The sequence below is a fragment of the Bidens hawaiensis genome, unplaced genomic scaffold (assembly GCF_021521415.1).
Source record: "Bidens hawaiensis isolate Kalapana, Puna unplaced genomic scaffold, B.hawaiensis_p1.1 tig00027570_1, whole genome shotgun sequence".
NCBI classification, from domain to species: Eukaryota; Viridiplantae; Streptophyta; class Magnoliopsida; order Asterales; family Asteraceae; genus Bidens; species Bidens hawaiensis.
This window is the reverse complement of record NW_027494470.1, coordinates 47,347-119,435: the sequence shown is the minus strand read 5'-3', so window position 1 is coordinate 119,435 and position 72,089 is coordinate 47,347. Positions and strand designations below refer to the sequence as shown.

At 37.3% G+C, this 72,089-nt stretch overlaps 1 protein-coding gene and 1 long non-coding RNA gene across 2 annotated transcripts; one reads left to right on the top strand and one right to left on the bottom strand.

The window, feature by feature from the left end:
• Positions 1–45,216: 45,216 nt before the first annotated feature.
• Positions 45,217–48,864, bottom strand: LOC143575675 (26S proteasome regulatory subunit 6A homolog). The gene is made up of 11 exons (XM_077059978.1): positions 48,841–48,864; positions 48,619–48,729; positions 48,423–48,539; positions 47,726–47,833; positions 47,244–47,435; positions 46,971–47,162; positions 46,773–46,891; positions 46,580–46,667; positions 46,325–46,444; positions 46,085–46,225; positions 45,217–45,508 (listed from the first exon to the last, which is right to left on the bottom strand). Exons 1-11 carry the CDS (start codon positions 48,862–48,864, stop codon positions 45,431–45,433), a joined length of 1,290 nt encoding a protein of 429 aa, XP_076916093.1. The 3' UTR covers positions 45,217–45,430.
• A 20,927-nt stretch (positions 48,865–69,791) lies between these two features.
• Positions 69,792–71,642, top strand: LOC143575674 (uncharacterized). Its single transcript, XR_013142808.1, has 4 exons — positions 69,792–69,914; positions 70,010–70,272; positions 70,644–70,726; positions 70,807–71,642. It is a non-coding gene; the product is annotated as an uncharacterized LOC143575674 (long non-coding RNA).
• Positions 71,643–72,089: the final 447 nt, after the last annotated feature.

The following is a 72,089-nucleotide window of genomic DNA, read 5'->3' as shown; positions in this document are numbered from 1 at the left end:
GGACAAAATGGAAAGACTGACTCGAGTATACATGAAAGAAGTGGTGTCTAGACACGGAGTGCCTGTCTCGATCATTTCCGATCGAGATTCTCGTTTTACCTCACACTTTTGGAAGTCGCTGCAAAGCGCACTGGGCACACGTCTCGATATGAGTACAGCATACCATCCTCAGACGGATGGGCAAAGTGAACGGACTATTCAGACCCTGGAGGATATGTTGCGTGCATGCGTTTTAGATTTCGGAAAAAGTTGGGAACCCCACTTACCCTTGGTAGAGTTTTCGTATAATAACAGCTACCACGCAAGTATTAAGGCAGCGCCGTTTGAACCGCTGTACGGACGGAAGTGTCGATCACCACTCTGCTGGGCAGAGGTGGGTGACAGCCAAATCACTGGTCCAGAACTGGTACTCGAAACCTCGGAAAAGATTGTTCAAATCCGAAATCGCATGGCAGCAGCACGGGATCGCCAAAAGAGTTACGCCGACAAGCGCCGAAAACCTCTCGAATTTAAAGTGAACGATCGGGTGTTACTCAAAGTCTCACCTTGGAAAGGTGTAGTTCGCTTTGGTAAGCGAAACAAACTCAACCCACGGTATGTTGGTCCGTACCGGATAACTGAGCGCATTGGTCCGGTGGCGTACCGACTGGACCTACCAACAGAACTCAGTGGCGTACACGATGTATTCCACGTATCAAATTTGAAGAAATGCCTATCTGATGAAACCCAAGTAGTCCCTTTGGAGGAACTGCAAGTTGATGAACAGTTACGGTTCATTGAGGAACCAGTCGAAGTTTTGGATTGGGAAACCAAAACACTCAAACACAGCAAAATTCCAATCGTTAAGGTTCGTTGGAACTCGAGACGTGGACCGGAGTTCACGTGGGAACGCGAGGATCAAATGATGAAAAAGTATCCTCACCTTTTTGAAGGGCTAACCAAACACCGAAAACCGCGAAACCCGGCAAACCGTCAAACATCACCGAAGGTATGAATTAAATTTCGGGACGAAATTTCTTTTTACTAGGGGATGATATGACAAACTGAAAATTTTTCTTCTTACTTTTTCAGGCTCTCATCACGACTTGACTCAAATTTTCGGGACGAAAATTCTTTAACATGGGAATGATGTGACAATCGTCAATTCCAGGTTAACCTCGTTAACTCAACTCCGTTAATTCAAACTTTAAAGATCGTTGAATCTATAACGCATACTTCATTACATTTAAACTAGGGTTTAAATGACGCTTAACATTTACTACATGTGTAGTAGTCTTTCGGGATTTGCACCGAAACGCAAACGAGTTGATAAATAAACGACAAACGTCAAAACACGAACTATGTGATTACTATGTGTTAGGATTATGTGCTATGTGATAATATTATGGTCATGTTAACTTATTGTGCAAGTATGATAGAATGTTCTAGAAAAACAACACTTGGAAAGTAGAGGGATTAGAATGTAACTTGTATATCTATAAATATATTATTAACTTAACCCTAACTATTATTATTATCCTAACCCTAACCTACAAGTTCCGATCGGCTCTCTCTCACCTCCCTTCTCCACGGCTGCCGTCCACAAGAACACCCACATACACCATCAATTCAAGTCTTTGATCCAAGAACTAAGTGCTAGGAAGGTATATTTGATCATCCTTCACATCCTTGTTGATTGAATTTGATGTTTGTTGGGTTAATAACAAACCCTAGCTGGCCGATTCTAGGTGTTATATTGTTCATGTGATTCTTGAATTGATTTGATGATAAAGTGATAACTAGATTGATATTGATACATGATTGATTGTTGTTCTTGATTTGAATTAAAACACAAACCCTAATCTTGTATGTATGGTGTGATTTATATGCATGGATAGTAGTTATGGTGTCTAGAGGGTTATATGGATGCATGATAGTTCATAGATTGTTATGATGTTGAGTTTTGATGTGAACAGATTCTGGACAGAATATATATACGATGTTTAACTGACTGTAACGAAGTGTAAACGTGAAAATTGATTGAGATTGTGGGTACTGCAGTAAACTAGGTTGAGTCTAGTTTCTATAAAGTATAAATTCGTAATTTTTGGATAAGTGGAAGTATACTTTTATGATTTTACAAAAACGTGATGCAAAGCTGAGCTGTTAGACCTGCTGTTAGGTTATATTGTAAATTCTATATCTCATGAACTACGAGGCCAATTGGGTTGGTTCCACTTCTGGAAGTTGACTCACTGAGTTAGGAACCAAACCCAAGTGGTCTTGCATTTATTGGATTTTTCGTTTACCGGGAATTGCAAATAACATTCTGTTGTGCATGAATCTGACTGATATGAGTTTACTGTAGTGTTTTGATCATTATGAGAAATCTATATGGAATAAAAATAATATAAAATATGTTCTGGAAACCTAAGACATGTATGTTTCAGTGGTGATTTTTGGTGAATTAATTGAGATGATATGATCGGTGAAATAGTACAATCTTTCAAGTAGAAATTCTGTCACAATGAAACTAGCTGCTGAGTTGTGTAGGAATGCATGAAATATGATAGTTTTTATATAATTGTTGTATTTTGACCAAAATACCCTTGCGGGGAATAGTTGCTAGTTTGATTGCCATGAATTGACCAAATTGCCCTTATGGGGAATAATGGTTAGTTAGTCTTTGTTTGTTGACCAAAATGCCCTTACGGGAATAATTGCTTGTAAGTATGTTATTAATACATGACACGAAAGTAATTGCTCACTCGTGTATCGTATCACAATTGTACTTGTTTAAATCACACACGGTTCACAAACGAAACACGAAACATGATACGTGCATAGGTATTATGTGCCGAGTCTAGAGACTCGTTAAACGTTCCGATACTTAGAAAATCTCTTTGTTATTTTAGAACGCTAGAGAGTTTTCTACGACGCGCATCACTCGGTGATCTAATTTGGAATATTCTTCGCAAACAGTGAGTTCACTTACCCCGCTCTTTGAACTGTTTTCAAACGTTTTTCACTTGGGGGAGATAACATACTCCGATAAACGCATTTTTGAGATAAACACATATTTAAGATTTTGTTATAAATTATATATATCACTTGTAGAGGCTAAGCGGCACGTAACCCTTGAAGTCCCACGCATCGAACCGGTTAATATTTGGAATAGCGAGTCACTGTTGAGTAGTACTACTGGGTTTGACAAACCCCACCCGACGCTAAGCTCAACTGGAGGTTGAGTGGGTGTAATTTTGGCTAACACTTACCATGGTCTGGGTTGACCTGGTGACGGGCACTTGATAAACAGTCAGCTTCGGTCTCGAACCACTTAGTAATACTTGTTGTATAGATTAGCTACCTATCGATATATAATTTGACATAACATTATCTGGTAACACTTAAACGCTGTAACGTGGTTACACACTTAAACGCCGTAACGTGGTTACGCAAAACATTTAAACGCCGTAACGTGGTTACGCAAAACTTTTAAACGCCGTAACGTGGTTACGCAAAACACTTAACGAAAACGCTGAACTCAAACGCTAAACGATTTATCTTATATAACTTGTGAACTCACCAACCTCGTGTTGACCCCTTTTAGTATGTTATTCTCAGGTAGCCGAGGCGGGCGCGCGGTTTAGGAGCATGCATTAATTGTTAAACATCTTACTCTGCAAACTTAATTTTAACATTTACATTTGGTTTTAAGTCGTCCTGCGTGACGCAACTTTTGAATTAAGGTTTTACGCTTCCGCACTTATTTTTCATTTAAACGTTTTCTTTGGTTTGGTTATAACTAATGATTCCGATCCTGCCAGTTCACACCCTCTGACGGTAAAACTCCGTTAGTGGATTTTGAGGGTGTGACACATCTACCACTAGAACTAAAACACAAAGCTTATTGGGCTCTCAGAGCAGTGAACTCTGATCTAACGTCCGCCGGTAAAAGGTCAAATTCACGAGCTAGAAGAACTAAGATCACTAGCATATGAAAATTCCTGGTCTTACAAAGAAAAGACTAAACGTTTACACGACGCCCAATTGAAAGGAAACAAAAAATTTCAAGTTGGCGATCGTGTACTGTTATATAACACACGTTTACGTCTCTTCCTAGAAAAGTTGAAATCTCGTTGGACAGGTCCACACATAGTTGAATCAGTTTTTTACTACGGGACAGTCGAGATCTCAAATTCTGAAGGCCAGAAGTTCATAGTTAATGGACATCGATTGAAACAATAAATCGATGGACCATTCGAGACCGTCTCGGAGGTACTAATCCTCCACCCAGATCAATGAACATTTTGGAAGTAGGGTCTGGCCAAGACCCTGATTAAACTAGGCATTGAAATAAGGTTAAAAATAAATAATAATAATAATAATAATAATAATAATAATAATAATAATAATAATAATAATAACAATAATAATAATTTTAAGCATTATTATGCTTGTTGGTCGTATGCAGTTTTTATATAGGTACACTACAGGAAAACGGACGAAAAACAGGGGACGCTCTGTCGAAATTTCGTTGGCCCGTAGGGAAGTTCCTTTCCATTTTACCCTCCATACTTCATATGAATCTTATTACTAATCTTTTTATGAAACTTTTCACATTGAGGACAATGTGAGATTCAAGTGTGGGGAGGGGAATTACTTGACCAATTTGCTTGCTCAACTAATTATAAGATTCTCTAATAACAAAATTTTTTGTAGCAAACAAAGACTATTTTTGACAAAACCAAAAGAAAATACAAGAGAATTTTTTTTGCAAATAACTAACTACAATTCTACTATAACAAAAAAAGTGAAAAAGTAAAAAGAAGTTTTGTAATAATGAGAACAAATTTATGCAAAATATGGCGTTTATACCTAATCCCCCCGTTACTGTGAGATAAACCTCATGCCATATAAATATTTTTTCGGAAGCATTGAGTGAGTCATATGTTTCGTGTGATTTAGAACTTGTCGCAATTATTCATTTCATGACCGCACGAAGCGTTGTATAAGGAAAAATGTAATATTGTCACAATCCTCTCAAACCATTCCTCAAATTACAAAACCCAAAATCCTAAACCAAAACCTTTCCACTTTATCCCTCTCACCGGTAAAATACAACACTGGTCTTTTACCGGCAGACCCTAAAGAACTAGAAATTATTTCGATTGCAATTTCCTTTGCTGCATCACTTCATAAAACCTAGGTTGCCTCCAGAACTTAGGGACATAATCTTTCTCTTTAGCAATGAGGTGAGGAAAAAGTGGCGCCAAGACGAACAAAGGCCACCATTTTGTGGAATTTCCAAAAATGCAATGAAGAGAAGAGCAAAAAGATACGAACGATGCTTAGGTTGCCGCAACTGGTCCCACAAAGGAAGATGTAGAAAAATTCAAACTCAGTCTCAGGATGAATATACCGAACTAATGAGAGTGGGGGCTATTAGGCTCAAATCCGAACGATCCATTAGAGTTGGGAGTTATGTTCAGAACAGGATTGAGGAAGAACTAATCCACATCCTCGACAAAACTGTTCTTGACGATCTGACCTTAAAAGAGTCACTAGGTTAAAAAAAATAGCAATCGGGAGAAAGGAGCTAATCGTTGAAGACATCTTAAGACTCCCGACAATCAGCAGAAGTTGCATTTACCGTCCTCATCCTCATTAACCCAAACCCTTGAACCACCACAAAATGCCAAATCCCTACTCAAAACCAACCCATATTACCTTCTAATCTATGCAACCCTTCACAAAGGTGGAGATTTGAAATTGCTACAAGCTTATTTTTCACAGGTTGCATTTTGACTAAGAGTGTTCACATACATACATCACAGGTATGATCAGATATAAAACCGAGTGTGAGTGAACATTGTGAGAACGTGACGTTTTGCATAAACGGAAACACATAAAAACAAAATCACCTTTTTATATATCACTACATATATTCCTATGATTTAAGGTTGGTTATTTTGTTCCCATTTTCTTGGAACTCTTTTGGGGATGTTTAAGCTATGGTCCTAACTTGCTATTTTTAGAGAATATTTATAAGTAGCTTGCTTGAGGACAAGCAAGGTTCAAGTGTGGGGATGTTTGATGTATATAAAAATACACATCTTTTTAGCATCAAATAATCTCTAAAAACTGCAACTTTTATCGTATAATATAGTTAAAATAACTACTTATCATGTTAAAATGTATTTTCAGGTGAATCCAAGCCTCAAACGAAGAAATGAATGAAAAGCCAAAGAAAACAGCAAAACATGGGGCTGTGCTTTCAGGAAACATGGGGTTGTGCTTTTGGAAACATGGGGTTGTGCTTTCAGGAAACACAGGGCCGTGCTTTTTGAAGCACGGGGCCGTGCTCACCATTCAGAAACGACAAAAAGAATTAGCACATGTCACTAAAAAGCACGGGGGCGTGCCTCAGGAAGCACGGGGCCGTGCTTACCTTCCAGAAACGACAAAAAGAATTAGCACATATCACTAAAAAGCACGGGGCCTTGCCCATAAAGCACGGGGCCGTGGCCACGTCACAGAAAAGACAAAACAAATCTGGCACATGTCTTAAAAATGCACGGGGGCGTGCTCATCAAGCACGGGGCCGTGCCTCACTATCCAGATTGCCTATAAATAGTGGCTCATGTTGCACTCATTTGGTGTGCCTTGAAAAGAATTCTATCTGGTTTTCTCTTATAAAAACACACACTAACACTCACATAGAAGATTTAGTGAAGAGTTTGAAGGATTGGAGGTCATCACCATCAACCATCATCATCCATCATCACCATCATTAAGAAGGAAGATTCATCTACATATGGTTAGATCATTCCAAGTTTAATCATGTATTTGTTATCATCATTCATCGTAATGTTTATCATCATGCTCATTATAAGCTAAACTCCTTTTACCATCTAAAATCTATGAAGAAGCTTTGTTTTACTCGATAATTAATCAAGACATGTGGTGTAGTCTAGTAAAGTACATGGTTATATTACAATTATCTTTTAATGAGAAATGTTTCACCATCTTAAATCACTAATTCAAAGTTGGTGGTTGTCAATTCTATTGGCAATCGTTCATGATCGATTCATGTTCTTGAAAGATAGAAATACTTTGATACATTATCGAAACACGGATCCTTATATTGTACTTAGAAATGATGAGATATAAGTTATGATGTATTTCTCTAATTCTTGGTAATCCGAAAATGGCTTTGCTTAGGATATCATGCTAGTTAAAGAAATCATATGTTAATGGAATGTGTAATTATAACCTACATAAATCAACAAAGGAGAGGTTGTGTGACTAAACTACAACCACCCGAAGTTGTTAGAATTGGTATTTGAGAAATCGAAGTCAATCCTAATCTTTCTACTTTACGAAACTACTGGCCAACTTAAATTGACATCATTGAGATGGCATGACATTAAGAAAGGGTGAACTTTAAAATGCGCATGCTATCTCCTTAGTTCCAAAGATGCTCACTTAAAATTTAAGGAGCTATATCATATATTATTATGGCAAGTTTACCACATGTTCAAATATTATTTATCAATGCAAAAATGAAGTGGATTCTTGATCTTAGATGGTAACCTTCGCATAATTGAACAACTCGTTTATAATCTCTTTTCTTGGTCACCTATATATTATATATATAAGTATTTATATTTTATAAGAAGTTTGAAGAAAATTAACCCTAAAATGATTAAAACCTCCGATTAAAGTAAAACAACGATTCATTATTAGAAACATTTGTGTCCACGGATTGATACTTGGTTCTTACCAATACTATTCTACATATACGATAGGTACACTTGCATATTTTGTGTGTGTTAGTCTTTGTAGAAATCACTTTTATAAATTTAAAACACGATCTTGTGCAAAAGCTAAATATCCAAGCTATCATATTTATAAGAAGCACACGCAAGGACATCAGTATGTATGTATGTATGTGTGTATATATATATATATATATATATATATATATATATATGGTGAGGATACAATAAGAAGTGGGGTGTGTCTAAGGAGTATAAGAAGTAATCTGGTTTGTTAGATATGTTGATCTGACGGTGAAAATGGAATATGTGTTTATTGTGCTGTGTGTTTTATTTTAGTTGCAGTGTGTTTATTGTGCCGTGTGTTTTATTAGATCTAATGGTGAAAACACACTTCTTAGGAAAAATCTACTTCTTATTATAGCCCTGCTCTCTCTCTCTCTCTCTATACATATATATATATATATATATACATATATATATATATATATATAAACATATGTGTTTAATACGTTTAGTGTAAACTTTAATTTGTAATGGACGTGATAGAAAATAGTGTAATGAGACGTCCATGTATAATTTCGTGAAATAGTGCACAAAAGCTCCCATGTGTGTCTGTTCATATTTTTACCATTAAGTTACCAATAATTCAAGCATTAACTTGATGTTAACGGAGTGACTTTTGGGTTATACGCTAAAAAAACCAACAGTTTTAAAGGTTTTGTCTAAACGTTTAATGTTTCATTCATGTATAGTCCTTCCTCCAACGTGCTCGTTAGAATTGTTTAAGTTCTAACATGTTTGTTAGAAACTGTTTAATTTAAAAACCATAATGAGCGGGAGTTTTATGTAACATTTAATTTTCTAGCGTGTGCGTTAGAAATAATTAGAAGTGATTTCTTTTAGATCCTTGGAAAATGTTATATGTAAACGTTTAGTTTTGTAGTGTGCACGTTATAACATGTTTTTTTAAACATACATGCTAGAAACCATTTTTGTACATAGATATTAAACCTAAACCATATTAAAACAGTTTGATGTGTTAAGTTTCGATCTTTGAATTTATAAACTTTTATTGATATTATTAATATAATATAAGGAAACGTTTTAGAATGATTTGAAAACAAAGGTTTGCACATTTTATATAATTCAAAACCATTCGCTATTCTTGCTAAAAGTAGTATACGTGGAACTTAGTAAACGTTCTCGAAGATACTCTATGGTGGAAAACAACTTCGTGTTGTGTGAATAAGATTTATTGTTCAAGCTTCTCTACTTAAATGTTGTAATTGTAACAAATTGGTGTTGTTTTGAACATATTTGTTCAACAATATAGTTTTAATTGAAACGGGATTATGAGGATATGTGTGCATGGAGTTTTATTTGAAGGGGTACCTCAATACATAGTATAAAATTATATCATTGAGATGATTTCGGTATGATAATTAAAGTGTTAAAGATAATAACACTTTGAGATTTGATGTCCAGATGTGGTCTCTTTATCCATTTGAATATTTATTATTAAAAGTGTTTTACAATTTATGTTGTAGTTTGGGTTGTACTTTTATTTTGTGTTCAATATCTTTGGATAACATATGCAGTTTTACAACCAAATGCAACAATATTTATTATGATGTACTAAATTATTTTATAATTTTTTAAAGAAACATTTATGTTTTAAAAAAAGGAATAATTTTATATGGATAGTGCAAAAAGAATTTTGCATAATAAACAACTTGTGAGTTGTTGCATTAACTAAAGTCTAAGTTAAGACATAAAATGTATAACCACATCAATATAGGGTCGTGGAATAACCTGATGAGTGTATCAAGATGAAATACACAAGAATGTGGTATTTAACTCCTTAGAAATAAGTAAATGTGAATTAATTTATGTTTAATGACGTATTTAACTCCTTGGAGATTCACTAAGTGTGAATTCTAACATATGAATTAATATATATTAGTGAGCTATTTAAATCCTTGGATATTCATCTTAAAAATTCATGGAATGACTGTGAATCATAAGAGATTTATTATGTTATTATTGTAATTGAATTGAAGTATATCTCAAGAGATTTATTATAATATGCTTACATTAGTGATGTTTAAGGCCCCGCTACCGGTGCCCCACTTTAACATTGGATTTACTCATAAACATAGTTCTAAATATCAGAGTTAATTAAAACTTTACGCGGAATATAAAACTTCAACCAATATATTACAATTCCATCATTTCTTGTCTTAACAAACATTCATAATTATTTGAAACCAAACATATTCTTTAAAACATCATAACATTTGCTAAAGATGCCAGTGTCTTCAATTCCATGCCATGTGTCTTAATCAAGCGAGCTGCCTCATTCTACTCACCTGCGTGCATACTAAAAGTCAGCTACGCTGAGTGAGTTCTAGTTAATCAGGTAACGTACATTACATCCATATACATACACATGTATCCGAAGACACATACTTTCGTTTTTTTTACATACTTACGTACATACTTTCATTCTTACATTTACCTTCATAGAGCATTCTGCCCTATAGCTTTCACCGATACTATTAGTGTCGGTTCCCTGCATTCGCCGATATTATTAGGTTCGGTTCCCTACATTCGCCGATACTATTAGGGTCGGTTCCCTTCATTCGCCGATATTATTAGGGTCGGTTCCCTACATTCGTACTACTATAACATACCTTTCCTTTACATACGTTCCTTAACAATACGTGCAATCTCCAAAGAGCGTTCATGTACCATTAACATATCGTACATCATTATTCATACATCATATATGTTCATACATAAATCATTCATACATCATTTATATTCATACATACGTCATTCATACATCATACATATCAATCATACCTTTAGCTACCACTTGATGGTACATGCAATGTTCACGCACCGTCAAGCAATCATCATACATAAATCATACAAGGCATACACTTACCACCTAAGGTAAGTGTATTAACTATCACATCGAGTATGCACACAGCCCCAAAAACATAACAAGGAAGTGGGGATAGAAACTAACCTCAATGCGGTTGCGTTCACCGTTTACGATTATTCCCCACTTTAGCCGTGCACGACTAACTAATTATACGTATCAATAAACTATCACTACACATATCGTCTTTCTAGTTTAATTATTACCCTCAACGAACGGGGATCCGGGGGCAGCGCCCCAGGCAGCAGGGTCCAAGGAGCAGAGCCCCTGGTTGGGGTTAAGCTGCCAGGTTAGCTTGGAAAAAAAAAAATTTCATTAACTGTCTTAACACATTTTCCATTAGGATTTTGAATCATTAACTAATTTGCTACTTAAAAGTCCAAGAGCTTTTTTGTAATTAAATCATTCTTTTCTAAGTCCAGGGACTGCTCTGTCATTCTTTCAAAGTTCTAATTTGTTATTTAGTCCTTAGCGAATGGGAATTCATAACGAATTAACTATTATAACGAATCTGCCTTTGTAACGAATCAGGCATTATAACGAACTGGTCCTTATAACGAATTGGACCTTATCACGAACTGGTCCTTATAGCGTATTAGACCTTAATGAACTGATCCTTATTCGAACTAGACCTTAACGAATTGGAATAGTTCGTCATTCTTTTCCTTAACGAATTAGATAACGAATCAAGGCTAATTCGTCAGATTCCCGTTAACGAATTAGGGTTAGGTCAGGGAATGTCAGAACATTCCCTGACATTCATACCTCGTATTTACTTTTCTGGCGCCGCCGCCGGAAAACCGCGGATTCGCCGGAAAAAAGATTTTTAACTCGTTTTTCACCTTTTTTCGTCCCGTTCGATCCAGATCTAAGCTAGGGTGATCCCTAAGCTCATCTTAGGTTCGGTTTATACCCGATTCCACCCGGATCTCGTGACGTGAAAGTTTAACAGTGTCGGCTCGTCGTTTCATGTTTATATCTAACGGTTTTAAGCTCATACAATATCATACTATTATTACCTTGGATCGGGATCGGTTTCCTTGGTGATTTCGGCTAGAGAGAGAGAGCTTATGTGTGTGTTTTTGAGTGGTGTAAGGGATATGTGTAAATGAGGGATTAAATGGTGATTATGGTTTATATATTTAGGGATCATGGGCTTAAGCCCATGGTCTTTCCTTCTTTCTTTTCATAACCCAAGTCCATAACCCAACACTAGCCCTACTCATATTTTATGCATCTAAATCGATAACGACCCACTATAAAATAAACGAAATTTATTTTATTATTATAACCAAAAGTAGGATGTTACATGATGAACGTATAAATGTTTCTACCACAATACATTTTGTTTGAACTATGTGAAAGTTTTGTTTTTTATTTTTGGAGAGTATCTTAACAATAGTTTCAAGAAACAACAATGATATGTATAAATCACTTTATACAAATGTGAATTCCAAGTTTGAGTGTCAGTCCAATTGACTTTATCTCAAAATAATAGTGATTGTAGGTGAGTAACATTCATCTTGTTGTGATGAATATATTCATCAAAATGATTTGGATTAAGACTTATGTTCAAAGTCCATATAAGTCAATTGTGAAACCTTGAAAATCAAAGACAAAATAGTTATGTTCCTTAAATGATTGAAAAAGTTTTACATATGTTAAATACAATAACTTGTGAGAGTTTCCTAAATATTAAGGTTTTGGGATTGTGATAAGTCTCATAATTTTGTCTAAACTAAGGTCTGAATGTTTCAAAGTGAGATTGTAATTGCTGTGAATAATCAGAATAATGCTTCTTTTGTTCACATGCTAAAGTATTGTAGTCAAAAGCATGCTAGACTAATACTTGTTAATTACGATGCTTCGAGAAGACCAACTAACGTGAAACATTCAAAACATACACAACACAAGATAGAATTTGTGTATAGAAAAATTTAAAGAGGGTTTTGATTCAAAATAAGAAAATGTTATAACTTATGAGAATTTTAAGAAGGCCTCAACTTTCTAGATTTGTCTTAAAAGGATGATTTAGAATCCTTCTAAGGTTGTGATGGTTTGATTATAGCGTTTGACAAATTTAGCTTAAGCGCTAGCAAGTGGTGAAAGCTTATACTAAGGCATTTGTTGCTTTATTAGTAAGAACTGATGAAGTCATCGATACAAAGGTCATGTTCAAATCATGAGTGTCGAATTTCCATCATAAGTAAAGTCAAGCGACCTATACCAAAATTCAAGAAATGTGGGGGAGACTTTTAAGAAACAACCCTTTAAAGCGTTGTTTCTTAAATGTCTTTTGTGTGTCGGATTCAATCTCATGACCTTTGGTTCCACTCCCCGAAGCCCAAACCAGTTTCTCTACACTAACATGATTCATCCATTTCATTTACAAGCATGAGGGTATAACGATAATTATGTAAAAATATGCTCGATAACATGCACGTTTGATGTATGCTACCAATTATGCATTTGGTTACTTGTAGTTTGATGTTCATCGGCAAAGTTCTTGAATTCGAATACTGAAAACCTACAGATGCAAGTGGAGATCAGATAAGAGAGAAAGGAAGATGTTTCAATAATAGGAAATCGAAGCTCGTGTCGACGAAATACAGTGGCACAAACGAAGGCTCAATAATCTTTTTGTCTAGATACGTCTTTAGCGTAGATTAATTAAAAAGTGGATTCACATTGGTCTATTTTCAAATTGTAATAGATATTTGATATGCTAAAAGTAGTTATAAATTATTAAACGAAAATAATGCTAATCTATACACTAAGTAATAATTATAGACTCTTAAACTTAACTAAAACTATTAACCGGCAAATGTACCGGTCAGCTCTAGTACATCTAAGTAAGTCCGCATAATCAAACCCATGGGACTCTTTAAATTACATAAACTGGCTAATTAGACTCAGCTGACTGACACATTTATTATTTTAAGGGGGGTTATTGAAAACTAAATTTAAACTAATTAAGAAAAACAAATTATATAAGCAAAAGACAATTTTAATATGATTTAATCAGATGATGATGAAAAACCACCTAGGCTAGAATCTCTAATGTATCAGTTATCAATTAATTGGAAAAATCTTTTGTTATGGAACTGGGATAATAAAATAGTCACTTAAAGGCAACCCGTACAAGACCCCTGATTCTTCTTAAGAAGACAACGATGGTTTTCTATTAAGTTCTTAAAAACACCAGTTTTAATATCAAACTTCCTCACCTCTAAACGAAATCCTACCTCACAACGTGGAAAACAAAGGTAGTTCAATATATTAACTTGACTAGATAGAAAAATTGACAAATCAAACCTAGACGGACTCCTCACGGAGAACTAAATTTAGCAACTTATCCAACAAAGACTTACTCCCTCCGTCCCATTAAAAGTATCCATATTTTCTTTTTTATTTTTCTCATTACAAATGCCCACTTTTAAAATTTATTAGCTAATTTCCAAGTTTACCCTTAAACACACACAACTAACATTAATAAACAATATTTGTGGATCAATTTTCAAGGGCATTATTTTCATTTGGTAAGCAAAAAAAAATAATTTAATCTACCTTAAACTTTGTGTTTTTCAAACTAAATCACTTTGACCATGATGGAGGGAGTATCAAATAATCTATCACCCCACGGATATTTAGATTAGCAGCACACTTTTATTTATTTGATTAACTAATATTGTTTCTATGCTATTATTGCAAATCAACCACATACTAATCATGAACACACAGTAAATGACCTAACAAAATCCTATTATATGAAAGACATTCACCAAAGACTGTCAAATAATAAATATCATCAAGAAAATTTAAGCACACACACACATCGAATGAATAACATCAATTTTTTTACTAAATCATAAAACCATAAACAAGAGCAAAATCCAAACAAACGTCAAACGTCAACAAAAGGTCATCATAAAGCCTAGGTAATTAGTGGTTTATCCAACAACCATACTCAATAACAAAACAATATCAATAAGTTCAAATAATGAATTGATGATGAAAACAATAACAAACCAAAATATAATGATGTTTGGATGATTAGATGTTGAACCTGGACGGTCTCTAATCAAACCAACGTGTTCTTTTCCTTTTCTTATTCGTTCTCACAATTTCTCTCTTTGTTTGATAGCAAAGAAAATAATAATGATATCGTTTGTTACACGCCTGTGTGGATCTTACAGGAGTGTCTCCTCTTGTTGGGCTCAGGGACCGTGGGTTTGTTGTGGGTCAGGCTGCGTTGAAGGCTGAATCGGGCAAAGTTGTTAAACACGAGAAAGCTTGTTTAGATAATCAACATGTCTTTCTACCATTTTCCTTTGATACATTTGGTTTTCTGGCTCCAGAGGCTGTGAAATTTTTGAGTAGGGTTCAGCGCGTCATACACGGAACCTCTTCAGCTTCTAGGTCCCAAAGCTTCGTTTTTAGCAGGATTGGATTTGCTGTTCAAAAGGGGGTTGCGGCGTAGCTTGTTGCCCGTTTGCCTGCCACTTTATTGTAATCGTTTTATAGTAAATTATATAAAACTTCGATTGTGATGGATTAAAAAAATTCCCATATAAAAGGTGTCATACCCCCAATCTAGGCCTAGGAGAATAAACCATAGTTGTTACCACATTCGTAAATAAATCAAAATAGCGGGTTAATGCAGAAGACTTTATATAAACATAAGGATCATATTTATAAATATATACAATATAAAAGATGAGACGAAAGTCTCATTTAGTTTTACTTGTTTTATAAGTTTTTCAAAACCACCATGTTTTAATATTTACACAAAATTATCCGAGCCATCGAATTCATGAGCTTCTTCGTCCTTCAAGCTCTAGTCTTGATTACCTGCAAAATGTTATTAAAATACGTCAGCAACGAATGCTGGTGAATATGCTGACGCCAAAAATATTTCCTTCACTTAATTACTCCTCGAAACCACGTAAGCCTCAGCCATCTTGGCTTAGGAATAATCAAGTTAAACAATCATCATAAATTCGAGTCTCTACACTAGGTCACCTCAGCAAGACACCGCAGCGTCTCGACATAACTTAGGTACCATAAATATACACAAGGTCATTCTCACTCGAACATACTTTGGTTCGGCCCATCGTAGCTGGAGGTCGTGACCAGGCGTGGTGCGATGTGCCCACCGCATATTACATATGTAAGGATCCAGACAAACTTATACCACAGCCTGAGGGCTAGGTTTATACTCTTATTTACAATGTTTTTTGAGACACATAGCCTCATGTAAAGTTTTACACATAACACAGTTGTTTGTTTGAAAACAAGTTTGTAAAAGTGGGGCGTATTCACCTTTTGATATGGATCGGTTTCCAACACCGTCCGTGAGTTCTCCTCTTGCTATCTCGTACCTATAGTACGAGTATAACTTTTGTTAGTCGGATACACGATCCGGCTTAAGACCTTTAGTCTTATTTATCTCGATGAACCTTTAGTTCATAATTTCTCTTTTTACTTTAAAACCTTTAGTTTTAATAGTAATTTATAAACCTTTTGTTTATTTATAAAAACCCGACGTTTCTTCTTCTTTAATAAACGTATTCTTTTCTTTATTATTTAAGTATACTCATTATACTTAAATAATATATTTTATAACAAAGAATAATCGTATACATATATATAATCATATATATATATATTATTTTTCCTTCTTTATTTTCTTTGTTATATATTTCTTTGTTTATCGAGATAACATCAACTTGGGTATTAATCCCTTTCAATATTTTGATCGGGCATTATGCCTACCTTGATTGGCTTAATATTCCCTTTTCACTCGGGCAGCACTTCGACTCTATCCTTCTTATCGACACACGCTTGATCAACATTTTTCACTTGGCAAGCTTCTCGAGACACCAACACCCTTCGGCACAAATTTCGAGGTAATTGTCGGGACGTCGGGACAGCACCTTCTTCTTGTTTGTGATATCGTCAGGGGATGGCACGTATTACGAGGTTTTGGGGCACGTTTATCAAGACGGTTTGATGGCACGTATTTCGAGGTGTAGAGAGTAGTTAGAGAGAGAGTAATGTGTGCGATTTGAGGTGTGAGGGATCGGAATTCGTAACTGCCTATTTATATGCTGAAATTGAACCCCATCGCGGTACGCGATGGGTCCCTTCGCAAGCCTATCGCATACCGCGATACAGGCTTGCTGAGTCACTGTGTAGACCTGCCACGTGGTGACACGTGGCAGGCGCCGATCCACGTGGCGGACGTGTTGCCACATGGTGACACGTGGCGGCAGACGTTGCCACCGTGTGCCACGTGGCACACGTGTCACAATCTGTCAGACACCCCATCGCGGTACGCGATGGGTGTCTCTCTTGACCGCGTAGCGCGATGGGTCAAGAAAACAGATTTTACATTTAAACCCCTGAAGTTTGGAATTTTGCAGAATTGGTCCCTTGACTTTGGAAATGTGACATTTTAGGCCCGAAATTTATGTGATGTTACATCCTCCCCGCCTTGAAATAAATCTCATCCTCGAGATTGCTTACGAGAATAAGTGGGGGTTTTTCTTTCTCATTTCGAACTCGAGTTCCCAAGTATACTCGGGTCCTCGTCGGGAATCCCATTTCACTTTCACGATTTTCAAAATTCGTCTTTTAAGTTTCTTTGTTTTTGAATCTTCGATTTGAATTGGTCTTTCAATGAATTTTAAGTTCTCGTTAATTTCAACATCTTTTAGTGGCATCGAAAGAGATTTGTCGGCTAAACACTTACGTAGATTCGAAACATGGAATACATCGTGTATTCCTTGCATTTCCTCAGGTAGTTACAAACGGTATGCGACGGTACCAATTCGTTCGAGTATCTCGAAGGGTCTAACGAATCGAGGACTTAGTTTTCCTTTCTTGCCGAAGCGGACTACGCCTTTCCATGGCGAGACTTTCAAAAGTACTTTGTCACCAACGTTAAACTCTAACGGCTTACGATGGACATCGGCGTAACTCTTTTGGCGATCTCGCGCCGTCTTAAGTCGTTCGCGGATTTGAATAACCTTTTTGGTGGTTTCTTGGACTATCTCGGGTCTAGATAGTTTATTATCTCCGATTTCAGACCAGCTTACGGGCGTTCTACACTTTCGACCATATAACGCCTTGAAAAGTGCGGTTTGAATGCTCGTGTGATAACTATTGTTATATGAAAATTCCATTAGAGGTAAGTGGTCGTTCCAACTTCCTCCTATGTCTATCACACATGCGCGAAGCATATCTTCCAACGTTTGGATTGTCCTTTCGCTTTGCCCATCGGTATGTGGATGATAGGCGATGATAAGGTTTAGCTTTGTGCCGAGTGCTTGTTGGAAGCTTTTCCAAAAGTTAGACGTAAAACGACTGTCTCTGTCGGAGATTATAGATAGCGGTACTCCATGCAAAGCAACGATGTTGTTCACATATATACGTGCTAATCTATCCATTGAGTACGACTCATTAATAGGTATGAAATGTGCGGACTTAGTTAGACGATCCACAATCACCCATATTGCATTTTTTTGTCGAGTCGTTTTCGGGAGCTTAGTAATAAATCCATAGTAATCAACTCCCACTTCCATACGGGAAGTTCGGGTTGCTGATGCAATCCCGAAGGCTTTTGGTGTTCAGCCTTGACTTTTAAACAAGTGAGACATTTCGCAACATGCGAAGCGACATCCTTTTTCATTCCGTTCCACCAATAATTCGTTTTAAGATTTTGGTACATTTTGTCGCTTCCGGGATGCATTGTATATTTGGACTTATGAGCTTCATTTAAGATTTTCTCGCGCAATCCTCCAATGATTGGTACCCAAATTCTATTAATGAGTCTAAAGATACCATCGTCACCTTTGACTAGCGAGTCAATGGTGCCGTTTCGTTTTTCGTCAGAAAATTGATTTTCGTTGATCGCTTGAGTTTGCGCGAATTTGATTTGGTCAATAAGATCAATTTGAAGTTCCTTAACGCTCGGACTTTTTTTGGCTTTTCATGCTCTTTACGACTTAAGGCATCGGTCACCACGTTGGCCTTACCTTCATGATAAACAATTTCGCAATCATAGTCGTTTAGAGTTTCCATCCAGCGTCGTTGGCGAATGTTAAGTTCTTTTTTATCAAAGATGTGCTTTAAGCTTTTGTGATCGGTGTACATGACAAATCTTACTCCGTAGAGATAGTGCCTCCATATCTTAAGTGCAAAGATTATGGAGCCTAACACTAGATCGTGAGTCGTATAATTCTTTTCGTGCACCTTGAGTTGACGAGAGGCGTAAGCGATTGCGTTGCATCAACACACATCCCAAGCCAGAATGTGATGCATCGCAAAAGACCACGAAGTCTTCAATCCATTCTGGCAAAGCCATTATAGAAGCTTGGGTAAGCTTTTGTTTAAGTATATCAAACGCCTCTTGTTGCTTTGTTCCCCATTCATATTTGATGTTTTTACGAATTAGAGAAGTTAAGGGAACAGCGATTCGAGAGAAGTTTTCAATGAACCTTCGATAGTAGCCGGCCAAACCCAAGAAACTTCGTATCTTGGTTGGCGACTTTGGGATCTCCCACTTGGAGATAGCTTCAATCTTTACGGGATCCACTTGAATTCCGTTAACATTAATGACATGACCAAGAAATTGCATTTCGTGCAACCAGAACTCGCATTTCGAGAACTTAGCGTACAACCTCTCGGTCCTAAGAATTTCAAGTAAGGTTCGAAGATGATTTTCATGATCGTCCTTAGACTTAGAGTAAATGAGTATGTCGTCAATGAAAACGATCACAAATTTATCTAAGTAAGGCTTACAAATACGGTTCATCATATCCATAAACGCGGCTGGCGCATTAGTGAGTCCGAATGGCATAACGGTGAACTCATAATGGCCATACCTTGTTCGAAAGGCGGTTTTCGGAATATCTTCGGATTGAACCTTGAGTTGGTGATAGCCGGAACGAAGGTCGATTTTTGAAAAATAGATAGCACCTTGTAGTTGATCGAATGAGTCATCGATACACGGAAGTGGATAACGATTCTTAATGGTAACTTTGTTGAGAGCTCGGTAATCAATGCACATCCGCATGGATCCATCTTTCTTCTTAACGAATAGTATCGATGCTCCCCATGGCGATGAACTTGGTCGTATAAATCCTTTCTCGAGGAGTTCGTCCAATTGTTTCTTCAGTTCTTTCATCTCGGTTGGCGCGAGGCGATATGGTGTCTTGGCGATCGGAGTAGTTCCGGGAATAAGATCGATTCTAAACTCTACTTCACGATCGGGAGGAATGCCGGGCAGTTCGTCGGGAAAGACATCGGCATATTCAGAAACAACGGGAACGTTTTGAAGTTCTTTAGGTTTTGATTCCTCGGTGACGTAGTCTATGAATCCTAAGCATCCTTGATTCAAACATTTGTTAGCCCTTATCATGGAGATTAGGCTAACTTGGCCAGCGTCTTTATACTCTTCAATTCGTATGGTACGTTTATCAGGGGCTTGGAGCTCAAGGGTCTTGCTGTTGCAAAGGATACGAGCATGGTTATCGGATAACCAATCCATACCCAATACAACATCAAAACCAGCAAGAGTCATAGGTAATAATTGAATAGGCAAAACATAACCGGCTAACAAGATTTTTCCATTTTCTAAAGCTTCGGAGATTTTAACAATGTCGCCATTAGCGGTTTCGACGCTTAGAGTTTTATTAAGTTTGATTAAAGGTTCGTTTAATAGACTACAAAATTTATAATCTATAAAACTTAAGTTGGCTCCTGAATCAAACAAGACTCTAGCATAGGCGTTGTTAATAAGGAACGTACCGGTTATGGTTTCCGGTGTGTCGGCTGCTTTCTTCGTGTCAAGAACGAAGACTTGTTGGTGCATGATGTCAGTAGTTCAGTGTCGAGTGTCTGTAATCGTGTTAGTTAGATTTGAGTTTTGTATGTAAGCGAAGTTACTAACAAGTTCGCTTATATGGGCGAACTTGTTAGACAAGCGAAGTTAGGGACAACTTCGCCTGAACATGCCAGGCGAAGTTGTCGTGTCTATATAAGCTGTTTGCTATGGCTTATTAAAAAAAAAGAGTTTGTTATTTTGTGTATTCGAGTCAGAGAGTTTTGTACTAAGTGATCATAGTATCACGTGTTTACGGTTGGAATACAACGTGTGTTAGCCCGTATTGTTTTCTATACTCGTAACATCTTACGTAGGGATTCCGCACCTACGTAGAACGCGATATCTCGTGTAGATCCGGCTGGGAACCTACAATTGGTATCAGAGCATTTGCTCGATTGTGTGGTTCGGGATTATCACGCTGGTATAGAAATCGTTCCGTTCGACTATTCGCGGGACGAGTTTTCTAAGCTTTTGTGCTATACTCTCCTCCTACAATCTTAAACAACCCATAACACCTTCACAAACCTCGAAAAACCCAGAAATCTAATCTGCAGAAAGTTCGTGTTCATCAGGCGAAGTTGCCGTCACTGTAAGTAGGGTTTCGGCGAAGATATAAGGTTAAGCGAAGTTATCCACAACTTCGCCTACCTCTTCAAGTTCGCTTACCTCAAGCGAAGTTACCCACAACTTCGCCTACCTCCCAAGTTCACTCAACTTAAGCGAAGTTATTCTCAAGTTCGCCAATCCAGCGAATTTAAGAAAGTGAGCGAAGTTACATTAAGTTTTAAGCGAAGTTATCCACAACTTCGCCTACAGTGTTGTTTGAAAATAAATTTTTTTATTTTCGGATTTCTTTGAGTTTAGAAAAAGATGTCTTCGATAAACTTTACCGAACTAGTAAAGATGGAAGTAGAAGCAGGTTCGGCTACAAAGGCACCTAAGATGCTTAAGAAAACTGATTATGTAGCGTGGAAAGATCGTTTTGAACAATATGTCAAGTATCAAGATGCCAAGATGTGGGTGTGCATACAAGATGGTTACATTCCACCTACTGCTGAGTATGAAGGTCGTGATCAGATCAAGAAATACAAAGAGATGGAAGAAGAGGAGAAGAAAATGTATGAGGCAGAAAGCAAAGCTCATGCAGCAATTACAATGGCTCTTCCACAAGAGAAACTACACACCTTCCGAAAGTATAAAACTGCTAGAGAGCTTTGGGAAGCACTTGAGAACCGGTTTGAGGGCATTGTGGGAATTCGTGCATCGGATATTAAACTTCTAAAAACCCAATTCTCGGTCTTCAAGTATCTGAAAAATGAATCACTTGATGATATCATCACTAGATATTATCATCTGATGACTGAACTCCGCAACTATTCAATTGCTTACAAAGAAGATGAGATTGTTGAAAAGCTTCTTGATGCTCTCCCACCGAAATGGGAGATGTATACTGTGTTGATGAGAGAAGACAAAGACTTTGCTGACTATGACCTGGAGACAGCAGTTAACAAGCTATGAACGTTTGAACTGAACATGGTACGAAAGGAGACACCTACCGATCAGGTTCAAGATCCGGGTATGTATGGTGCAAAGGTTAACTCTGGATCAAGTTCGTAAACTGAATCATCTGCTTATTACTCTAAGGGAGAGTCAGGCGCGAGCTCAACACATGAAGGACATGTATCTCTCAACATGAACGGTGATATGTGCTTTGTAGCTGGAGGATCAAATGCTTCTCAACCTCAAGCGACCAAGAGTAGTTTTTCCCCAAGTGTGTCAAACAACAACTACTCGAAGATGCCCATGAGTGTTAAATCTGCTGAACAGCAGTTTGCTCTCTATGCATCTTTTATTGCTTCATATGAGAACTACATTCAGGGTAAGATTGTTGATCCTGCAATTTTGGATGAAGACTATGATCAGATCGATGCTGATGATCTGGAGGAGATGGATCTGCAGTGGCAGATGGTTATGATTGTCAGAAGGGTGAAGAGGTTCATGAAGAAGACTGGCAGGAAGTTTGTCGGAGAGAGGCCATGGTTTGATAAGTCGAAGGTACGCTGTTACAACTGTCAGCAGAATGGCCACTTTGCAAAAGAATGCAAAAATGAACGTGTAGAACGCAGTCAAAACAGATCTACACAACAAAGTGGTAGTGGTAATGACTAAAGAGCCATGATTTCCAGACAGAACGAGGAGTACAACTGGAATCTGCATGTTGAAGAAGCATTTGAACAGGCCAATTTGGCAAAAATCGAAACTGCAGATAGTGAGAAGGGAACTGGCGAAAATGAAGCTTACATGGCAGATGTAGCAGACCAGCTCTCCGAGGTAAGTACCGAACTCCCTTGTACTAAGTGTGAACATCTGTCTGAACAACTAACAACTATAACTGATCAGTTTGTTAGTTTGGATGCGCAAATTAAAACTTTAAAAGAAGATCATCATTTCACTAAAGCTAGAGAAAATAGTTACAAAGTAAAAATTAAGGCTAGTGAGAAAGATATTAAAAGTCTTAAAGCAAAGCTTGCTGAAAAAATTCAAGTGATTGATCTTAGCTATGAGGTTCTAGAAGAGAAAACCAAACTAATAGCTGAAAGGGAAAAACAGATAGCTGATCACCAGGTAAAAGTGGTGGAACTTAACAGGAAACTGGAGCAATTCAGAAATTCCTCCGCTATACTTGATCACCTCGTTAGTGATCAAGGTTCCCCAAAAAGGGGAGGAATTGGTTATCATGAAGTTCCACCACCTTTCAATCATAATTACACTTATGACCCTAGTAATCAGAAATCTGTTGATGTTGACTATGGTCAGACAGTTCCAGTTCAAGTTAATACTAAAGAACCAGAAGTTAGTAAGCCTGTTGCAAGTGTTAAGATTTCTGCTCCGAGTCATGTCTCATCTAACTCAGACAAGTCCTCTGAGTCGTGTGAGACAAAACAAGAGGAAGTGTTACCGAAAAGTGGAGAGACAAATAAAACACCTGAAAAGAAGTCTCCACTAAACCCGTATGTCCCACCATATGTGAGACAAACGGGCAGTAATACAGTCTCAACATCTAAGACAACTTTTGATAAGAAAGTTGGACACAGGAGTTGTTTTAGATGTAATCAAATAGGACACCTTGTTGCTGATTGCCCTCTGAAGAAGAAATTCAGAGGTGTGAGGACTTCAAAATCTGAGAAAAGAACTAACGGTAATCAATATAATGGTAAAAATGAAAACCCATCAAATTTCAGAAAATGGACTAATTCAGGTTTTCAAAAAAATAGATCTCAGTTTTACACTGCTAACAACCAAACCTTAAGTAATAATTTTTTTAATTCACGGAGGTTTGGATGGCCTCATAGTCAATCACAAGAAGGTATCCTTTTAGGACTCACAGAAATTATTATGATACTAACTTTGGGCAGCCAAGGTACGGAATGTATCGACCCAAGACCAATCGGTCTTGGGTCCCCAGATTTTAATCATCTGCTTTAATCGTGCAGGAACAGTTGAACAGGGCTGCAAACAATCAATGGGTTGTGGATAGCGGCTGTTCCCGGCACATGACGGGTAACAAGAATTTGTTACACGACATGAAACCTGTTCAAGGAGGAAGAGTGAGTTTCGCAGGAGAGAGCGGTGGAAGGATTACAGGAATAGGGACGATGTAGAATGGAAAGATGACTTTGGAGAAAGTAAACTTTGTTGAAGAACTGAAGCACAATCTGCTGAGTGTTTCGCAGATTTGTGACAAAGACTACACCGTATATTTTACAAAGAATGAAGCGATTGTGTTGTATCCTGGTTTTAAGATACCAGAGGATTGGATTGTTATGAAGGCTCCAAGAGTGAAGAATACGTATATCATGGATATGAGATCGACTGAGATGGCCACAGAAGAATCGTGTCTTCTGTCAAAAGCAACTGAATCGGAGTCCGAGTTGTGGCATAGGAGAATGGGGCACATTCATCTTCGGAAAATGAACTACCTTGTCAAAAATGGGCTTGTGCTGGGTGTTCCCTTGAAGAATTTCAACTTTGAAGACAAATGTTTATCATGCAAAAAGGGAAAGCAACACAAGAAATCCCATCACACCAAGAAGGTCAATTCAATTGTCAGTACCCTAGAATTAATTCACATGGATCTCTTCGGTCCCGTGAATGTAAGAAGTCTAGGAGGAACATCGTATTGCTTGGTGATCACTGATGATTTCTCTCGATATTCCTGGGTATATTTCCTGAAGTCAAAGGATGAAACAGTGCAGATGGTAAAGAATTTGATTACCAAGGTTGAGAATATCATGGGGAAACGGGTTAAATTCATCAGGAGTGACAATGGAACTGAGTTCAAGAACTATGAGATGGAGATCTTCTGCTTACAGAAGGGGATAGAACACCAATACAGCGCACCGTATACACCTCAACAAAATGGAGTGGCTGAGAGGAAGAACAGAACTTTAATTGAAGGAGCCAGAACCATGCTGGCTGATTCGAAACTTCCCGTGGTGTTCTGGGCTGAAGCTGTTGCAACAGCCTGTTATATCCTTAATAGAGTGTTAACTGTTAAAAGATTAAATAAAACCTGTTATGAACTTATGCCTGGGAGAAAGCCAAACTTGAGTGGTCTTGAACCATTCGGGTCCCCATGTTCGATATTAAAGACCAATTCTAAATTTGGTGAAGTAGCCGACGAAGGAATCTTAGTCGGATACGTTGTTGGGACTCCCAACAGATGGGTCTTTAATACATCGAACAGCAAGGTTGAGGTGGTGTGTAACACTGATATCACAAGTTACAAATCACCAAAACCAAGCTCGGGACCCGCTGGGGTTTTCGACTATGATAGACTTTTTAAATCTTTTAACATACCTTATCTGGATTTTGCAGATGTTGAGGAAAGAATTGCTACGAAGATGATATGCGATGAGGAAGACACTTTGGTGCAACGACCACAGTATGATGAATGTCAGCCTTCCTCATCAAATGTTGTCAATACCCCTGCTGCCTCTACTGAAGAGGAATTCATCAATCCGTTTCACTCTCAACATCAATCACCCATTGATGAGCTATCTTCGAACTTGGAAGATAATCTGAATGTCAGTTCGGTTCCGACTACGAGAATTCACAAAGATCATCCTTTGGAGAACGTGATAGGTGATCTGTCCTCCGGTGTACAAACAAGAAAAGGCTTGAATGAGCACACCTGTGTTTACACAAGCATTAAAGAATCAGGCATAATCAACGAGTGCTTGTACACCTGCTTTATCAGCCAGATTGAACCAAAGAACTATCAAATGGCTCTTAAGGACAGCTCGTGGGTCGAAGCCATGCAAGAAGAGTTAGCTCAGTTTAAGAAAATGGAAGTATGGAACTTGGTTGCAAAACCAAGAAATGTGCATGCGATTGGCACGAAATGGGTCTTCAAATGTAAGAGAGATGAGAAAGGGATTGTTATCAGGAACAAGGCGAGGTTGGTTGTTAAAGGCTTTAATCAACAAGAGGGGATTGATTACAATGAGGTGTTTGCTCCTGTGGCAAGATTGGAAGCCATTCGGCTATTTTTTGGCATTTGCTGCTCATAAGGAGATGAAGGTTTTTCAGTTGGATGTGAAGAGCGCGTTCTTAAACGGTAAAGTCGATGAGGTTGTGTATGTTGAGCAACCTCCGGGTTTTCCTGACCCTGACTTTCCCGATCACGTGTACAAGCTAAGTAAAGCGCTTTATGGACTACATCAGGCACCTCGTGCCTGGTATTCAACTTTATCAGATTACTTGATTGAGAATGAGTTTGAAAGAGGTAAAATTGATAGCACATTGTTCTTCAAGAGAAAGGGTAGCGACTTCCTACTGGTGCAAGTCTACGTGGACGACATTATCTTTGCTGCATCAAAGGTCGCCATGTGTCAGGAGTTTGAGGCCGTCATGAAGAAGAGATTTGAAATGAGTGCTATGGGTGAACTAACTTTCTTTTTAGGATTGCAGGTTGATCAGAAGAAAGACGGGATGTTCATTCATCAGACGAAGTATGTCCATGATATTCTCAAACGCTTCAAGATGGAGGACAGCACTCCATATGATACTCCAGTCTGCGTCAATCACAAATTGGGTGCTGATTCAGACAACGATGCAGATGTGGACCCAACCCAATATCTGGCTATTATAGGTTCTTTAATGTACTTAACTGCTTCTAGGCCTGATATAATGTTTGCTGTTTGTCTTTGTGCACGTTTTCAGGCAAACCCAAAAGAATCTCATTTGAAGGGTGCGAAGAGGATATTGTGATATCTCAAAGGCAAGCCGAAGCTGGGGTTGTGGTACTCGAGAAGAGGAGACTTGGAGCTAGTCGCTTACACAGATTCTGATTATGGAGGGTGCAATCAGAGTCGAAAGTCTACAACTGGTGGATGTCAGTTTCTTGGTGGCAGACTAGTGTCGTGGCAATGCAAGAAGCAGACCTCAGTCGCAATTTCAACCTGTGAAGCAGAATACATGGCAGCATCCAACTGCTGCTCCCAGGTTCTTTGGATTCAACAACAGTTGCGCGATTATGGTCTGAATTTCTCACTTACTCCTATTTGCATTGATAACACTGCTGCTATCTCAGTAACTAACAATCCCGTGAAGCACAGTAAAACTAAACATATTGACATACGTCATCATTTTATACGGGATTGTGCTGAGAAGAAGCTGATTGAGCTCGAAAAGGTTGACACGTTAGATAATTTCGCCGACTTGTTCACGAAAGCGTTTGACAAAACTAGATTTCAAAACCTTGTTGAGCTGAATGGGATGATCAATCCCGAGTAACCATGTCATATGTTTGTGGTTAAAATTAAAAAAAAAAAAAAAAAAACGTCACTATCGCTTAGAATTATGTCGGTTGCCTCAGTTTGAAGGACATGTCTTCGGATATGTTTGGTCCTCATTTCTACTTGTAGAATATGAGGATAGCCATTAACCAGATGACTGAAAGTGACCGGGGCGGTTTATGATGAGTTTTCATTCTTTCGCTGAAAATTAGTCGATCATACTTAGTTAGAAGGACACATACTAGTATGTGGTCGGTCCAGCTGATCCATTGGATCTTCGGGATAGCCGTTCCCCTGAAGACTTTGAGTTGGTCGGGGCGATTGATGTTAAAATTTTTTCTTTTCGGGAGATGAAATTATTTTTCAAGTCTACTACTTCGTAAGAAGTACCTTTACTATGTTAACAGAAAATTGATCTAACCTTGGAAAGTGATAGATATACTGATTCTGTGTGCTTAACTAGTGAAGTTATAAGACCTAAAAGACTTTAGAACAGTCATTGTATGTCATGGTAGCTTATTATGGTGCGTAAAAGTAGAAGTGATACTAACTAAATCTACTCGATTTTATGTGGAAACTCCTTAAGAGTTGTGCATGTCTTCATACATATCTTTCCGAATGATAGGCAGAAAAGCGATTACCCAGTCATACACGGGCCCGTGAGTGTTCTGATTCTCGTGAAGATAGCGTGTAAAGACGCTGCAGTGATCCAGATTCGGGACTTGCAGTTATTTTCTACTTGAAGTTGTGTATATACATGATAGATTAAAAAAAAAATTCTAGAGTTCATAATGATAATGATTATCAATCAAGACACAAGAAGGTGAACGGGAAACAGAGTCTAAGATCGAAGAGTAATTACTACTTAATCAGACACTACGGGTTGAGGTCAATTCGGGGTGACTTGGGGAAAGCCTAATACGCCTTGAGAATAGATAGGAGGCATCATATTCTTTGAGTTGTTGCCCACTTAAGTTTTGAGCTTAATTGAACCTAACTCGTATCACAGAAACGATGAAAACCATTTTAAGTAGATTACCTGCTTACAACCTGTTTCTTTATGTCATAATACAGCTGAACACGGATCTGTGTGACAGTCACGAAATTAGTATGATTCCTGTTCGGATCTTTTCTAAAACATGGTAGTCCCTGTCGAGACTGAAATTTGATCCCGTGTACTTTAATTTTTCAAATTTTTGTTACTTTTGTAATTGTTTGATTTTATACCTGGTAACTTGGTCTTGATCGTATCATTTAACGCTTTAAAGGATGTTTTTAAAACTTTATTGAAAATTGTTAAAAGTATAGGGGTTTGTTTTGTAAATACAGGCGAACTTGTTTATAACTTCGCCTGGAATAGACGAAGTTATCGATAACTTCGCCTGTACTAACTTTGACCCTATATAAAGGAATTTAAAGGTCAAACAGTTTCATTATTTCAAAATCTCAGCGAACTTATCCTCCGAAACCTTAGCGAACTTATCGATCTAAAGCGTCTGTGTTCTTATTTCGATTCCGATCCTTGATTCAAGGTGTGTAGGGTTTGTTTATCATATTATCAATGTCTTTTGAGGTTAATCATCGGTCGTTTCGACTCGATTCTCGACCTCGTCTTTCGAAACCTTAAACACCCGATTTCAAACTTGTTTTTACGTGATAGTAAACTACTTGAACGTCTAAAACTTCATAAATTCATGTATTTCGGAGTCCTCGATCTCCGAAATCATCATCTACACGTCGTTCAACATCCCTAACTGTTGCCGATTCAAATTCAGCGAAGTTACAGTTTAGGCGAAGTTATCCGTAACTTCGCCTGAGGTTTAACTTCGCCTGATTATTGATTTTGAAACAGTTTATGAGGCAATGTTGTGATTAGGCGAAGTTATCAGTAACTTCGCCTGGACCATTTTACTTAACTATTATCAGACGAAGTTCAAGTTGAAGCGAAGTTGTTTCCCAACTTCGCCTCACCTTTAACTTCGCCTATACAGAATTGATCACAACTTCGCTCATGGTAACAGGCGAACTTGTGATTCGCTTTGACGTTTATCTAACTTAACCTGTTTGTTGCAGATATGGCTGCTGTTGCTGGAGCAGGTGGTGCAGGCGGTGATGACGGAGGTGATCACCAGAGACAGTTCTTCCCGGGTCACAACATGTACATAACATTAGACCCGGAGGCGAGCGGAGTTGATGATTTCCTCGAAATCATCACATTTCTTTTACGCTCGAGGATATTCCACGCGATTACAACAACTCTGCCAATATCCTTGCCCAATATTGAGGATTTCTGGCAGACAGTGGAATACGACTGTAGAGTCGAGCCCCCGGTGATGCGCGCAACAGTCAACAATCAGATTGTTCAGTTCTCTTCTGAACAAATCCGGGCAGCTTTACGATTTGGGAATGAGACAAGAGATGACCCAACAGAGTTTGTAGCTCCTTTCCGTGATGGAGCGTTTTTGAGGATGGGATACTCTGGTCCCTTGGGGGATACACAGAGGAGGAAAGGATTTTTACTTGACCAGTGGCGCTTTCTCATGCATGTTATGATCGTTTGCATGTCAGGGAGAAAGGCGGGCACTGATGGCATGGGCGCGACCATGCAGTCAGCGATGACTGCTCTAACTTACAACAAGCGATTCAGCTTTAGTCAGATGGTCTTTTATGAGATTGATCGTCAACGAAGAGCGATGGCGCGTGAGCGATTCATCATGTATCCAAGATTCCTACAAATGATCTTGAATCATGTTGCTCCAACGCTTCCTCGGCGCCGTCCGATCCGATACGTTGAGAGTGTGAACAAACGGATCTTCGCCCAATGTAGATCCTCCAGTGCGAGGAGCAAACCTGAGCTCCGTCCTTGACATACTCCACTCTTTGGGTACTTGATCAACCCGGGGTATGTGCCTGCTCAAGGGGACGAGTTTAGGGACCCGGCACCACAACAGGCAGGAGCACCTCAAGCTATACCTGCTGCTCCTGTTGTGTCACCGGAGGAGAACGTGGACCTTGATGCAGAATTTGGTGGTCAAGGCTTCTTTGATATGGATCGGGTGGATCCAGAGGAGAACGTTCAGGTTCCGGTTGAACGTCCTTCGACTATGAATGTTACTAGGGCAGCTACAACGGTGGTTGGCTCAGATTCTGATGATGAAGTGGCAGAGGCAAGAAGGATTATGGTAACTCAAGAAATACTACATGGGAAAAGAAAGAGAACAGATGATGATAGCGAGTCTGATTATGAGGAAGAGGTACAACAGTTGATCCGGAGGTCAAGAAGGGAACGGATAGGTGCAGGATCGGGAGCCGGTGAGAGCTCTAGGGTGGTACTTTTCACTCTACCCGCACTATCCGGTATGACAATGGTTCCCTCATCACTACAGGTTACGAGGCCAAGCGCTACGGTTGTTCCCGTGGTGGCTACCTCGTCTACATTTGGCCTCCCACCCACTACTTTCCAACTTTCGACTCCTGAGATCGTTTCATTGCCGCTTCCGACAGTTACTCCATCGGAGGTCGTGGCACAATTTATAGAGTCGACTGTTGTGGCCACTGCAGGGCTATCGGTGACGATACCACCTGCGGTTACGTCTATTTCTACTTCTGAGGTCCCGGTGACATCGGAAATCCCTCCTCGGTACACTCAAGATATATTGCATATGAGGTTCGATTTCGATGCAACCCTATCAGACTCTGAACGAATAGCAGCACTGGAACGGGTCGTGGCAGAGCAGTCAAGGATTAATCTTATCCAGACCCAGGCTATTCAGCGCCTAGTTACAGAGAATCAGATGCAGTCGTCCCTGCCGGTACAACATGGTAAAATCATAGATGCTTTCAAGGAGTTCTTGGCATCTCAGGGGGAGACGAGCTGTAAAGGCGACGAGTTGAGGACCAAGAGACGAAATGATAGAGACGATGATCCCAATGCATCGAAAGATGCAGGTGGTGAGTTGCCAAGAACTAATCAAGCTCTTGGAACTTCCACAACTCAGGGGGAGTCGACAACTGCAGCTGGTGGTGATGATGTGGTGGTGGTGGATGTAGAGGAGATGGATGATGTTTTGGTTGGTGATGATGTGGTGGTGGTGGATGTAGAGGAGATGGATGATGTTTTGGTTGGTGATGATGATGTACTACCGAGTGATGTGATAGAGAAGATTGGTGAAGAGATTGTGATTGATACAGAGATAGAAGAGGGAGAGATAGTTGAGGAAAATATTGAGCATGACATTCCAGATGTTAAGAAAGCAGATATGAGTAAAGAGATGGCAAGTGATGAGTCTGAATGGGAAGAGCAGCCTAGATGGAAGAAGGCTATGCTCAGTGGTTTGTCAAAACGAAGAAACCGGCGGTTCCTACAATGTTTAAGAAGAGCTACAACATTAAAGGCTATGCTGAAGCGAAGAAAGGGATTATTTGCTGGATATATGATGAGCAGTTGAGTACTTTAGAAGGATGTTAAGATCGTTGAATATACTGCCAGAATGTGAAGTGAAAGACTTAGCCAGATTGGGATTGATAAACAGAAGTGACGATAATATGGCTAGAGTCATTGGGAAAATTGTGTGGAAAGAGAGTATAAAAGAGAAGAAATTTGAGCTGTTGAAGCCACAAAAGGGAAAGCTTGTTGAAGACAAGGATAGGGGTTTGAGAGCTGATGGAAAGCCTTGGATGATCATGAAGTATAAACCGATCCGGTGTTTGAAAGAAGTACCGATGAAGCTAATGCCCAAGGATGTGCTTAAAGACCTAAAGTGGTGGTTTGTAGATTGTGAGACAGCTGAGGCAGTGATGGAAGACGAAGATGAACAAGAGCTGCTTAGAGTGTACTATCCGATGCACTTGGTAAACTTATTGCAAGCTGATTTGCAGGTGTTGAATGACAAGAAGATATTTTATATTCCTGCTTGGAAAGACGAAGCGAGGAAATATCAAAGAGTTGTCTCGGTTTGTGTTCGAGAAGGAGTACATGCTTGAAGATAGAAAATTGAAGATTACAAGACACGTGTTTGAAGCTAAAGAGATGAAGCTACTGCCAAGGGGGAGTCTGTTGGTGCATGATGTCAGTAGTTCAGTGTCGAGTATCTGTAATCGTGTTAGTTAGATTTGAGTTTTGTATGTAAGCGAAGTTACTAACAAGTTCGCTTATATGGGAGATCTTGTTAGACAAGCGAAGTTACTTCGCCTGAACATGCCAGGCGAAGTTGTCGTGTCTATATAAGCTGTTTGTTACGGCTTATTAAAAAAAAAGTTTGTTATTTTGTGTATTCGAGTCAGAGAGTTTTGTACTAAGTGATCATAGTATCACGTGTTTACGGTTAGAATACAACGTGTGTTTGGTTATCGTATCGTGTGTTAGCCCGTATTGTTTTCTATACTCGTAACGTCTTACGTAGGGATTCCGCACCTACGTAGAACGCGATATCTCGTGTAGATCCGGCTGGGAACCTACAAGACTCTTGCATTTCCTTTCTTGGGCTCATTCTTTTGACCGCTGCCACCTGCACCACCAGTCGCGGGCTTATTTTTAGGGCATTCAAAACTGAGATGTCCCATTTCCTTGAAATTGTAGCAAGTCATTTTCTTTTTCCAACAATCGGCCGTGGCGTCGCCGGGCTTGTGACACGATTCACAAAGTCGTGGAGTCATATGGCATCTACCCCTATGGTATTTCTTGCAAATTTTGCATTGTGGGATGCCGGGGTTAAAGCCAGATCGTCGTTGATCGACTCCTTTACCCTTGAATCGGGTATTTCCTTCTCTCCTTGAGTCGTTTGTTGTTACGACCTTCTTATCTTCCTCTTTATTGCGGATCATTCTGCCCATCAAGTATCCAGCCAACTCCATCGCGGAGTCAGCGGTTTGTGGCAAGTGCGACCTCACCATGTCATGAATCTCTCGTGGCAATCCCCATATGTAACGTGTGACTTTTCTGGATTCCGGAATAACCAGCTGGGGAACCAATCGACAGTATTCGTGGAATTTCGTGTTGTACTCACGAAGGTTTGTTTCGAAAACCTTGTGAGCCAAGAACTTTGTTTGAATTTGGTCCGTCTCGTGCATCAGACAGAACTTTGGCATCGGCAACTCCTTGAACTCGTTCCAAGACAAACTATACATCACTTCCCTTCCTCTACTCATTATTAACGTGTTCCACCATTCGAGCACTTCGCCTTTGAACATTAAGTTGGAGTATTGGATCTTTTCTTCATTCGTACATTTGCTTGTATCACTATCGTCTCCATCTCTTCAAGCCACCTTACGGTATTGATGGCTCCCTTGTCACGGTGAAACTCTTTTGGTCCATAACACTTAAAGTCTTTGAATGAGCAACCACCGATTTTGAGTTTCTTAAATTCTTGTCTTATGCCTCCATCGGCATTTGATTCATACATGCTTTCGTCCATATGGGAGGGTCTAGATCGAGGTTTCGAAACAGACTTTCGAGAAGGATTTTCAGAGTGAGAATGTTTTGTTTGGGATCTATTTTCAGATTCCTCTCTAACAGCTTTTCTAATCATTTGTTGTATTTGATTCTTGTACTTATCGGGAATTGGTTCCTCTCGTTCTTTCTCCGGACCTTTCCCTTTTGCTTCTTGTTTCTCGGCTTCCTTTCGGGAAACCTCACGATTATCACTTTGTCTAGACATTCTCTTTTAAATCGTTTCTTTTTATCTGAAATTTTTACACGTTTTCTTTATTAAACATACTTTTTATTTATTTCACATATATATATCACAAAGTGTTATATATCTTTACAACATTCTTATATATCGTTCAAGCGATATATAAGTTCCTATCCTTAACATATCATATGTTACATATTACACATACAAACTATATTACACATAAATTTCATTTCTTGAAACACCATCATCACCATCTCCCTAGTCCTTCATATACTTCTTCACAACTTTGGTTGATTTGTTGCATTTGCGAAGAAGTGTTTCACCCATCTTCTTTTTCTTTTTCCCATCAACCGCAATCCTCTTTCTCAAGTCATCGGTCTCGTGTAAGGCTCGATCCAGGTGTTCCTCTTGTGACTGGGGAATGTCATTGGGATAGCCATAACGCGGTGGTGGATCACGGTACCCCATCATTACCACGTCAAAGTGATTCCTTGGATCAGGATACGGGGAAACAGTCACATCGGATTGGTAGTTGAAAAAAGTGTCGGCAGCCTCATTCTGCTCTCGGATTTCTTTTGCTTGTTCTTCAACTGAGGGGATCTCGCCAGTGTATGGTGGGAAACTTGATGTTGCTTTACCCTTGAGCTCTTTAAGAAATTGCATGTAGGGGTCAACAGAATCATAACTTGGGTTTTGTTGAGAGTATGGTTCTTCCACCGGTGTCATCTCTTCGTTCGGATTGTCAGGAAATTCCTCTTCCTCGGGATCGGTCGCCACCTCAGGTTCCTCTTCCGATTCCTCCTCCGGTTCCTTTTCCAGTTCTTCCTCGGTCATTGCAGGCATATAGATCTTCTCGTACGGCATAGTCACTCTCATCTTGGGCTTGTGAGACGGCCATTCGTTGTTGATGTGGGAATTGGCAGTATCCATTGTTGAAGTGCCGGTATGCCACCTTCGCTAGTTGGAGTGGCATTTCATCCATTCGGAAGAAGGAGATTTTGGTTCCTCCTTAATTGGTAAGTTTGCGAGGAAAGCAAACGACGGTGCGGATTTGGCGGTAGCTGTGTTGGATCTCTGGATGGATAATATGGCGGAATCTCCATGGGTTGATAAGTCGGAATCCCGGAAGGATAATACGTCGGTACCTCCGATGGTTGATACATTGGCAGACTTGTCGGATGATAATTTGAATGCCTCGGCGGTTGGTATACTTCGTGTGAGGTATTATCCAAATGATAGATAGGACTTGGTTCCATGTTGGGTTGTTGGCTAGATCCTTCGTTGGAATTGAAGAATGACTCGAAGTAATCCTTGCTCATGATGTCCTTTGGGAACTTATAGTTTTCCTTGCTCTTATTGCTTCATTATCATAATACTTCATTAATTCTTCGTACGACATCTTTGATAGGTGGTTTAGAATGTAGAGAGGGAAAGAAAGGGTTACCAACCAATCTATTCCCAATTAAATAAACAAGTAATTATTTCCTACGCTTGAATCGAAGCTTGGGTATTGTTTTATGATACCCAATTCCCTAAGAACGATGGCTCTGATACCAACCTGTCACACCCCCAATCTAGGCCTAGGAGTATGAACCATAGTTGGTACCACATTTGTAAATAAATCAGAGTAGCGGGTTAATGCGGAAGACTTTATAAAAACATAAGGATCATATTTATAAATATTTACAAAATAAAAGATGAGAGGAAAGTCTCATTTAGTTTTACTTGTCTTATAATTTTTACAAAACCACCATGTTTTAATATTTACACAAAATTATCCGAGCCATCGGATTCATGAGCTTCTTCGTCCTTCAAGCTCTAGTCTTGATTACCTGCAAAACGTTATTAAAATACGTCAGCAACGAATGCTGGTGAATATGCTGACGCCAAAAATATTTCCTTCACTTAATTACTCCTCGAAACCACGTAAGCCTCGGCAATCTTGGCTTAGGAATAATCAAGTTAAACAATCATCATAAATTCGAGTCTCTACACTAGGTCACCTCAGCAAGACACCGCAGTGTCTCGACATAACTTAGGTACCATAAATATACACAAGGTCATTCTCACTCGAACATACTTTCCTTTTCACTCGGGCAGCACTTCGACTCTATCCTTCTTATCAACACACGCTTGATCAACCTTTTTCACTTGGCATGCTTCTCGAGACACCAACACCCTTCGGCACGCACTTCGAGGTAATTGTCGGGACCGCGCCTTCTTCTTGTTTGTGATATCGTATTACGAGGTTTTGGGGCACGTTTATCGAGACGGTTTGATGGCACATATTTCAAGGTGTAGAGAGAAGTTAGAGAGAGAGTAATGTGTGCGATTTGAGGTGTGAGGGATCTGAATTCGTAGCTGCCTATTTATAGGCTGAAATTGAACCCCATCGCGGTACGCGAAGGGTCCCTTGGCAAGCCTATCGCATACCGCGATATAGGCTTGCTAAGTCACTATGTAGACCTGCCACGTGGTGACACGTGGCAGGCGCCAAGCCACGTGGCGGACGTGTTGCCACGTGGCGGCAGACGTTGCCACCGTGTGCCACGTGGCACACGTGTCACAATCTGTCAGACACCCCATCGCGGTACGCGATGGGTGTCTCTCTTGACCTGTCGCATAGCGCGATGGGTCAAGAAAACAGATTTTACATTTAAACCCCTGAAGTTCGGAATTTGGCAGAATTGGTCCCTTGACTTTGGAAATGTGACATTTTAGGCCCGAAATTTACGTGATTTTACAAAAGGTAACATGTCGACTAAGTGGAATTGCAAGTTTAATTCTCTGATGGGCCTTGTGGATTAGCTAACTGAGATAACAAGTACATTATTCCAGATTATCATATGTTATTGATTATTGAAATAAGTGGTCATACACGAATTGTGTTTGTTAATATAATCAATAAACATCTAAAATTAATAACATAGCAATGACCATGAGAGTAATAATTAATGTTTGTATCTAAGTACAAATGATTTTATGTCTTAAAACTAATTCACATTAAGCCAACAAGTTATAACATTAACTCCCTGTCAAAGTTATCTTTTTTCTTGTGTTGTATATTTTGATATTGGTCCACCACAAAGCAAAAAGATGTGATCTTAAAGAAAGTTGGGGATAAAATTGATATCTATGATCATATATATGGAGAACCATTACGATATATTTGTTTTACGGCTAATTGGTTTTCACTTTAGTGAATCAATATTCCTAACATTAAGCAGTTGTAAAAGGAATGTTCATGAATGGCATATCATTGATCTTCAAAGTAAATTATGTGAATAAAAAAGTTCATAAGACAATTCATTTACAAAGATTATACATCAATTACCAAGCATGTTCATTAACCTAAATAGAGTGACTAATAAGTCATATAAATCAACTGTTTATGCTCCGGTTAATAAGTTTCCTAGAAGGACAACTATATATTAATAATGAGTATATGGCATGTAATATAGATGGTCAACTTGAGGTAAGGTCTATTTAACATAAACTAGGCATTCCGGTTCAAGATGAACCTCGTGTACCATAAAATAAAGAGATTCTTAGAAGAGTATTGTGTCTAGAAATATGAAATTGAAATAAAATCGGCGCCGTTATACTTTTATGTATAATGTAGCGCCTAAAATTATGAAATGCGGAGGATTAAGATTTAAGATTAGCCTATAAAATTAAAACATATTAATGAATGACCAAAATGTAAATACGCAAATAGGGTAGCGTTGAATTATCTAAATAACAAGAGGTTTTTCGTACAAGTAGTCCATACAACTGAAGTTGTAAAATGTGTTAGATACAAACGTGTCTTTTATGTGAGTTATGAAAATTCAATTAAGTGATATAAGACAAAATTGGTGGCACAAGGATTTTTGCAAGGATCCGTGATCGATTATGAGGAGACACATTCTCTATGGAGGGAAATATGATTTTCCAATACCTAAATAGTTTGGTAATGCAAAGAGAGAATTGATAAAGTTCTTGATAACACTATGACTCATGTTATATATAGATTCAAATTTGAATATGTTATGATTATTTTATATGCTAAATATAGTTGGAACACATGAAAAGTTCCTAAGCACATGAAGGCTTAAAATGTTAACTCAGAACTTAAACATTTTAAGTATGTAACTCTTGTTCACCAATATACATTCATAGAAAATTTGTGCTCGGTAATTATGGAATATCAATGTATAAGAATGGTACATTGTATATAGAAAATCATTTGGGTGTTATCAACTTTTGCAACTGATTTTCTAAGTGATAAAGTTTATGTACCAAAACTCTTGAAAATGGTGCATGCGCACACATAATTTTTAAAGATGGAAAAAAAGACCCTAATTGGTTGAAAATGTTTGAAGCACTGATATCAAAACCTTAAGAACACATTTGATATAAGGATAAATATATATATTTTTTTCTTGTATATTTTATATAATATTTAATTAGTTTTTATTCGTTTTTAGTTAAAATTTGTATAGTACTAAAATAATTGTGTTTTGTAGATTCCAGAAGTTGAACGTAGTTGAAAAGGGCGATAAACAAGTCAAAACAAGCCTAAACGAAAAGCCGGAACCATCAGGAAATGAACTGGAAGGAGAACCGGACGGACCGGCCCCCATATGATCACGCTGCGCCGCGTGGCCAGGTAGTCAGGCCCTGGTCATGCGGCGCCTAGCCTCTCTTTTCTAGAAAGTTTCCGATTTTTATTCATTTTTGGGCCAGTTCACTATAAATACGCCCTTAACCTTAAGCTAAAAAATATCCTTCAGCCACCAAACGAATTTGGAATTTCTTGGAGCTTATATTGAAGTTATCTAGCGGTTTCGAAGGCAAGGAATCACCCGGTGAAGAGCTTTACGTTCAAGATCGAAGACTACGGGTTTATCGTCTTTAATCTTTCGTTCCTATTATTTTCACCATGATTTCTTTTATTACTATTTTGTTTGATTTTAAGATGCTAGGCTAACATTATAGACTGCCTAGGCTTATGATGAACCTTTGTTAATGTTTGATTTTGATTGGAATTTTCTTTTCGTTATGGTTTTATGAATCAGTAAACGGTTTGATTATATATAATTGATGCATGTGTGTGCTTGGTTTTGTTTGATGAATTATATTATTTCACATTATCCTTGGTGATTGTCTATCATATAATAGGACTTTGTTAGGTCATTTACTGTGTGTTCTTGATTAGTTTATGATTGATTTACAACAAGATCACATGAATAATATTATTAGTCAAACAAATGAAAGTGTGATGCTAACCTAAAAAGTTGTAAGGTGATAGGTTATTGTTAGATCTGTGTTGATTAAGATTGCTATATTTAGTTCTTCATAAGGCGTACGTCTAGGTTTGATTGGTTAACATTGTCTATCGAGTCAATTGAGTTTATTAGGCTGCCTTTGATTTCCGCGCTGTAAGGTAGGATTTCACTATAAAGGTACTCATTCATAATTAATTAAATAACCGTAAGGGGGTTAATATATAAACTGGTGTGTCTTAAAACTTATTAGAAATCCATAAGTGTCTTCTTGAGAAAGGTCAGAGGTCATGTTCGGGTTTTCTTTTGAGTATCTATTTTACGATCTCAGTTTCATAACGAGTATTTTCCAATTAATTGATAACTGCAACTTAGGGGATTCAAGCCTAGGTGGTTTTCTTTATCATCTGAATCAGTCAAGTTAATTTGTCTTGTGTTTTGTTTACTTGTCTTTTCTAAATTAGCTTATTTTATTAGTTTAATATTAGTAATTAAAAACCCCCTTTAAATAAATATAAAAATAAATAGTCGTGTCAGTCAGTTGAGTCTAATTCGTTAATTTACGTAATTAAAAGAGTCTTGTGGGTTCGATATCTGGACTTACTTTGCTTTACTAGAGTCGCGCGGGTTCGATACCTGGCTGCGCCGCGCGGCCAGGTAGTCAGGCCCTGGTCATGCGGCGCCTAGCCTCTCTTTTCTAGAAAGTTTCCGATTTTTAATCATTTTTGGGCCAGTTCACTATAAATACGCCCTTAACCTTAAGCTAAAAAATATCCTTCAGCCACCAAACGAATTTGGAATTTCTTGGAGCTTATATTGAAGTTATCTAGCGGTTTCGAAGGCAAGGAATCACCCGGTGAAGAGCTTTACATTCAAGATCGAAGACTACGGGTTTATCGTCTTTAATCTTTCGTTCCTATTATTTTCACCATGATTTCTTTTATTACTATTTTGTTTGATTTTAAGATGCTAGGCTAACATTATAGACTGCCTAGGCTTATGATGAACCTTTGTTAATGTTTGATTTTGATTGGAATTTTCTTTTCGTTATGGTTTTATGGATCAGTAAACGGTTTGATTATATATAATTGATGCATGTGTGTGCTTGGTTTTGTTTGATGAATTATATTATTTCACATTATCCTTGGTGATTGTCTATCATATAATAGGACTTTGTTAGGTCATTTACTGTGTGTTCTTGACTAGTTTATGATTGATTTACAACAAGATCACATGAATAATATTTTTAGTCAAACAAATAAAAGTGTGATGCTAACCTAAAAAGTTGTAAGGTGATAGGTTATTGTTAGATCTGTGTTGATTAAGATTGCTATATTTAGTTCTTCATAAGGCGTACGTCTAGGTTTGATTGGTTAACATTGTCTATCGAGTCAATTGAGTTTATTAGCCTGCCTTTGATTTCCGCGCTGTAAGGTAGGATTTCACTATAAAGGTACTCTTTCATAATTAATTAAATAACCGTAAGGGGGTTAATATATAAACTGGTGTGTCTTAAAACTTATTAGAAATCCATAAGTGTCTTCTTGAGAAAGGTCAGAGTTCATGTTCGGGTTTTCTTTTGAGTATCTATTTTACGATCTCAGTTTCATAACGAGTATTTTCCAATTAATTGATAACTGCAACTTAGGGGATTCAAGCCTAGGTGGTTTTCTTTATCATCTGAATCAGTCAAGTTAATTTGTCTTGTGTTTTTTTTACTTGTCTTTTCTAAATTAGCTTATTTTATTAGTTTAATATTAGTAATTAAAAACCCCCTTTAAATAAACATAAAAATAAATAGTCGTGTCAGTCAGTTGAGTCTAATTCGTTAATTTACGTAATTAAAAGAGTCTCGTGGGTTCGATATCTGGACTTACTTTGCTTTACTAGAGTCGCGCGGGTTCGATACCTGGCTGCGCCGCGCGGCCAGGTAGTCAGGCCCTGGTCATGCGGCGCCTAGCCTCTCTTTTCTAGAAAGTTTCCGATTTTTAATCATTTTTGGGCCAGTTCACTATAAATACGCCCTTAACCTTAAGCTAAAAAATATCCTTCAGCCACCAAACGAATTTGGAATTTCTTGGAGCTTATATTGAAGTTATCTAGCGGTTTCGAAGGCAAGGAATCACCCGGTGAAGAGCTTTACATTCAAGATCGAAGACTACGGGTTTATCGTCTTTAATCTTTCGTTCCTATTATTTTCACCATGATTTCTTTTATTACTATTTTGTTTGATTTTAAGATGCTAGGCTAACATTATAGACTGCCTAGGCTTATGATGAACCTTTGTTAATGTTTGATTTTGATTGGAATTTTCTTTTCGTTATGGTTTTATGAATCAGTAAACGGTTTGATTATATATAATTGATGCATGTGTGTGCTTGGTTTTGTTTGATGAATTATATTATTTCACATTATCCTTGGTGATTGTCTATCATATAATAGGACTTTGTTAGGTCATTTACTGTGTGTTCTTGACTAGTTTATGATTGATTTACAACAAGATCACATGAATAATATTTTTAGTCAAACAAATAAAAGTGTGATGCTAACCTAAAAAGTTGTAAGGTGATAGGTTATTGTTAGATCTGTGTTGATTAAGATTGCTATATTTAGTTCTTCATAAGGCGTACGTCTAGGTTTGATTGGTTAACATTGTCTATCGAGTCAATTGAGTTTATTAGGCTGCCTTTGATTTCCGCGCTGTAAGGTAGGATTTCACTATAAAGGTACTCTTTCATAATTAATTAAATAACCGTAAGGGGGTTAATATATAAACTGGTGTGTCTTAAAACTTATTAGAAATCCATAAGTGTCTTCTTGAGAAAGGTCAGAGGTCATGTTCGGGTTTTCCTTTGAGTATCTATTTTACGATCTCAGTTTCATAACGAGTATTTTCCAATTAATTGATAACTGCAACTTAGGGGATTCAAGCCTAGGTGGTTTTCTTTATCATCTGAATCAGTCAAGTTAATTTGTCTTGTGTTTTGTTTACTTGTCTTTTCTAAATTAGCTTATTTTATTAGTTTAATATTAGTAATTAAAAACCCCCTTTAAATAAATATAAAAATAAATAGTCGTGTCAGTCAGTTGAGTCTAATTCGTTAATTTACGTAATTAAAAGAGTCTCGTGGGTTCGATATCTGGACTTACTTTGCTTTACTAGAGTCGCGCGGGTTCGATACCTGGCTGCGCCGCGCGGCCTGGTAGTCAGGCCCTGGTCATGCGGCGCCTAGCCTCTCTTTTCTAGAAAGTTTCCGATTTTTAATCATTTTTGGGCCAGTTCACTATAAATACGCCCTTAACCTTAAGCTAAAAAATATCCTTCAGCCACCAAACGAATTTGGAATTTCTTGGAGCTTATATTGAAGTTATCTAGCGGTTTCGAAGGCAAGGAATCACCCGGTGAAGAGCTTTACATTCAAGATCGAAGACTACGGGTTTATCGTCTTTAATCTTTCGTTCCTATTATTTTCACCATGATTTCTTTTATTACTATTTTGTTTGATTTTAAGATGCTAGGCTAACATTATAGACTGCCTAGGCTTATGATGAACCTTTGTTAATGTTTGATTTTGATTGGAATTTTCTTTTCGTTATGGTTTTATGAATCAGTAAACGGTTTGATTATATATAATTGATGCATGTGTGTGCTTGGTTTTGTTTGATGAATTATATTATTTCACATTATCCTTGGTGATTGTCTATCATATAATAGGACTTTGTTAGGTCATTTACTGTGTGTTCTTGACTAGTTTATGATTGATTTACAACAAGATCACATGAATAATATTTTTAGTCAAACAAATAAAAGTGTGATGCTAACCTAAAAAGTTGTAAGGTGATAGGTTATTGTTAGATCTGTGTTGATTAAGATTGCTATATTTAGTTCTTCATAAGGCGTACGTCTAGGTTTGATTGGTTAACATTGTCTATCGAGTCAATTGAGTTTATTAGGCTGCCTTTGATTTCCGCGCTGTAAGGTAGGATTTCACTATAAAGGTACTCTTTCATAATTAATTAAATAACCGTAAGGGGGTTAATATATAAACTGGTGTGTCTTAAAACTTATTAGAAATCCATAAGTGTCTTCTTGAGAAAGGTCAGAGGTCATGTTCGGGTTTTCTTTTGAGTATCTATTTTACGATCTCAGTTTCATAACAAGTATTTTCCAATTAATTGATAACTGCAACTTAGGGGATTCAAGCCTAGGTGGTTTTCTTTATCATCTGAGTCAGTCAAGTTAATTTGTCTTGTGTTTTGTTTACTTGTCTTTTCTAAATTAGCTTATTTTATTAGTTTAATATTAGTAATTAAAAACCCCCTTTAAATAAATATAAAAATAAATAGTCGTGTCAGTCAGTTGAGTCTAATTCGTTAATTTACGTAATTAAAAGAGTCTCGTGGGTTCGATATCCGGACTTACTTTGCTTTACTAGAGTCGATGGGTTCACTTGTCGGTCAGTAGTTTAGTCGAGTTTAAAGGAGTCAAGAGTATTACTTAGTGTCTATATTAACGTAATTTAGTTAATAATTATTTGACTACTTTTAGAACATCAGTATTATATAAAGTTATGGTTAGGAAACATGAAAATAGTCGGGTCGAGCATGGTGTAAATCAGGAGATAATATTCTATTAAAGAATTATATAAGTTTGAAAAAGTAGTCATACTTTTATCCAACATTTCAACTTTAAAAGTTCTCTATAATCACAATTTACAGTGATAATGTACACATCATCGAGAGTAATTGCCGAACTTTTGAAAGGGGGGTAGAAAGACCTTAACATGTTGTGATTATTGTTCGACCTGTAACTTTAGTGTATATGTACTTATATGTTTATCAATCTATCAAAGTCCAACTAGAAAATGTTTAGACATTTACCCTAGGCAAATTTCATCATTTGGGTATGTTAAAGGATGTCCAATATATCATTTTCTATCACAATATAAAACATTATTGGCTTAGAAGTACCATGACTAAATGCATATGTGCATTATACCTTGCTAACTATACATTATTTCTATATCTTTAAATTATATGTATCAGCATTTGGTCCATTTAGGAGATATCAGAATGGGTTAAAACATATATTTCATGTTTGAAAGAAATGTGTGTATATTTTGCAAACTCATCAAAACAAGTTTGGTTAGCCTTGTTGATGCAGAGAAACAAAATACGGTCATTGATACACCGGCATATGTTTACGAGATGGGGCAATAGAAGTTTTTACATGAAGGTCATGCAACATTTTTTAACTTGAGGATTCACATGTCAACAGACCAAGATGCAAATGATTGACAACAAAAGTTTTAGGAAACATACATAGAAGATCAATGATTACCATTATAAAGGATATATAAATCAAGAGGGGAGACAATACGCACTACACATTTTTTCCCTAGCTATGGTTTTGTCTCATTGGGGTTTGCTAACAAGATTTTTATGAGACACCATCTCCAAACGTATGACGTTGATTACCAATAGGAAATGTTATAAATATAATAGTATTATAGTTATCAACACCTAAAATAGATTCTAGTTTATTTCCTAAATGTTCTCTCATATATATTTCATTATATATTATAGTATGACATACCTCAATGAAATCTCTCTCCCCTCCTACATCTCTCAGTCATACTATTTTGCCAATGATTTGTGATTACATAGGGAAAAGATACTTCAAAATGATTAGAATTGTTAGTTATTCTTTTCTCTTAATAGTGTGTATACAGTTAAATCACCAAATTTGTGAATGCGATTGGTGATTTTATGTATGGCCCAATCAACTATCAAACAGCCTTTTTTACAAAAATTTTACCAGCATAAATTACATATTCTTAGTTTATCATCGACAGTTATAGTTAGTGAGCCAAATATAATATGCGAATGTTGTTTCGCTCAGAATTCTTCATTACTTTTCAAGGACGCACCAGAAAGCTATTAAATAAAGAGAATGAAGTAACTGGACAAGTGACCGTACTAAACAAACAAATAAACCAGTTTCAACAGCACAGTTCAAGCTGTCTCCAGCACGAATTGACAACGAACAGAAACAAAGACGTAAATCGTATACCACTAAAGTCATGAAAATAAGCTTGAACTTGTACATTACGATGCCAAAATTGCATCCTAAGCATAGTAATTTAAGCTTGCTTTCTTCTTAGCTTGAACTTGGATGATTCCTTCATTAAAGTCTTCATGGTTTACCTGCAAACAAGTCGTTTATATTTATGAACCACTTTTACAATTTCAAAATATTGCAATACAAACCAACATTTGTGAAAAAAGAATTTAAAGATTGTGTTAGGCATACTGTTAGGCATGTAACTGCATTCAGTGGAAAGATTGTGTGTTCGTCTTTTAATAAGCAAACGAACATGAACTAATTCTTTGTTTCATTTACTTAAGCAAACTATCACAAGACACATCTCTTTCAGTCGTTCATTAGTTTATGTTGAATATTATTCGTTCGTTGGCATCATTTATGTTCAGTTGTTTACATGTTCATTAAAAAAATAGGTGCGTTACAATTTAGTCTAGTCACATAATTGGTCCAACACGTAGTGTTTGCTTGGTTACGGGCGTTCATCTGTGTTCAGTTGTGTTTGTTCATTTGTGCAGACGTCTACGTTTGTGAACCATTCGTTTATACTATTAACAAATGAACACGAACAGAAAACTCTCTGCGTTTAATTATTCGTGTTCGATCATTTGTTCAGTAAAACGAGCAAACACAAGCATGCCATGTTCGTGTTCGTTTACAAGCCCATATGTTATTCGTACCTCAGTGGCATCACGTCGCAGAGCAAGCATGCCAGCCTCCACACAAACCGCTTTCAATTGTGCCCCGTTAAAATCATCAGTCGATCGAGCCAGCTCTTCAAAGTTGACATCCGGGTGAACATTCATCTTCCGTGAATGAATCTACAAAATAAAACACAAAACATGTTGACAAAATATAATTCGATAAACATGTAATAATAATAATAATAATAACTAAGATTAGATTCAGTAAAGGCACACCTGCATAATCCGAGCCCTTGCTTCCTCAGTAGGATGAGGGAACTCAATCTTACGATCTAACCGTCCAGATCGCATTAGAGCAGGGTCTAAAATATCAGCACGATTCGTTGCTGCTATCACCTACATAGCCAATTCTCTCATTTAGAGTTACATATTCTTATTTACAAACTTCTTATTATCTACAAGTTATATAATAACATAACTGAATAAACTATACTATTTCAGTAATAATAGATTGATTCGAGAATGAAGTACCTTAATTCGGTCATCACTGCTGAAACCATCCAACTGATTAAGTAATTCCAACATAGTTCTTTGAACCTCCCTATCACCACTTACTTCACTGCAAATAAACGCAAAATCTTGTCTCATAAGCACGTGTGACAAATACAATAGCTTTATGATAATTTTCTGCGCATTTTAAATGAAAAGATACACGTTTTAATACCTATCAAACCGCTTTGTACCAATAGCATCAATTTCATCAATAAAAATGATGCAAGGTGATTTCTCTTTTGCAAGTTGAAACGCATCACGAACAAGTTTTGCACCATCACCAATAAACATCTACACACATGCCCACAATTGATATTGATTAGTGCACTATTGGCATTAATTTTTACTAAAAAACAAGAAAAAAAGATACCTGAACAAGCTGGGGGCCGGCTAGCTTCAAAAAAGTGGCATTTGTTTGTGCAGCACACGCACGAGCCATTAAAGTTTTTCCAGTTCCAGGTGGGCCATATAAAAGCACTCCTTTTGGTGGTCGGACACCTAATTTTTGAAACCGCTCTTTATGAGTCATTGGCAAAACTATAGCCTCAACTAGCTCTTGTATCTGAAACATAACAAACAATACAAAAAAGATATTATAAACCAAAAAACAACAATCTGTATGGTTTACAAGATTTTCACTTGCCTGTTTTTCTAGACCTCCAATGTCATTGTAATCTTCAGTTGGTTTTTCATCAACTTCCATGGCTTTGACTCGAGAATCATACTCGGATGGTAATGTGTCTAATATCAAGTAACTGTCTTTGTTCACACCCACCAAGTCACCAGGTTTCAGTTTATCGGGGTCAACGAGACCAACCACAGGTAAGAAAATTGTCTGCAAATGTTACAGAAATGTTAGCATGTTGCTGATCACAATATGTTGCAGCTTTGACTTGTTTACTACTGAGTAGAATTGTAAACAACTCAAATAGATCAAATCAAAGAATTCAGTTAAAAAGAAAAATGAGTCAAAACGGGTTGATCAATAGTTTACAAAAGTCAAATAAATCAAGCTGGGATTTACAATTACTGGCTAGAACTGCATTTGAACTCACCATAAAAGGTAAATATAATATACATAAATAGCACACACGACTACACGAGTGATTATGTCACATGGACTACCTGACGAGTAGAAGTTTTGAGCACAACACATTTACCCTTCCTTTGTGAGTCAAGATCAATATTAGCACCATCTTCCTCAGTTTCATCCTCTGGGTTCATTTCCAAAATCTGAAACACAAAATACAAAATCAATAAAAAAGAAACAAAAAAAAACGCACATATTACACACTTGGAATACAAATATCTGACATGTTAGCTTATAATTAGTTAACACATAGTTGCTAATGCGAAGATAGCGCTCGCTAACGCGTGGGAGTTTCCCGCTATCTGATGTTTAGCGATGAATAGTGTACCATATAGCGACATTTTGGGGTTTTTTTTCCTTTAAAAATCAAATTCCGATTTTTGGGGCATTTTTATCTACCAAACTCAATCAATCAATCTCCCAACCGTGGCAGGGTATTTTTCAGGCATAATCCCACTGTGAAAACTTGATTTAATGAACCAAGCCCCTAATTAAAAAAAAACTACTAACTTAGTAACTTGTTGTTTCTATGGACCACTATTCGCTATTAGTTAGCAGGTATAAGATATATCTAAAAATTCAAAGAAACAATATAGTTTAGCATATATATATATATTTCCAACATATAATTAAGTTCAAACCCCATTAAGTAACAGAATGTTTACTGTAACCCTAATCTAAAGAAAAGAGAATGATTGATTGTGGAAAAGCAAGCTGATAGGGTTAGAATACCTCAACAATGTTACCGACTAAGTAGGGAAGCTGTTTATTAAGTTTAATCTTCTCCTGGTTCTCCTTGATCTTGTCCTTGAACGATTCCAATTCCAGATTGGTACGCTGCGACTCCTCCTGTTATTTAATTAAATGCAATTAGAAACATATATTGATTAACTAATAAGGGTTAAGAAAGAGAGAGAGAGATCTGTACCTTGAGGATTCTGATTTCGTTGTCGAGAAGACGAGATGCTCTCTGGATGTCTTCGGTGGACATGGAGGATAGCTGGTCGTCTTCGAAACTAGTGTCTTCTGCCATTGATATTTATATGATGGTGCCTTCAAATGGAGAGAGAGAGAGAGAATAATTGAAAGTTTTGCGTCTGTCTTGGGGAGGAAGAAAGGTAGAGAGATGTTACTTATATTCGGATCTAACCTTCACCCCACTTCCTTTTGCCATGGGTCTAAACATCATTTTTTATTTTTTTTCTTTCTAAACCATATCTTCTGTAATCTCATATAAAAAAAAAAAAAAACAAATCCAATTACAATAGAGTGGCAGGTAAGTACGTAACAAGTCCCTTTTGAATAGCAATTCCGTATCTACTGAAAACAAAGTTACGGTTCTTCGCACGTCGATACTGTACACGACCCGCTGAACGGCATCTGAAGTAAGGGACCCACATGTATCAAAGGCAAAAGGAATAAAGGCATGTTGTAGGCATAGGTCTTCTTGTGCTTAGCAATGTTTCCGATTCTGGCTAGCAACAAACTCAGGGGGCACTCAAGTAAGGTCAACACAGATTGAGCATGGCCCATCAACTAGGAACATGGGGATCATTAAACAATATTTAAGAATGACCTGAACTCCACTACCGACATGTGTTATCTGACTGGGTATGGTTGTTGTTAGAATAAGTCAATAAACAAACGAAATACACCTCACACGTTACGACATGTGTTATTGTGTTTTAAAATTGAAACATACATAAAGAAAAACTTTGGGACGATACATTGGGGAAACATGAAACGAAAATACTCAGTGGTCGTATAAAAATAAAAGGAAAATGAAATGGAAGAAACACTAAGTCTAACCCGATAAGGTTAAACCCAATATCTCACCCAGGAATTAGTTCACAGATAGAACCAGACTTATAAGCCTAGCTTACCGTCTTATCTATTATACTACTGCAAATGGGAGTAAGTTCCGGCAGATCGTACACCTGCAAAACCAAACACCGTGAGCTCGTTACGAGAAGGGGAATAGGGGGCCTTCTCGTAACCACCCTCTTGCGTGAGAATCAGTATGGTAAGTAGTCGGAATATATTTAAGGAGTTAGAGAGTATAGAATCAGAATCCTTTTACCGTTAGACTTCTATCTGTATTTATAGCCAAATAGGGGAAATGGTTGGGCCAGCTGTCTCGCTCAATGGAAGTTTCTCCCGTCATGGTCGAGCACAACGGCTTATTCTGATTGGTTGGACAGTCTGCCCAATGATGTTCGTTCTTGTGATGCGAGTACAACGTTGGCTCATTCTCATTGGTCCATTGTACACCCATATAACAGTTGATACTACGCAGTGGTAATACACCACGTGTCCTACCTGTGGCAGCACTTCTGCTGATCTTTCTTTTGGTGCGAGTACAACGTTGGTCCATTATTATTGGTCCATCGTGTGTCCATATAACAGTCGGTACTACGCAGTGGCATTCCACCACGTGTCCTACCCTTGGCAGCACTTCCACTGATCTTTCTTGCTTTGCATTGTTACAGAGTATCTTACGCGATGGTTTGTAACCTCTTCGCGGTTTCCGTGGGCTAATCATCTTGACTTGTGATTTGTATGGAGTGTTTTATACCTTACCCCCACAGAAATATTGTTAGAAATCAAACTTTGTCATTATTTCTTAGAATCAAACTTCAAATATAAACAATCTTTAATATCAAACACAAAGACGAAGAATATTACAACTCCAATAAACCGACTACATTAACCATTGATCATTATTGCAATGATCTAAGAACAAACTCTCAATAATTTATAACAAACTAATCAAACCCTAACAGTCGGTTAGATCTAGTATATGAAGGAAGATGTGATGATAAAATGAATGAATAATATCTCTAAACAAAAAGTTGCATCATACTTCGTCTCCTGATCTTTTATATTCAGCTACGAAATGGGTCGGACCCAATACAAGCCAAACAAGCCCAGCTTCTATCAACACCAGCCCATAAGCACCAATTACTTCTTTTCTTTTAATAACTCCAAGCCCAATAGCATACTCAAAATAACAAAAAATAAAAGAAAAAAACATCTTGTATTATAAACAAATATACTTGGCATTGAAATATACGTAAGCAAATTTAAAAGGGAAAAAATTCGCGGTTTTATTTATGTAAAATAATATCTTTGTGTGGTTAAATAATTCCTTTTTTTTTAATTCTAAGGTTAAATATATGTTGGATCAAGTGTTCATGTTTCGTTGTCCTAACTTTTATGAATTAGATTGATAATTTAGTTTGAATTAATCAGTTGTGTAGCGAATAACAAATCTAACTAAAATATCATTATAAATACAAGGATCATCATAATATCCATTTAATTAAAATTGATATTGTTTTACGGACTCTATTATTGAATTAATCAATTGTGTAGCGAATAACAAATCTAACTAAAATATCATCATAAGTACAAGAATCATCATAATATCCATTTAATTAAAATTGATATTGTTTTATAGACTCTATTATTGAATTAATCAATTGTGTAGCGAATAACAAATCTAACTAAAATATCATCATAAGTACAAGGATCATCATAATATCCGTTTAATTAAAATTGATATTGCTTTACAGACTCTATTGCCCCCCCCCCCCCATGAAAAAAAAACCTTACCTTATCATCGCATAATTGTACAAGTGAATTGTACTATCTAAGCCATGGTTGTAAAAGTCGTAAGGCGGACACTAGTCAACCGACTGGAGAGTTGGGTCTACTTGAAGTACTCGGAGAGTACTCGGACATTGTAAATATTAAGAAAATTAACTTTTGGATATTGCATATATATGTCAAATATCATAAGTTTACTCGTTTTACAGCACAATCATTTGGGCTTTAAAGGCAGCAGCATTGTTGATGATTTGAAGCTCCTTTGGATACATTCGGGTTCCGATGATGATAATACGATGTGATTTTGTTGCTGGTACCATGAAATGATTGTGGGATTTGATGAGCTCCTCAGTAGCATTTTTAGAAACCCAATTTTTGTGAATTTTGTAAATTTGAGAAAATTTTGTGATATGTTGAGTTGTGGAGGTTTTGTGATGGTGAAGAAGATGATGAGTCGGAGGGAGTGCATATATATACTTAAATGAGATCTACCTGTTTTAATAAAGTAAAATTATTATGGACACTTGTCATGCTTTGGTTAATTCTCACAATTTTGTTCCCTCTAAAACTAAGATCTTAATTAACTATAATATATGTAATAGATAAATAATTATTCACTTTTCTTTTACACTCTATTTATATTATATGTATACATTTTTTTATAAAAATAATAACATATTATTTTACTATATAATACAAAATACTTGATGAAATCCAAAAATCAACAACAAACAAAATTTGTAAAAGACTGAAATGAATATAATTTCAAATGATATCATTAACATATTGTATTATGTATATCGTAGATGATTGTAAAGAAAAACAAAACTCAAATATGCTTTCATTTTACAAAGTAATGTTTTTAATCATTAAATTATAAATATATGCTTAAAAGTCAACCATTTTTTTAAATCAATCCATTTATCTATTATTATTATTATTATTATTATTGTAAATTGTCATATAAATTTATAAATTATAAATATATGCTTTAAGTCTATCCATTTATTTTTTCGGTTAATTTAGTAAACTGTATATATGTTAAAATATAATAATAGTATATATCAATCACTTTCAGGCATAATTTGATTATCATAATTGAATTTCTTAGTTTTTTTAATCAAGGATTGTTTCGGGTTTTTTGTGGAACTTAAATTTGAAATTTATGGGTCAAAAGTTGGTAAATAGATTGTTTTGTACAAGTTAACTAAATTTATGTCAGAATTTGTTACGAGTAACAATAGGAAATTTGAGTATTTTTAAAAGTTTGAGAATGCAAATACACTTATTGTCAAATTTGTCACGGGTTCAAAATATTGACTTGAAAATGTCAAACGGATGAAAGATAAAATTTTAAACATGATTCGGGTTTCAAATTTATTTTCAAGGGCATTTTTGAAAATAATTAAAAGGTTCAGGATTTGGCAAATTAATAATTTTTCCTTCGAATATTAAAATTTAAGAAAAGATTGCATACACTTTCGACATGCCACCCCAGACCTATAAATGATTCCAACTTTTATCAAATTTGAAATATTAGTGTCAGTGTTAACTTTTCTTTCAATTGTGATCAAAACGTTGTATGGGAAGCATGTCATGCAAAACTATGCTCAAATGAAACAAAATATTCACAAAATTAAACGAGTTAACATGTTATTTTTATGTTGTCATTCTGAAAAAGTCGAGAAGCCCCCTGAAACTTATGAAAATGTTTTTCATGGTTTAGCTTAGAAAACACAGTTCTTGAAAAACATCTGTCGTTACAATTTAATGTTCTCATTTCCTTCGATGGGTGGTAAATTGATAAATATATCAATAAAGATAACAATCCTTCGGTATTTAGGCTGAGTGGTTAGAACTAATATCGTATGAGAAGTCTTATTTCCTAAGTTGATTCATAACCAAATTTTTTTCAATCATACATATATGACACTAAGAATGAATTTTTCAATAGAAAGAGTATTCTCGTGTAAGCTTTTGCATGTGTTTTTTTTTATTAAGTTCATTTACAAAATCATTTTTTGATATAAATAAAATCAATTTTTGTACACATAGTATATATACAAGCATATATGTAATACGTCTTTTCATATACGTTACGTTATTATTTGTTTTACTTATAATTTTATAATTTGAATCATCTCGTGTGTGACACGGGCTCTAAAGCTAGTTAAGTATATATATATGCACTCCCTCCCACTCATCATCTTCTTCATCATCACAATACCTCCACAACACAACAAATCAAAAAATTCCCTCAAAATTACAAAATTCACAAAAATTGGGTTTCTAAAAATGCTAATGAGGAGCTCATCAAATCCCACAATCATTTCATGGTACCGGCAACAAAATCACACCGTATTATCATCATCAAAAATCGATTATATCCACCGGAGTTTCATATTGTCAACAACCCTGCTACTACCTTTAAAGCCCAAACGATTGTGCCTTAAAACGAGTTTGAGGGTGGAGATGTAACCGGTGGAAGTTGCGGGTGTAGGCGAAGCGACGGTGATTGTAGGTTGAGCCTGAGCCGGCAACGGTTGAAGGGGGGAGACGGAGCCAACGAATTCAACAGGCGGAGGCGGAGCCGATGGTGGTTACAGTTGGAGACGGAGTCGCAGAGGTTGCAGGTGGGGGACTAGTAAACAAAAAGCCATAATTTGGGGATCTAGGGTTTTAAAGTATGCATCATCTTAACCATTTTTCTAGGTTTGAATGCTCTAATTTAAGGTGGGTGGGATTAGATATGTGCTAGTGGTGGTGTGGCATGTTTGGTCGGCGGTGGTTTTTTGAGACAGCAGAGAGATGGTGGGTTTCAATTTCTTCCGGATTTCTTTGAATAATTGGGTGGAGGCGGAGTAAGAATTGGGGAGAGACTAGAGAGCTTCGTGTGTTTAAGGACCCACGGTGGTGGTCGTTTGACTATGCGGTGATGGTGGTCTGGTGTTTAATTTGTTGTTAATAAAAGGTTGTGGTGGTGAATGGTTATGAGTTAATATTATTTAATTGCAAGAGTAAAATGACCAAAACACCCTCATGTACCTTGCACATAATCAGATTTAACGAGAAAATATAACTAGGTTAGGGCCAAATGACATAACATGATAGAGTTTTTAAACATATAGGATGTTTCTGCCATTTCTTTTGCTAAATGATGTCCACTGAAAAAAACGATCAAATATAAAGGTTTTCTTTTGCTATTATGTCTTTATTTTTTTTAAGTCAAAATTGGCTCAAGTTCACCGATTAGGTACGATTCTAACTGAGGTTGACCACCTTTGATCGATTCTCAGTAACTAGGCGGAATTAAAGAAACTCATTTCGTCAATATACCTTGTAGCGAGTACTCAGCCTAAACCTACTTTTACAACAATGATATATGGTGTGGGCGTGTGTGGGTGTGTATGTGTGGCGCACATTGTCACACTCCGACCAAAAGCGGCGGAACATACCAGAGCGCAATGTTTGATGGGACATGAACACATGACACTATTAAGTGACTATAATTAATCAACTAATTTTCATTCATTCATATATCATGTACAACTTGTTCAATTAAACAAACACAACAATTTAAAGTAACAAATAGTAATCTAACAATTTGTCCGTTTGATATAACCCTAAAAGTCCAATCTAAGCAATAAGTCTTCATTCTCCATAATCAACTTAAAAATGAACCTGTAGCATGCATAAAAATAGATTTGATCAACACGAATGTTAGTGAGTAATATAATAGTTTTGATATATGTATATAATGAGGCAAAGTCACAATTTATGTGTAAATAGAACATCGCAACAACCATTATAAATGTAAAGTAAATAACCGAGGCTCCTTTCTAATAGTTAACAACCATATTACAATGAGGATGTAAATGGGGCTCCTTTCTAATTTGGAAGCAACCAAATTACACTGAGCATGTAACTGAGACCGTATTATATTTGGCACAAAGCCACAATAGTTAGGGGGCGTATGATCATACTTATTGAGGCTCAACAACAACATTAAAATAAACACTCGTGCACCTAATCAATTTGAGGCATAAAAAAGTGATCGATCAAATATTCATATAAACACATAATGTTGAAATGCGAATTTGGTATTGTGGCCTTAAAACAAGTAAGTTTGAATATGTTACGCATGCAACTCCCAAAAGTTTAAAAGCGTAAAAAGGGGAGTGAAAGTACTAACTTGGAAATGAAGTGAGTGATTAAATAGACGAGCCCTTAATTGGGTGAACCGGAAGGTTCGGTTTTTAACAAGCTAGTCTACGAAATAAATGAGTTTAGGATTAGGAATGTCTCAGAAAGTAAATGATAGGTAAAAGTAAATAAACTAAACTTGGGTTTCAAATTTGGGTTTTAGTTCACAAGTGTAAAGGAACTATTAGGTATAAAATCTTAAAAGCGAAAACCGAGAAAATACGGTGCTAACTATTTAGTCTAGATGGTTTCATTTGATATCATAACTCAAATCGAGTATTGGGTTCGGTTCGGTACTTTGGTGCATGGTGCACGAATCCGAAAAAGGAACCACCAAATTTAATAGTTAAGTGAGTGCTCGATTATTATCGGTCCAACACCCGAAATTAGTTCGGGTTCGGTTCTCACTTCACCAAAATGTGAAAATGAAAATAAAGTGAAACCCATATCTTAACCGAACACAATTTAGTGTAAACGTCAAAAACAAGTTTAAGCGAGTGTTCGGTCCCATTGGCCCAGAACATGATATTTGACCAAGTCCATTCCAAAGTGCCCTGAGCATGAAGAATAATTATAAGAAAAATATCTAAGAATGGTTAACCAAACAATATACCATATCTAAGGTGTAAAAACAAACAAAACGATTTTAATCAGTTTTGGACAGAATTTGTCCTTATTTGAATAATACTTAAAAATATAAATAAATTTCAGCATTATCCAACCATTTTGGAATTCAGCTCGTTACGTTGAGTCTGAAAACCAAATCGTTGCTGAGGTCAACAAGAAGCCGGTCGTCATTACAACTGGGGTTATCAGACGGGTGTTGCGGTTTGTGGATAATATGGACAACCCATGTGAGTTTGATAAGGGGTTGATCCGAGGATTATTTCAACGAGTCTTCTATGCCAGTGACCTTGACCGTTCCATGTACAACAAGGCTAACTTGTGCCCCACATACAAGTATCTACTACATGTGCTTATACATTGCCTTGGTGGACGCAATGGTGGATACGACAAGTGCTGGATTATGTTGCAATCGGCATTCGTTGCTCTGATTTTTAACAAGCCATTCAATTTCTTCGAGATGATCTTCTACCATCTCAAGAAGAACTGCTTGATCAAAAACCGACGCAGTAAATTCCTTATGTATCCACGATTCATTCAGCTGATCGTTCAGGATCTTATTCGGGATTTGGAGATTGATTTGACGTTAAGAGACGACGTGTTGAAGCTTGAGCATATGAATGCTGATATAGTAAAGAGGATGAAGTCGTATAGGCAGGAGACGCCAAGGACCAAGAATTTGATTGGTCATTTGTCAAATCCAGCGTATGTATGTCTTTCTAATGATCATTGGATCAACGATGATTCGGATTCCGAACGAGAAGAGGGACCAGGTGGGAACGAAGGTGGACATAATGGAGATGAAGGTGGTGATGGTGGATAGGGAGGTGATCAACGACGTGCTGACGTTGTGGCAACAAGTTCTCATGTTGCACAACGAAAGCGTAAGGGCAAAGCTTTAGCAGCTGAACAATCGCCCAAACGTCGTGATCGACATGGATCTAGTGTGGAAATCGGTCCACGTGAGCCATGGTCTTCTGCTCCTCAAAGTCCGGTGGTGCCGCTTACTACTAGCACCCCGAAACTCACTTTGATGGCTACGCTTACATCTGATCCAAGGCTTGGCATGATTCCTCAATCCGTATTATCTACGATGCCAAGGCCTGCAGCTGCTTCTTGGTGGTTCCTCCGACACCAACCATGATGCCTACTCATTCTTTGAACATCTCATTAATCAGAATCAGCCATCCTCAGTGTCACACCCCTATCTTAGGCCTAGGAGTGTGATCCATAGTTAGTACCACATTTGTAAATAAATCAGAGTTGCGGGTTAATGCAGAAACCTAAATAAACATGTGGATTTAAAGTTAACATATTTACATTAAAAAAGACGAGACGAAAGTCTCGTTTAGTTTTACTTGTTTATATGTTTTACAAAAACACCATATTTACTAGTTAAAACAAAATTATCCGAGCCATCGGATTCTTGAGCTTCTTCGTCCTTTAAGCTCTAATCTTGGTTACCTGCAAAATGTTATAAAATACGTCAGCAACGAATGCTGGTGAATATGCTGACGCAAAAATATTTTCATTACTTAATTACCCCTCGAGATTACGTAAATCTCGGCCCATCTTGGCTTAGGAATAATCAAGTTATAATAAACATCATTATAAATTCGAGTCTCCACACTAGGTCACCCCAGCAAAACACCGCAGCGTTTCGACGTACTTAGGTACCATAAATATACACAAGGTCATTCTCACTCGAAAATACTTTGGTTCGGCCCATCGTGGCTAGAGGTCGTGACCAGGCGTGGTGCGATGTGCCCACCGCATACCACATATGTAAGGATTCAGACAAACGTATACTACAGCCTGAGGGCTAGGCTCATACTCTTATTTACAATGTTTATAGAGACACGTAGCCTCATGTAAAGTTTTACACATAACACGTTTGATTTGTTTGAAAACGAGTTTGTAAAAGTGGGTCGTATTCACCTTTTGATAGGGATCGGTTTCCAACATCGTCCGTGAGTTCTTATCTTGCTATCTTGCACCTATAGTACGAGTATAACTTTTGTTAGTCGGATATACAATCTTGCTTAAGACCTTTAGTCTTATTTATCTCGATGAACCTTTAGTTCATAATCTCTTTTTACTTTAAAACCTTTAGTTTTAATAGTAATTTATAAACCTTTAGTTTACTCATAAAACCCGACGTTTCTTCTTCTTTAAGACACGCATTCTTTTCTTTATTATTTAAGGTTACTCATTAAACTTAAATAATATTCATAACAAAGAATTATGTAAATAATCTCAAACACACACACATATATATATATATATACTTTTATATGTCTTTCTTTTCTTTTCTTTGTTATTCATTTTCCTTTTTATAATCATCGAGTGTAATTCCGACTTAGGGCATTAAGCCTTTATAATATTTTATTATTATTTTAGTCGGGCATTATACCAACCTTAACTCGGTTTATAATCCCTAGATACTTGGGCAGCACTTCGACGCCACTTGCTTTTCAACGTTCTCATTGATCAACACTTTACTTCGGCACGCTTCTTGAGGCACTAATTCTTTCGGCACGCACTTCGAGATGATCATCGGGACGTTGGGACATCACTTCCTTCTTGTTTTGAATATTATCGGGGAATAGCACGTTTATCGAGGTTTCGGGGCACGTAAAACGAGGTAGATCAATGGCACGTATTTCGAGGTAGTGAGAGAAGTTAGAGAGAGAGTAGTATGTGTGAATTTGATGTGTGGGAAATGAAATCCCATGGCCCTCCTATTTATAGCCAAAATTGGATCCCGTCGCGGTACGCGACAGGTCCTTTGGCAAGCCCGTCGCGTACCGCGACATAGGCTTGATGAATCAGTGTATAGACCTGCCACGTGGTGACACGTGGCAGGCGCCGAGCCACGTGGCGAGCGTGTTGCCACGTGGTGACACGTGGTGGCAGACGTTGCCACCGTGTGCCACGTGGCACACGTGTCACGTTGTGTCAGACACACCATCGCGTAACGTGATGGGGCTCTCTTCTGATCCATCGCGTAGCGCGATGGGTCAGGAGATTCAGAATTTTCATTTTAGCCCCTTGAGTTTGGAATTTGGCAAAACTGGTCCCATGACTTTAGAAACTTGACATTTTTGGCCCGAAAATTACGTGATGTTACTTCCTTCCCACCTTAAAATAAATCTCGTCCTCGAGATTGCTTTACGAAAACAAGTGGGGGTATTTCTTTCTCTTTTTGGACTCGAGTTCCCATGTGTACTCGGGTCCTCGTCGGGAATCCCATCTTACTTTCACGATTTTCAAAGTTCGTCTTTTAAGTTTCTTTAATTTTGAATCTTCGATTTGAATTGGACGTTCTATGAATTTCAAGTTCTCGTTAATCTCCACGTCTTTCAATGGCATTGAAAGTGATTCATCGGCTAGACACTTTCGCAGATTCGAAATATGGAATACATCGTGTATCAAACGGTATGCGACGGTACCAATTCGTTCGAGTACCTCGAAGGGTCCAACGAATCGAGGACTTAACTTGCCTTTTTTGCCGAAGCGGACTACGCCTTTCCATGGCGAGACTTTCAAAAGTACCTTGTCACCAACATTGAACTCTAACGGCTTACGACGGACATCTGCGTAACTCTTTTGGCGATCACGTGCCGTCTTAAGTCGTTCACGAATTTGAATAACTTTTTCGGTGGTTTCTTGGACTATCTCGGGTCCAGATAACTGACTGTCTCCGGTTTCAGACCAACACACGGGCGTCCTACATTTTCGACCATATAATGCCTCGAATGGTGCGGTTTTAATACTTGTATGATAAATATTGTTATATGAAAATTCCATTAGGGGTAAGTGGTCATCCCAACTCCCACCTAAGTCTATCACACAAGCGCAGAGCATATCTTCCAACGTTTGGATTGTCCTTTCACTTTGCCTATCGGTTTGTGGATGATAGGCGGTGCTAAGGTTTAGCTTTGTGCCATGTGCTTGTTGGAAGCTTTTCCAAAAGTGAGACGTGAAATGACTGTCTCGATCAGAGATTATAGATAACGGTACTCCATGCAAGGCAACGATGTTGTTTACATAAATACGTGCTAATCTATCCATTGAATACGACTCATTAATAGGTATGAAATGTGTGGATTTTGTTAGGCGGTCCACAATCACCCATATAGCATTGTGTTGTCGAGTCGTTTTCGGGAGTTTGGTAATGAAATCCATAGTGATTAACTCCCACTTCCATACAGGAAGTTCGGGTTGTTACAGCAATCCCGAAGGCTTTTGGTGTTCAGCCTTGACTTTCAAACATGTTAAACATTTCGCAACATGCGAAGCGACATCCTTTTTCATTCCATTCCACCAGTAGTTCGATTTGAGGTTTTGATACATTTTGTCGCTTCCGGGATGCATCGTGTATTTGGATTTATGTGCTTCGTTCAAAATCTTTTCACGCAAGTTTCCAATGATTGGTACCCAAATCCGGTTTCCCATTCTAAGTATACCATCGTCACCTTTGACTAACGAGTCAATGGTGCCGTTACGTTTTTCATCGGAAATCTTGTTTTCATTGATTGCTTGAATTTGGGCAGATTTGAGTTGATCAATAAGATCGATTTGAAGTTCTAGACTTAACGCTCAGACTCTTTTTGGCTTTTCGTGCTCTTTACGACTTAAGGCATCAGCCACAACGTTGGCCTTATCTTCGTGATAAACAATTTCGCAGTCATAGTTGTTTAGAGTTTCCATCCAGCGTCGTTGGCGCATGTTAAGTTTTGTTTGATCAAAGATATGTTTCATGCTTTTATGATCAGTGTACACGATAAATCTTACTCCATAGAGATAAATGCCTCCATATCTTTAGAGCAAAGATTATGGCGCCTAACTCTAGATCGTGAGTTGTGTAGTTCTTTTCGTGCACTTTGAGTTGACGAGAGGCGTAAGCGATTACTTTCTTTCGCTGCATTAATACACATCCCAAACCGGAATGGGACGCATAACAAAAGACAACGAAATCTTCAATTCATTCTGGCAAGGCCAGTATAGGAGCTTGGGTAAGCTTTTGTTTAAGTATATTGAATGCCTCTTGTTGCTTTGTTCCCCACTCATACTTAATGTTTTTACGAGTCAAAGAAGTTAAGGGAACAATGATTCGAGAGAAGTTTTCAATGAACCTTCGATAGTAGCTGGCCAATCCCAAGAAACTTCGAATCTCGGTTTGCGACTTTGGGATCTCCCACTTAGAGATGGCTTCAATCTTAGCGGGATCCACTTGAATTCCGTTAACATTAATGATGTGATCAAGAAATTGTACTTCGTGTAACCAAAACTCGCATTTCGAAAACTTGGCATACAACTTCTTGGTTCTTAGAATTTCAAGTAAAGTTCGAAGATGATTTTTATGATCGGCCTTGGACTTGGAATAAATAAGTATGTCATCGATGAAAACGATTACGAATTTATCTAAGTAAAGCTTACAAATTCGGTTCATCATGTCCATAAACGCGGCTGGCGCATTAGTAAGTCCGAATGGCATAACGGTGAACTCATAATGGCCATACCTAGTTCAGAAGGCAGTTTTCGGAATATCTTCGGATTGAACCTTGAGTTGGTGATAGCCGGAACGAAGATCGATTTTTGAAAAGAAGCTAGGACCTTGAAGTTTGTTGAACAGGTCATCGATACGTGGAAGTGGATAACGGTTCTTGATTGTGACTTTATTGAGAGCTCGGTAGTCAATGCACATGCGCATAGATCCGCCCTTCTTCTTGACGAATAGTATCGGTGCTCCCCATGGAGATGAACTTGGTCGTATGAAACCTTTCTCGAGAAGTTCGTCCAATTGTTTCTTTTGTTCTTTCATCTCGGTTGGTGCGAGGCGATACGAAGCCTTGGCGATCGGAGCAGTTCTAGGAATAAGATTGATCCTAAACTCTACTTCACGATCGGGAGGAATACCAGGAAGTTCGTCCGGAAAGACATCGGCATAGTCGGAAACAACGGGAACCTCTTTGAGTTCTTTAGGTTTAGATTCTTCGGTAACGTAGGCCATGAATGCTAAGCATCCTTGATTCAAACATTTATTAGCCCTTATCGTGGAGATTAGGCTAACTTGGCCAGCGTCTTTATCCCCTTCAATTCGTATGGTACGTTTATCAGGGGCTTGAAGTTCAACGGTCTTGCTATTGCAAAGGATACGAGCATGATTGTCGGATAACCAATCCATACCCAATACAACATCAAAACCAGCAAGAGTCATTGGTAGCAATTGAATAGGCAAAACATAACCGGCTAATAAGATTTTTCCGTTTTCTAGTGCTTCGGAGATTTTATTAATTTCACCATTAGCGGTTTCGACGCTTATAGTTTTATTAAGTTTGATTAGGGGTTCGTTTAATAGACTACAAAACTTATAATCTATAAAACTTAATTTGGCTCCTGAATTAAACAAGACTCTAGCATAGGCATTGTTAACAAGGAACGTGCCGGTAATGGTTTCCGGTGTGTCGGCTGCTTTCTTCGTATCAAGGACGAACACTCTTGCATTGCCCTTCTTGGGCTCACTCTTCTGACCGCTACCACCCGCACCACCAGCCGCGGGTTTATTCTTGGGGCATTCAAAGCTAAGATGTCCCATCTCCTTGCAATTGTAGCAAGTCATCTTCTTCTTCCAACAATCGGCCGTGGCGTGACCGAGTTTGTGAATTGACTCACAAGGACGGGGAGTTAGATGGCATCGACCCCTATGGTATTTCTTGCAAGTTTTGCATTGTGGGATGCCGGAGTTGAAGCCAGACCTTCGTTGGTCGACTCCCTTACCCTTGAAACGGGTATTTCCTTCCTTCTTCGTATCTTGCGTCGTCACGGCCCTCTTATCTTCTTCCTTGTTGCGGATCATTCCGCCCATTAAGTATCCAACCAACTCCATCGCGGAGTCGGCGGTTTGAGGCAAGTACGACCTTACCATGTCACGAATTTCTCGTGGTAGCCCCCATATATAGCGTGTAACTTTGCTGGATTCCGGGGTAACCAGCTGGGGCACTAAGCGACAGTATTCATGGAATTTTGTATTATACTCACGAAGGTTTGTTCCAACAACCTTGTGAGATAGGAACTTGGTTTGAATCTGGTCCGTTTCGTGCATCGGACAAAATTTCGACATCAACAACTCCTTGAACTCGTTCCAAGTCAAACCATACATTGCTTCCATTCCTCTACTCATGATCAGTGTGTTCCACCACTCTAGCACTTCGCCTTTAAACATCAAAGCAGAGTATTGAATCTTTTCTTCTTCCGAACACTTGCTTGTAATCACAATCGTCTCCATCTCTTCAAGCCACCTTACGGTATTGATGGCTCCCTTGTCACCGTGAAACTCCTTCGGTCCATAGTACTTAAAGTCTTTGAATGAGCAACCACCAGTTTTAAGTTTCTTAAATTCTTGTCTCACGCCTCCATCGGCATTTGATTCATGCACGCTTTCATCCATACGGGAGGGTCTAGTTCGGGGTTTAGAGACAAATTTTCGAGAAGGATGTTCAGATTGGGAATGTTTTGTTTGTCTAGACTGGGATCTATTTTCATATTCTTCCCTAACAGCCTTTTTGATCATTTTTGGATTTGGTTCATATATTTATTGGGGATTGGTTCCTCTTGTTCATTTTCGGGACCTTTCCCTTTCTTCTCACGTCTTTCGGCTTCCTTTCGGGAGGCCTCTCGATTATCACTTTGTCTAGACATTCTTTTTAATCTTTTTCTTTTATCTTTTATATCTGAAATTTTAATATGTTTTCTTTATTAAATATACACTTTATTTATTTTACATATTTATATATATCACAAAATGATATATATATCATTACAACATTCTTATATATCGTTTATGCGATATATAAGTCCCTATCCTTATTATACATTTTACATATACCACACAAACTATTTTATACACATAACTTCATATCTTGAAACACTCCATCATCACCGTCTTCTCAATCCTTCACAAACTTCTTAACAACCCTTGTCAGCTTATTGCATTTACGGAGAAGTGTTTCTCCCATCTTCTTCTTGTTTTTCCCATCAATAGCAATCTTCTTTCTCAAATCATCGATCTCGTGCAAAGCTCGATCCAGGTGTTCCTCTTGTGACTGGGGAATGTCATTGGGATAGCCGTAACGAGGTGGTGGATCACGGTACCCCATCATCACTACGTCAAAATAATTCCTCGTATCTGGATACAGGGAGGCAATCACATCGGATTAGTAGTTGAAGAAAGTGTCGGCAGTCTCATTCTGCTCTCTGATTTCTTTTGCTTGTTCTTCAACTGATGGGATCTCGCCAGTGTACGGTGGGAAGCTTGACGATGCTTTACCCTTGAGTTCTTGAAGAAATTGCATGTAGGGGTCAACAGAACCATAACTTAGGGTTTGTTGAGAGTATGGTTCTTCCACCGGTGTCATCTCTTCATTTGGGTTGTCGGGAAATTCTTCTTCGTCAGGATCTGTTTCCTCCTCCAGTTCGTCCTCCGGATATTCCTCCGGTTCCTCTTCTAGTTCTTCTTCAGTTATTGCAGGCACATGGATCTTCTCGTATGGCATTGTTACTCTCATCTTAGGCTTGCGAGATGGCTCTCCTTTGTTGATATGTGAATTGGCGGAATCCATTGTTGAAGTGCCGGTATGCCACCTTCGTTTGTCGGAGTGGCATTGCATCCATTCGGAAGAAGGAGACTTTGGTTCCTCCTTGATTGGTAAGTTGGAGAGGAAGGCATACGATGGATGAGGATTTGGCGGTAGATGTGTTGAACCTCCAGATGAATAATATGGCAGAATCTCCATGGGTTGATAAGTCAGAATCTCGGAAGGATAATACGTTGGTACCTCAGATGGTTGGTACATTGGCAGACTTGTCGGATGATAACTTGAGTGTCTCGGCGGTTGGTACAATTGGTGTGGAGTATTGTCCAAATGGTAGATGGGACTTGATTCGATGTTGGGATGTTGGCTAGGTCCTTCGTTGGAATTGAAAAATGACTTGAAGTAATCCTTAATCATGATGTCCTTTGGGAACTTATAGTACTTCCTTGCTCTTCTTGCTTCATTATCATAGCACTCCATTAATTTTTCATAAGACATCTTTGATGAGTGGTTTAGAATGTAGAGAGGGAAAGAAAGGGTTACTAACCAATCTTATCCCTATTCAAATAAACAAGTAAATATTTCCTATGCATGGATCGAAGCTTGGGTATTGTTTTATGATACCCAATTCGCTAAGATCTACCAACCTGTCACACCCCTATCTTAGGCCTAGGAGTGTGATCCATAGTTAGTACCACATTTGTAAATAAATCAGAGTTGCGGGTTAATGCAGAAACCTAAATAAACATGTGGATTTAAAGTTAACATATTTACATTACAAAAGACGAGACGAAAGTCTCGTTTAGTTTACTTGTTTATATGTTTTACAAAAACACCATATTTACTAGTTAAAACAAAATTATCCGAGCCATCGGATTCTTGAGCTTCTTCGTCCTTTAAGCTCTAATCATGGTTACCTGCAAAATGTTATAAAATACGTCAGCAACAAATGCTAGTGAATATGCTGACGCAAAAATATTTTCATTACTTAATTACCCCTCGAGATTACGTAAATTCCGGCCCATCTTGGAAGATTGGAATCTTCTCAACCTCCTCAGAAATGACTAAGTATGGAATCGGGCACACCTTAGACTTTCGAGCAAGCTTTTACTTAGCCGGGTACGATATTTTGTCTATCGGGCAGGGTATCTTCTGGAAGTCTTCTTTAGTGGATATCCGGGCAGGGTTTGCAAATTAGTGTATTACCGGGCATGGTTCACTAGTTTATGCTTATCCGGGCAAGGATCACTTTATCAAGCAAGTCTTTTCTTCATAGCCAAGTAAAGTTCACTCCCGAGTAAGCTTTTGGCTAGCCAAGCTCATGAAGCCAAGTGATTGGAAGACCGGGCAAGGTATTCATTAATAAGTATGGTCCAAGTATGCTTGATGTCTTGATGGAATATCTTAAGAATCATCGGGCAAGGTTCAACTCAAGTAAGGAACAGTGCTACCAAGCACACTTTGCTAATAAGCTATTCACTAGCAAAGGGTTGAAGGGACCATTGAAGAACAAGGTTGCTCGTAAGGGTTTGTCGGGCAAAGTCTGACAAAGTCAAGAAGATTGAAGTCTACCCGGTGAGTATTTTACTTGGTAAAATACTCTTCAAGAAAAGTCTACCCAGAAACTGATCCCGAGCACACTTCTATGTTACCAAGTTATGAAGGATGGCAGAGCACACTCGGAAAGACAAAATTGATGTAGAGCCTACCCGGAAGACTTGTTTTACACTTAGGATTATTTCTGAATATGTCATTTGAATATGTTTTAGCATTTAGGGTTTCTAGAAGGAATGACAGCTGTCCAAAGGTGTCAGGCCTATAAAAGGAATAATTAGGGCACACCTGAGGACAGAGACACAACACAGAAAAATAGGCGGCTGAATACGATACTAAGTGAGAATATTTATTTAGCCACTGCCATTTTCCTACAAGAAACCCTAAATCGATTATCCTTTTTTTATGATGATCTTCGTATGAATGGAAATCTTTTGAGTGAATCTTATGTGTGTTAGTTACATATGAATATTGATAGCAACTACCCTGTTTATTATTGATTCCGCCTTTAATAAACAGTAATCTTTCTAAATATAGCAACCCATCATTAACTCCCTTGTCGACACATTTATTTGTGTGAGTTATGACATGATTTGAGTAAAATCCAGCTGAAATCGGGATTCATAGTTGTCGAGATTGGCAGACAAAGTGCTTCAAGTAATTAAAGACAAAGAGCTCAAGACGAGGGGGTGTTTGTTGGTGCACAGTTTTGTCGGCTCGAGTCTTTGTAATTTATCGGTTGTAATTTATTACTATTATAATGTAAGGGGTATTTATGGAAAATCACCTAGTTCTTTATGTATAGGCTCATTCGTTAAGGATGTTTAACGAATGAGCCAGTTCGTTATATGTAAAGTCTATTCGTTAAGGATGTTTAACGAATGGACATCAATTCGTTATATTTGTTTCCCATTCGTCATGGAATGTTGACGAATGGGGGTATAACAAATCACTGATTCGTTATGCTTTCCTTTCTAGGTTATGTAATGTTAACTAATGGAGCCAATTCGTTACGGTATGTGTAACGAATTGGGTTCCATCGTCTATATAAGGTTGTTTAGCCTTGAGTAATTTAAGTATTGTTTATCTATTACACCGAACCTCTGCTCAAAATCTCTCTCGTTCAATACTTCATGAAGATTAAAATTATTACTATTATCAATTACTATTATATATATAACTAAGAACATATCAATTAACTAGATCCGTAGCTTAATCATTATAATACGTTTATGGATTGATTAAGATCTTAGTATTAGGTAATTACAGAAAGGATTGAAACCATCACTTGCAAGACCTAGGAGAACATTTCAAGGATCCTTTGCAAAATCAGGAAACATTGCATCGAAGTGTTTCAATGCCTTTCCGTCTGCTGGATGCCTAAGAACTCCCTCCTCTTTGGTTCTTTCTCGATCGTGCCATGACATTTCCTTAGCAGTGTGTCTTGAGGCATATAAACGTTTAAGCCTACTTGTGATGGGAAAGTAACGCAAGACTTTAACTGGCTTCTTCTTCCCCTTACTATTTTCTTCATAATGACTAGTGCTACAAACCGGACAATTTTGTAATTCTGAATATTCTTTCCAAAATATTGCACAATCATGTTTACAAGCATGGATATATTCGTATCCTAGACCAAGAGTAAGTAAATACTTTTTTGCCTCATAATGGTTCTTTGGCAAGTTTGCATCCTTGAAAGCTCGGCTAAATAAATTCAGAATCATATCCATCGACACATTTGTCATTTTACATGTTACCTTCATGTTCATCAACTTTAATACAGAAAACTCATCACACCCCAGGTATAAAGGCTTCTCCATATCAACAAATAACTTCTCCACATGTGAGTTATTACGTATATCAGGATCGCCCCTCAAGTTTTAAGCTTCGGTTTCACCACCTGCATGAAAAGCATCATCAAGCAACTCCTCGACTCCATCATTCGATTCGCTTTCACTTTCTTCACACTCGTTGTTTGTTCCATCTGCTTCATAACCCGGTAGATGTTCACCGTGATATATCTATACGTTGTATAACGGTTCAAAACCATTATGTATGATATGGGTAGAAACAATTGTTGGATCATGTCTTCTTGCATTCACACATTTTTTACATTGACAATGTATTCGACCTTCACTATCAACGAATCTTTTACCCCACTTTGCAAAAGTTATCGCTCCTTTAATGAACCTTTGATATACCTTATTAGTGATTTTAGTCGAGCTCTTATCCATAGTCATTGTGAAATCCTGCTTAACAACAAGCATACATAAACTATTTATCAAAATAAAAACATTATTTTTTGGTTTTAGAGGTAACATAACTTTAGACTTGGCAAGATACACCCGATTGACCTGTTATAGCTTACTTTTCTAATTACAACAAGCTGCTAATGTCATATTCATCCTTATATTAAAATTACAAGCTCACTTTTCTAGTTACATGCTTGGTTCACTTTAAGTTACAATTTTTATACAAACGTGTAGGTTCAAAGTTCTCCGAGTAATTGAAAAAAGTCAGATGTGATTAGTTTCAACATACAGTGAGTGTGAAAAAATTGAGAGTTGTTTGAACAATTGAAAAAGTCAATTTTGTTGCTACAAATCAAAATTTTAACGTAAGTGCAGTTTGGGAAATAATTATTTGAGAATTTGCAAATAAAGTTCCAATAGCTACTTGCATATACGGATCAAAGTTTTAACAAGTTTGGGAAATACTTCTACCAAAATTTGGCTATTGTATATAACGTAAAGTATACCCAAATACCCGAATAAACCCGTAATCGCCTGACCCGATCTCATCCATATCCCCGTAAGCGTGTAACCGAATAAACCCGTACAAGATTGATATCTAGTACTTGTATGATTTGATGCATATTTTAACTAGTTTGATTTCATACATTTATAATCAAACATCTTGTGCAAATTGACATGAACAGCATATGAGTATATGATAAAGAATCAAGAACTTAAACATCGTAACAGAGAAATAGAAACTTGCACCTGGTTCAGAAATCGTCCGAGATGAATGATATATAGTGCGGTGGTGTCTGAGAGAACAAGGTAGCCGATTAAGTTTTAGCGCCAGGGAGAACGAGTCTGTTTAGGTCGGAGAACGGTATCTGTCCATATTATATTCTTATATAACATACATATAAGATCTTTATTTCACTACCCTATGTCGAACAAAGGTTTGGTTTCCAAATATATAATGTTTAAATTAGATATCTGCCATTAAATAATATATATATATATGATATTTTGAGCTTATGGTTTTGTTTTAAATTTTGAAGCATTTGCCCTTACGGTTATCACCGGAGGTTCATCCATGGACATATACTTTTTCCAGTCCTTTGTTTTAGCAATTTAGAATTAGTATAAGTATCTCTATCTCTTCTCTATACATAATAAATGAAAACAGGTTCTGACACGTGTCACCACAGCAGGCTTCCTTCCTCTGTAAGAATCTCTCTCAACCTTTTTGAGATTATCAAAAATTTAAGTTTCAATATATCTTAATTGTGTTTCAACTGTCCTTTTTGTTACCAGCAGATTACGAAGTTTTGATGTTTATGTTACAGTTTTGATTTAACGAAATCTGTTGATGCATCTCAAACCCAGCCTACCTGGTTGAATTGGTAGGTTTATTATAAACTATTCAAGTTTACATAAATTAGTTCTCTTTATTTTATCAAACTTAAATTCATTGTTCTCCATCTTCATATACTTTCAGGGTCAACCTCTTTTGATGAATCGATAGATCCAAGGTTTTTGAAAGAGCTGCGTGTAGGTAGAAAGAATTCATGCTTTAATAGTTGTTTTTAACTCATTAGTTGTAATATTAATAATACTTTAATTGGTCTTCTTAGGTGAAGATTGACGAAAGGATGATATGAACTTTACAATAAGTGAAAATATGAATAATGAGGCCTTCACATATGCAAAATTTGAAGATGACAAGCTATACAAAGCATCACATTTTGAAGAACAATGGAGGTATGTCTTTTGTTTATTTGCTAATTTTATTTATAAATCTAAATACCTTCATATATGTAGATTTATAACATATATAAGTAAAATGTATACTTTTCCTTCAGATTGTTGAGTGCATGTAAGAGGTCTCTTATGACCAATGCAGAAGTTGCAACATTTGTACATATATTTTAAATTTAGAAAAAAGTAAAATAATAATAATAATAATAATAATAATAATAATAATAATAATTTTGAAACATGTCAGTTATGTTTGTTGGTGATGCACCCATGTTCAAGCAGCCATTCCTCATATTCTTGAGAAAAAGAAAACTAATTTCTTTATCAAAATACTAAGAATAGATGCTTTCATGTGTTGTTATGAACAATTGAAGGAGATTAGACGAGGTCTCGTGGTTTGCGGATGGAGATCATTTGATTCAGAACGAGTTAAATCCGACAACTATGTATAGAGTTGGTTAGTTAGTTTTTATACCTAATTTTAATCCCCTTTTGAGATATTTTGATTATTGAGAGTTTTGCACTGTTATTTTGCAGACAGATTGTTTGGAGGACAACAACTACTAGGCAGATTTATGATGCTGCATCTCAACATGTTGTTAATGGAGCCTTGGAAGAGTTCTGGGTAATTATTATTATTATTTTTGTGTTTTTTGAAATTAGTACAAATGAAATTTTCTGTTATTAGTTTATATTTCTGGATTTTGTCTTCCGTTTCGTTTATTGCGGTGTGTATTTTGTGATTTAGGGTTTGTGTGATTAAGTTTAGGTAATTTAAGCATATTATAATTTATATTTGCTGCTATATGTTTTTATGTAAAAAAATTGTTTATAAACAGTTTGTTTGTCAATAATTATTAAGCAGGTTGTAAACAATATATTGCGAAGTTGCGTACACTATTGGTTACAAGGTTGTGCTCGAATCACTTTTAAAGTCATAAGCTCTAAAGTTAGTTTTTGTTGAATTTTAAGGATCTTTCGTAAATTATAATGGCATTGATTAGACATGTAAACGAACCAAACAGACACGAATTGTGTCATGTCCGTCTTCGATAATTTAACTTTAACCGAGCATGAACATATAATCTTAACAGAATTTTGTACTCATGTTCGTTCATTGAAAAAACGAGTTTGTTCATGTACATTCATTTAAAACCTAAACGAACAGTTATCAAATGTCAGTGAACACAAACAATGTTAGACGAACATAATAGAACAAATATAAATGAATGCAAATGAACATTCCGTACAAATAATAAAATTATAATCAACCTAAATAAGGAACGACCAAATATTTTTATACAGAGTGTAGTTTAAAAAAAATATACTACTTTTGGTTCGGTTAGAACGATTTTGATGTGGGACGGGCTCGGGTCAGAACAATGTAATGTTAGTAATACTAATAATGAATAAAAAATACCCAGTTTGATGTTCTGTGTTAAACATACATATGTTACTTTATATCATGTTATTTAACTTTAGAGTGAAATTTATAGTAATTATAATTACTATGAATCATGAATTATGATAATTTTTTTCTTACGGTGTACTATTCATTTTGACTCATTTGACCAGACAGCTGTAACACAACCTAACACACTTTTTCTAACATATTAAAAAGATGAAAGAATGTATTTATTTTATTCTATTTGACTCTTGAGATGATAATCAAACATCGTCAAATCGGCCAAACAAAGACAATGCAAAAGTTAAACGGGTGCTTCAAGTGGGATTCAGATATGAATATATATATTTCAATAAAAGTAATACTTAACAGATGGTACTCTTATTTTATAAAAGTTGAATTATGCACTACATCT

What these genes read in the sequence shown, in the direction of transcription:
- LOC143575675 (XM_077059978.1), bottom strand. Translation starts at nt 48,864, where the DNA reads ATGGCAAAAGGAAGTGGGGTGAAG. An exon ending in CCGGCCCCCAGCTTGTTCAG is followed by an intron (nt 46,892 to 46,970) that starts GTATCTTTTTTT and finishes GCATGTGTGTAG; the next exon opens with ATGTTTATTGGTGATGGTGC. An exon ending in GCAGTGATGACCGAATTAAG is followed by an intron (nt 46,445 to 46,579) that starts GTACTTCATTCT and finishes TTGGCTATGTAG; the next exon opens with GTGATAGCAGCAACGAATCG.